Consider the following 72,089-nt stretch of genomic DNA (forward strand, 5'->3'; position numbering starts at 1 on the left):
TAATGTTCACCTCTTCAATTGAAGGTGAAGGAAAGAAGACATTCATTGTAGGCAAGGATACCGGCAAAAAGACATATGTAGATGCGGTTGGAAATCGTCACTCAAACCGGTATGCAGAAATAAACCGGAGGCCACACTTCTTGCACCAAAATGTAGACTTTAGGAGAAATGCCAAAATTGACCATGAAGGATTCACCAGATTTAACAACATGAAGGGAAGACCCTCCATGAGGCAGTTCCATTCAGTACTAAGATAGCTTAACCAGTATGTTTCAAACTTTCATGGTTACTGTTACCAGTGTAATAAATTTGGACACAAAATAGATGACTGTAGATTAAACAATAAGCCTTCTATAAATTATGAAAGTAGAAACCCATTTAATACACTCCGAGATATGAATGTTGTCTCCTATCAATGCAATGGATATGGTCATAAGAGTTATGATTTTAGGAAGAATAAACCTGCACCCTACAATAATTTTAAGGATGATCCCTTTAATGAAAATGTAAAATGCTATAACTGTCAAGAATTTGGACACATAGAAAAGTTATGCAAAAACAAGAAGATCAAGCAAATGAAGGTAAATCCAGATCATGGACCAGTAATTGGATTTGAGCTCAATATAGCAGTAGACAAGAAGAAGAAAATCAAACCAGTTTGGGTTGAGAAAGAAAAGGAACAGGCAGAATCAAGTCTCTTAGTACAGATGGCCTTGCATGTTGAAAGGAAAAATCTATGGGTGGTAGACAGTGGTTGTTCAAACCATATGACTAGTGACAAAAAGAAATTCATCAAACTTGAAGACTAGAATGGTGGATCAGCAAGGTTTGGAGACAATTCCTCCATCAAAATAAAGGGAAAAGGAACTCTAAGCATTGGTGGAAAACTGAAGGCACGTGATGTATGTTATGTGGAAGGCCTCAAGCATAATTTGCTGAGTGTGAGTCAGATGTGTGACAAAGGCTACAAATTCACCTTTGACTAAACCGATTGCTAAATAAAGAAAGACAATACTGGTAAAGTTGTGGCAGAAGGAAAGAGGACTGATGTAAATGTTTATAATTTGGAGGAAAGCTATGAGTCCCAATGTATGTTAGGACAAGTAGATGAAAGTTGGTTGTGGCACAGAAGATTAGGTCACATCAATTTTGATAACTTAGTTGCAGTAAGCAAAAAGGGGTGTGTGAGGAATATTCCACCCATCATCAAACCGGTAAACACATTTTATGATGAATGTGTAAAAGGTAAGCAAACAAAAGTGAGTTTCAAGACAAAGGAACACAACACCTCAAGACCACTTGAAATTGTGCATACAAATCCATTTGGTCCAACTTGAACAAGAGCACTTGCTAGTGAAGATACTTTAAGCTCTTCATTGATGACTACTCAAGGATGACATGGGTCACCTTTCTGCAAGATAAATCACAAGCATTTGAAAGATTTAAGATCTTTTGAAAAATGGTGGAAAAGGAAAGTGGGTACAAATTAAAATGCCTAAGATCAGACAGGGGTGGAGAGTTTACATGAAATGAATTTGAGGTTTATTGTGAAAAACATGGAATTAGAAGGCAATACTCTGCTCCTAGAACACCACAACAAAATGGCGTGGTAGAAAGGAAGAACATGAAAGTCAAGGAGATGGCCAGAACCATGTTAAATGAGGCCAGTCTATCAGATACATATTGGAAAGAAGTTGTTCATACTGCTACATACACTTTGAATTGGGTTCAATTAAGAACAAACAACAAATGACACCTTATGAGTTATGGTATGATCGAAAGCCATTAGTCAAATACTTCAAAGTATTTGGAAGCTAGTGTTTCATCAAGAAAGATATGGATGGTTTAGGAAGTTTTGACTCTAGGAGTGATGAAGGAATCTTCCTTGGTTACTCATCTAACAATAAAGCCTACAAATGCTACAATAAAAGACTAAGAAGGGTCATTGAGAGTGTGCATGTAAAAGTTGATGAAGATATGCACAAAGGATGTTAACCACAGGTTAACCGGTATGATGAGTCTGGTGATGAATATTGTGAAGTTCAAATGGATATTGAACCAGAGGTAGCATCCAAGAAGGTCCCCAATCGGTATGTACAGCTGAATCACCTGAAATAGAAAATTTTGGGAAATGTGAGTGATGGTGTGCAGACTAGAAGAAGAATTGCCCAGAATGATGAACAAGTCAACCTATGCCTCATGACTGAAGTTGAACCCAAAATGTTCATTAAGGCCAGTAAGAGACAAGAATAGATGGATGTTATGGAAGAAGAATTGCACCAGATTGAGAAGAACAAGACTTGGGAATTAGTTCCTAGACCGAAAGACAAGATTATCATTGGCACAAAATGGGTCTACCAAAACAAGATGAATGAAGAAGGTAAAATTGTAAGGCACAAGGCTAGACTAGTATGCGAAGGTCACTCTCAAGTAGAGGGGATTGACTTTGAAGAAACATTTTCACCTGTGGCTAGATTGGAAGCCATTAGAATTTTTCTAGCTTACTCTGCCTACAAGGGCTATAAAGTATACCAAATGGATGTAAAATTTGCTTTTCTAAATGGAAATTTGGAAGAAGAAGTATTCATGGAGCAAATGGAAGGGTTTTTGCTACATGATGATGAGACATTTGTGTGTCGGTTAAAGAAGGCTCTGTATGGTCTAAAGCAAGCTCCGAGAGCATGGTACTCAAGATTAGATCAGTATCTAAAGGAGAAGGGATTTAAAAAGGGAAGTGTTGACAACAATTTGTACATAAAGAAAGATGGGAATCACATGATTATTGTGGTTGTGTATGTAGATGACATCATATTTGGAGGCAACAAGGATACCCTTTGCAAAGAGTTTGCTGATCAGATGTAGTCAGAATCTAAGATTTCAATGCTTAGTGAATTGACTTAGTTCCTTGGTTTGTAGATATTACAACAAGATAAAGGATCTTTATCTCTCAAATCAAGTATGCAAAGGAGATGTTGAAGAAATTCCAACTGGAAGATTGTAAACCGGTAAGTACCCCCATGGTGACCGGCAACAAATTGAGCAAGAATGATGAATCACCAGTGGTGGATCATACTCTGTATAGATCGATGATAGGCAGTCTACTGTATCTAACTGCTTCAAGACCAGATATAGTTTAGGCAGTGTGCATGGTGGCTAAATTCCAATCTGCCCTGAAGCAGTCACACATGAATGTTGTTAGCATAATTTTTAGGTACCTACAAGGAATGCTCAATTATAGTTTGTGGTATCCTAAACAGGGAAATTTTTTCTTGGAAGCATATAGTGATGTTGATTGCCCATAATACATTGATGATAGAAAGAGCACAAGTGGCGGTGCATTCTTTCTTGGTGATCGGTTGGTCTCTTGGCATAGCAAGAAGAAGGACTCGGTCTCTCTATCTACTGTTGCAGTTGAGTACATTGCTGCTACTACATGCTGCTCTCAGGTGCTTTGGATGAAGTAGAATCTCATAGATATATAGGTGGACATCACTGATCCTATTCTCATTCGGTGTGACAATTCAAGTGCAATCAACATAGCAAAGAATCTTGTCATGCATCCTAGAACAAAGCGCATTGCTATCAAATATCATTTTCTTTGAGAAAAAGTTGAAGGACGGGAGGTAAGGATGGATTATGTTCCTACTGGTGAACAAGTAGCAGACATTTTCACCAAACCATTACCAGTAAGCACTTTTGAGTACCTCTGACACAAGTTGGGAGTTGTGTCATCTGCCTAGGCAGGTTTTATGTGGCTCAGGGGGAGTTGATGGTGGTCAAAGGGGGATTTTAGTATGAATCAAAGGGGGAGTGCACAATACCCTTTTTCATTGTGTTAAAGGGGGATTTTAGTATGAATCAAAGGGGGAGTGCACAATACCCTTTTTCATTGTGTCAAAGGGGGAGAAATGTATCAGTATGGAATATCTCACTAGAAGTTCACATCAATGCCAAAGGGGGAGATTGTTGGCAATTTGACACTAAGTTATCATTAATATCAATCGACATGATGAATACTCACATAAGGGTGAACATAAAGAATCAAGACCTAATGGTAGTCTCACACCACAAGAGGTGAAGATGTGTTGCTGGTATGGGGTGCTCTACCGGTTAACAAAAGAAGAAAGCTCTACTAGCAAAGAGTTATATCGGTATATGTTTTCCGGACCAACTGTGTGTTGGTGGGCCATGTCTTTATCATTGTGATGCCATGTGAAGTAGAGGTGGCAAACGTGTTGTGGTTGGTGAAGCCTCCTCGATAGGGTTGATGAAACATATAATCGCCATTAATAGAGGAGCCACAAATCATGGGATTGCATCTGACTGATTGTGGATCAAGGAAGTAGGAATGATAGAGGAACATCACACAGTAGCTAGCTCCTGAATCTATGCAAGGGAAATCTGATTTAGGAAGTCCTAGAAAATAAATCTTCTAAAGCACTTTATGTGTCGACTGATTTCATGACAAAAGATCTGATTTGAGATTGCCATTTCCAGAAAATGTGCATTGGATAATGGAAACCATGTGCAGGTGCATCCTCCTAGGATAGGTGATTGATCTGAGAAAGGTAGGATTGGATCTCATGAAGATTGTGTCAAAAATCAGAAACCCTAACCGCTCAAGTTTTTGAATTACGTTCTAGCGAGAAATCACGATATAAGAAATGAGTGCTCAAAACAAAAAATTGATGCTGCGAAAGAGGAGTAGTGTAGAGAGAAGTAAGAAAAGAAAAGAATTGTGAGTCTTAGAAATAATTCTACGAAAGTTGCAGTGTGTGTGTGAGCAATCATATTGGTGAGAGGATTCTACTAGTAGTTTGATAGTCTTGCAGTTGAGCCTAACCAGTAAGGTGTGGCAGAGCAGTCAGCATCATAGTGTGATCCAGTGTGTTGAGAGATTATGTGTGAGAGGAAGAGAAATATTACAAGGGTTGAGAAACAAAGACAGTAATTCTACAACCGACAGTGTGAGTTTCAGTGGAGGAGAAAAGACTATCAACTGGCAAAGTGTTATTTGATCAAAGAGTTGCAGAATTCATTTGCAACAAGAAGCCTTAATTGTATTCAAATAGTATTTCAATATACATCTCCAAGTTGAAGCTTAGTGTAGGGGTTGGTGCTCCTTGGGTTGGTGCCCAAAATATTTGTAAGTCAGTGTTTTACCTATGAGGCTCGATTGGAGTAGTAGTCTCCAACAACTTTTCTCACTAAGGTTTTTCCCATATTGGGTTTTCCTTGTAAATCTGGTGTTGTGAGTTACTTGTGTGTGAATGATATTTTTGGCTTTCTCTCTTGTATTACTGATATGACTGTTTAGTGGTTAAGTGAATAACTAATATTTTGAAGTAAGATCAGACAAAAGAAAATCTTAGGAACCAATGATTCACCCCCCTCTCAGTGGTATTCTGTGTTCAACAGTCTCCCAAATCTACAATGTAGGACTCCACAAACAAGCCTGCAATGTCTGTGAAGTAGGAATTTTAGTGAACTGAAGCTGGAAGACAAGATATATCCTACTGCATTGAATCACAAGAAGGCAACACTATCACATCATATGCATCATTAGGTGCAATAGGTGATGTTATATCAAGAGGAGGAGATGAAATGCAAGGCTCAAGAATAGGGTGACATGTGAGAATCCCCAAGTTCAAGTACCCAAAGATCTCCTCAAAATTTGAATCATCACAAGTGTGATCATATGTAAAACCATCCTCACTAATAGGAACAAAATATGAAAAGGAATATAATTGAGATGCATGATCCACAACCTTATTCCCCAAGATAGCTCCACTCTCCAAGTCTCTAATGATAATTGACTCGGGTTTAAACTCCATAGTTTTCTTTGTTACCCCATGTGTGATTTGATAGATGGAAATAATATTTTCTGTCAAATAGGGTACACACAATAGATCATTGAAGGAGTTATCCCCAATGACAATAGGTCCTTTCCCAATCACATCCATGTATGTATGATTCCCATCAAAATCTGTGGTATGGTGCAAGGTTCAAATGAAGAGAACATAGACTATGAATATGCCATATGATGAGAAGTCCTTGAATCTAGAAGCCATCTCCCTAAATCATGACTTGTAGTAGCACAAATAACTTGTCCTTTTCTTGTCCTAGAAGAGTGAGTCTTCCCACTTGTTGCTACCATAAATGCTTTTCCTTTCCCCTTTGATTGTAAGGAAGTAGAAGGTGATGAATCCTCCTTCTTGTAGGCATTAGGCAAATCAATATTGTTCTTTTTGAGGATATAGAGGAGCTCATCAATCTTCTTAGAATGGCAATGACGCTCCTCATGACCAACCTTTTTACAATAGGAACAAGTTGATCTATCCTTATTTGGTGAATAATCCCTTTTGGAAGAGGATGAATCCCCTTGTTGCGAAGAAGGTGGTGCATTGACCTTAGGCTTTGATTTCCATTTCTTCTTGTTTGAGTTATCCTTTCCTTGATTTCCTTTGTTCACTTGAGTTGCCACATATGCTTGAGACTTAGAAGTCTTAAGAATTCCCATTCTTATCAACTTAGTTTGTTCCATTATCAACATGTCTATGAAAGCTTCAAATGTAGGCATTTTGTAGCTTGAACCCATTGTCATCCTATGGGTTTGGAAATTAAAAACAAATATCGCATATTCTTTTGGAAGCTTGCCCATCAAATTGTAGATCAATTGAGTATCCTTATTATCAATGCCACAATCTTAGAGTTATGCCCTCAACTCATTTGCTTTAGTGACATAATCTTGTATTGTATCAAATTTCTTGGGATCTAACATGGTGAGATCACTCTCGATTTGATATCCCCTAATCTCATCAACTTGACCATACAAGTCTTGAAACTTTTGCCAAGCATACTTAAATTAAAGTACATTTTTCAATATGAAAGATGAGATCCTTTGATACATACTTTCTTGAGGTACCAATTTGCATGATGTTATTAGTGAGCCAATCCAAGTGAGAATTAGGATCAACCTTAGGATCAGCGGGATCAACCTTAGGATCAGCAATGTAATGAGTTAATCCTTTTTCCATTAGTTTACTCCATGCATCAATTTTCCAAGTAGCATAATTATGTGGAGTTAAGAGAGGAAACTTAGGAGAACCCATAGCATAAAAATAAAATAACACAAGAGAACAAGAGACACCCCCCCAAAAAAATAAATAAAAAATAAAAAATGATGATTTTGGCACTTTATATGTACAATAGGCCACTTGAAAACAATGACAAAGTGGACTTCTGATTTTGTTTTACAAATTGGCCCAATAGGCTAAGAACTACAATGCAAAAGACCAAAAGGATAGATCTATGCACAATACAAGTGCCAAATTGGCCAAAAAGGACCATATTCTAAAAGTATAATTTCCACACAAAATCACTACAAATTGATAGTTGATTATAAAAGTAGATGAAAAAACATGCACTTTAAAAAAATGGCACATGAAAAGGAGTTTGTATAAGCCCGAATGGAGTCTTGGAAGTGTCAGAAATGGGGATTCCAAAAACCAAATTTTTTGAAAACGTTGTCCACCCAAATTAGAAAATAACACCACCATGTGAAAGTACATGAAAAATTAGCCTAAATAAAAAAAAATTGCACTAAAAAAGGAGCCAAAACAAGCAAGATATGGGCCTTCAAAGTTGGGCCAAAAATCAAAACTGCTCAATGGAGAGGGGTTTAAATTTTTTTTTATAAAAATGATGATGTCAGCAAACTGTGAGCTTCAATTTGATGGTCGTATGGTCCTCGCTAAGACCATCACACCCCTTTCGCTAAACTTACAGATGATGACATCAATTGTACAAATGATGACACATGGTAGTAAGTAATTAGTTTCATACATTACAAAAATTGATGTGGCGCTACTAGTTGGGTGTTGACTGGATGTTGACATGGCGACCAATTGGGCTGCTGACTAGATTGGATGACCTAGTGTTCGTACGTTGATGACATGGTTGACTGTGTGCCACATGTGACTATGTTGGCTGGTTGACTAAGCAAAATCTGTATGTTGACTAAGCATGTACGGACCAATAATGTTCTACCACGTGGAAAACTGCGTGTCACATAATGTTGGTCATGGACCACTAAGTTTTCTACATGGAGATGAATGGTTTCTCTTTGTCACTGAGGTGGTGTCTGTGTGGACAGTTGGGGCAGAAAAATGGTCAATGGAGACCTTGGCGGAAGGAAGGTGGTGCTCAAGACAGTGCTGGAAAGCAGAATCTACAACAAAGGAGAGCGGTGGTGGCTTGACCAGGGTTGTCGGAAAGAGGACGTCACTAGAAAGAAGTCTCAGCTATTGGTGAGCCCTATCGGAGCTGAGGAGTGGGGGATAGTGAGGTCAATGATGACAATGTGGTTGGCGGTGTTGACATCAGCATGGGGGTATTGTCGGTCGGCCTCGTACAACCTAGTAGGCTAAAAATTTCCTCCAAAGGCCAAAATCTAATTTTCACCCGATATAAGTAAATTTATACTCAATTTATGGAAACAACCACTTGAATGCAATGGTTAGGTTAGATTTGGTCTAGGATGCCTCTAAAAGATGATGCTCCTCATATCTACCTCTTGAGCTCCTTCAAAGATGCAATAAAATCTCTTGAAAGGTTATACAAAGGTGCTCCAACTGCTCTGATACCATGTGAGATTATGCTTTAAGAAACCAAGATCAAAGAGACCAATAGATAGCACAATAACAAGAGATATAAAATATGTGACAAGAATAAACTGTATTCTCATCAAGATGCAAAAGAGATCCACTAGATTCTTAAGAAATACATACAATATAGATGAGCCTGCTTATAAAGGCAAGGCTAAGAGACAAGAGAGAAGACAATGATGACATGTGGCTCAATGAGATGCAAGGGTAGGTAGGAGAAATAGTAAAATATTCAACAAGAGGTGGATCACCCACTGAAAGTAGAATTATCACTCCACAATAAGTAGATATGATAAAGTAACAACATGATCACACCATAAAAGGTAGAAATTCTCCTACATACACACTACCAATGTATACACATCTTTTGGATATTGTTGGCATATGGGGAGATTGTTGGATATTGTTAGCATATGGTGAACCGGTATGTTGATATGATGATAATATATGTTGTCATTAATGTCAATAAGTTCAAGTGAACCAGTATGAAGAGGTATGAGGAGATGCAGTGAACCGGTGTCAGGGTTTCACTAAGTGTGACTATCGGTTGGCAATCTCAGCTCTATAGTTATCAGTTTGGCGATCCAGCTTGTGCGATGCAACCAGTGATACTCTATGATGAGTTAGCTAATGGATATGAATGAGATTGAGGTGCCACATCAGCCTTGTGCATGTGAAAGATTGAGATATGATAAGATCGACTGAGTTTGAAGTCTACCTCAGGATTTATCATTCTTCTTAGCGGTATGAGAAGAAAGCGTGATGGGTTACTGATTCCCATGTGCAGTGAAGAATGAACGATGTGGATTTTCTTGTGATCTGTTTGAAATTCTAATACTCTATGCAATATGTTTGGATGGTCAGGATTGGACCGCCTGTGTTGTAAACCTAAGATACTTAGGGTTTAGGGTTTATACTACCAACCTGACTATTGTTTATAAGGTCGATGATGTTTATTATTGTAAAGTTGTTGGCAAAAGTTGTGTGTGTATCCGAGTGATGCGATACTTGCCAGACCAGTAAGAGGAAAACTGTAAAGTGTGATTGCAGAGTAGAGGAAATGAAAAGGATCTACCTTGGCATGTAGTGTTATCAGATCAGAAGTTTTACATGTTGTCTTCTAATCATTTCAACAATTGGAAAATTCCTTTACTGGGTAGCTTTAACAAGCTTATTGTAAAACCTATAACTAGGTGACTCAAGATCATTGAGTTCTTCAAATCCTCTAGCAAGGTAACCATTAACATGGTTTCAACCTTTAATAGGGTATATAGTCATCCCTTAACCGGGTGATTTCTAACAGGATCAGTTCCTAACAGAACCTTAATGTAAAGTCTTTAACTAGACTAGGCTCCTAATAGGGCGAGCTTCAAAAGAGTTCAAAACAAGCTTGTGGGTATTCATCCCCACCGTGGTTTTTCCCATTTGGGTTTCCACATGAAAAATCTGTGTGTTATGTGTTATGAATTTTTCACGTGATGTTTATGAAGTATTTGATTGAAAGATTATGCATGCAGAGTTAAAAAGTTATGGTATTACTAGTATACCACATGCATATGTTTATGGGTGAAGTTGATATCAAGTATTGATCATATTTGAACTGTTCAAACTTATCAGTTTATGGTATCTGATGTCTTACTATGTTTAACTGGTATTGCCATGGTTAAGTTCAGTAATGGTGACAACCAGTTGGTATTGTGTTAACTAGATAAGTTGTTGAGAAAGCTTTTTCCTGTACTGATTCTGTAGGTCCTGGAGACAACTGAGAGGGGGGGGTGAATCAATTGTCTAATAAATTCAAACCAAAAAATTATTAACCAACTTAATGCTTAATACCAGTAAATCAATTAAGTATGCCGGTAAATAGTGTTAACAGTAAATTGCTATACCGATAAGAATTAATGCATGAAACATAAGCACAAAGTCATCCACAACACATGGCACCAATATTTGTACATGGAAACCCTGTAAGGGGAAAAACCACGGTGGGAAACCTTACCCACAATCAGATGATACTACTGCAGATAGTAAGTGTACAAAAGGGGTCTGCACATGTAGAAAGGCCAACAGCCTAGAGCTCACTGCTCAATCACAAATGGGAGTCACACTAACTATAGTTGGATGGTTAAATCCAATAAGAATGTACTGCACAAAATAGCATCTTCATATGCTGGATTTAGTACCGGTGTAATGCTGATATGCTTCTCCAAAAACATAACTTCACCTTCAAATGATGTCTTTGTGTATGCCTCTGCTTTATCTCGCATATACCTTTACTTAAATCTTTTTCGCATTCCACACTTGATCTTACAAATAAGATCTTACATTTATATCATACCCTAAGACCAATTTTAGTAGGTCGGCTCTACAAGATATTACAATAAAAACATTTTACAAATAATACAATATCCGATGCAATAACCGATTGAACATGTCAGCTTAATGCATTTACAACAATAATAAATCATCTCCATAGCGTGCCATGTTGATCTGGAAAACTTGCCAATGTAACCCTAGATAACCTGGACCTATTTGCTGGTAAAAGCAAATATGTAAATAAGAATATACCAATGATTATTACTTCAAAATAAAGTGTCCACATGATGTCTTCGACATTACCAAGTGTCTTCCATGTCATTCCAGGTACCGGTGAACATTATATCCTGTCGGTTAATCATATACCAGTAACTGTTGCACAGTTTACTGTTTACCGATGAATGTTGCTGGATCTCCAAAGTAGGTGTATTTAGTAGGTGTTGACATCAATGACAAAACCATACCAAAATACCAATAGATTCACCCCCCCCCTCTCAGTAGTTGGGGTATCATTATTCATCAATTGGTATCAGAGCGCCTCTAGGTCCTCGATGATATAATCTTAACTGCTTGAGGTAAAAGATCCTATTGTAATGATGAAGAGGGAAGGTCCTAAGTTCAATAGAGATAACTTTAAGATATGGAAGGACATAATTAAGATTTACATCAAAAGTATGGGTGCTCAACACTGGAGCTATGTTGAGAATGCCTATGTGACTCCCACTGGCCTCTGACTGATGATCAGAAGAAAGAGATCCAGGAAAATGGTCAAGTCATGGAAACCCTTATCAGTAGCCTGTTAGATATTGAGTTTATTGATGTACAAGACAAGAACACACCTAAGGATGTATGGGATGCATTGGAAAACATCTATGGTGGTGATGAGCATGTAAAGAAAGCTAAGGAAGAGAGCCTCAGAGGTAAATTTGAGGATATGAGGATGGTTGAAGGTGAGACCATTCAACAATATGGCATTAGGATTAAGACTATGGTTGGAGATATCAAAAGTGTTGGTGGAACTATTGATGATACCATTGTTGTTAGTAAAGTCTTTAGATCATCATTACCAATCTATGCAATCAGAGTTGCTGCTATCCAGGAACTAAGGTCTATTGATAAAACCAAGGTATCCTTAGATTCTATTATTACAAAGTTAATTGCATATGAGTTGAATAGCTATGATGGTAGTGTTTAGAAGACTGAGTTAGCCTTTAAAGCATCTATTGTACCATCTAGAAAAGGAAAAGAAATTAGTACCAATTATGAATCCAGACAATGCAAAGATATGGATGATGAAGAGATTCTGATGGATTTTGAAGCTCTTCTTGCTAAAAGACTTCCAAAGGGAATTGGAAAATATACAGGTAAGCTTCCTTTGAAATATTTTTTCTGCAACAAGATAGGACATATAGCTGTTAATTTCCCTAACAATGACAATAAGGATAAACCAGAGAGGTTCAGAAAGTATAAAGGAGGAAACAGAAGAAATTGTCTAATTGTTGTGGATGAAGGTGTCACTGATGAAGAATTAGAGGATGAAGAAAATGAAGACATAGTGTTTGTAGAAATAAAGGAATAAGTGTCTGACAAGAAAGCTCTTGTATCTCGCATTGACAACTCTAATGAGTGGATAATTGATAGTGGTTGTTCTCACCACATGTCTGGTGACCAGAGAAAGTTTTTGTCTCTGGAGGAATATGATGGAGGAGTTGTCAGATTTGGCAACGATGCACCATGCTTGGTGAAAGGTAAAGGATCCATTTCACTGAATGGAAAGAGTAGTGCAGATGATGTCTACTGGGTAGAAGGTCTTGTTGGCATTTTGATGATATTTTGATTGTCATTGATGGGCACACACTTTCTTTGTGTTAGACACACACTTTCTTAATGAATGAGTTATGCTCAATCAGTAATTGTTCCAACTGGTATTATGTATTATAGTCTTTAGACTATCGGTGTTTTGTAGAAGATGTTTACCAGTCACTAATTGATTGAAGACCTCAAGCGCTATGGAGAACTCAAGCGGTATGGAGAACCCAAGTGGTATGAAGACCTTAAGCGGTACGAAGGAACAAAGAAGTAGTTAACATTTTCCAGTCTTCATTTTTGACAACTGGTAATCGGTATCTTATATGAACCGATATTACTCTATGATGAGTTACCAACCGGTATTTCTATGATGAGTTATCATCCACTGACACTTTGGCAGTGATTTTGCGTCATGTTACCAAATGTGTCTAGATGCACTAAACCTAGGAACTTGTAGTTTAATCCTATTGGACCGACACCTAGGAACTTGTAGTTTAATCCTATTGGACTGACATGAAATCATTTTCCTTTATAAGGACATCATGTCTAGGGTTTATGTGTGTGTGAAAGAGATATATGATGTATGAGAAGGTTATGTATGATCTTTGCAAAAAAGATTAGGTTTGTGCCAAAAGTTAGAGTGTGGAGATATTGAAGACTGAAGTAATACTGAAGTGCATTAACAATGAGCTATCAAGGATCTAACCAAGCATACTGTGCTAGTATCTAGATCACTCACTTGTTGATTACTCACATCTTCGATAAGTTTGAAACTCTTAACCGGGTAGGCCCAGAAAAGCCCTTGTAAATCCTCTCACAAGGTGGTTCACAACTATGGATCTGAAATCCTTTAGCAACGTAGTCTTTAAAAGGACTTATCTCCTAACAGAGATCTAGATTCCTAATAGGATCTGTTCTGGTGAAGAACATTGTATGACCTTAACCGGTCTGGTTTCTATTCTGCAAATAGTTACTTGTGAGTTTCTGCTCACCATGGTTTTTCCCATTTGGGTTTCCACGTCAAAATATCTTGTGTTATGGTGATTGTGCTTTTGTGGGTGAATGCTTTATTTGCTATTTAGTTTGTATTTATCTTAACCGGTTTATTAGTGAATCTATTATACCAGTTATCTGCTAAACTATTTAAGAGTTTGATTTTAGTATTTTTTGGTATACTAATTCACCCCGCCCCCTCTTAGCATTCATCAATTGGTATCAGAGCCAATCTTTCTATAAGTCTAACCACTTGGAAGGAGACATGGGGGAATACACTATGAGGGAACTTACTCATCATCTCACTCAGACTGAGAGAGCCTATGATGAACTCAAAGTCAAGTATAAAGCCTCTTTGGCCATGAGAAAAGAGCATGTTGAGAAACTAATGGAACTTACTGAAAACAACTCTTCTGATGAAGCTGACATGGATGCCCTAGTTGAAGAAGTTCAAAAACTAAATGAATCTAAAGCCAACCTGAGAAATGAGCTAGAAGGACTGACTATCAGAATGCGTTAAGGGCTTGAAAACCGAAGGAAAGCTGAAGATCTGGTAAAGACAAAGATCATGAGATCTCCAAGTTGAAGCAAGAAATCAGTGCCCTTACCGCTCATCTCCAAGAGAGTAAAGTGGAAAAAGAAGAAATGCAAGGTGAACTAAACATGACTATTTCTGAGAATACAACCTTGATGGAATCTAATGCTATTATTTCCAAGGAACTTATTGAGTCAAAGGAGATACTTACCAAATTTAACCAGAGTACTGCTAAGCTAGAGCAAAAGCTTGAATCGACAAAACCGGTAAAGAATACCACTGGACTTGGTTTCTCTAGATATGAGGAAGGTGAGACCTCTGGAATAGAAGATGAAGCATCAAAGAAGCAACCGACATCCAAGGATAAAGGTAAGAAAAAATTTAAACCTTTTTACTTTAATTGTCTCAAAAAAGGACATACTGCCAATATGTGTAGAAGCAAGGCCTACAACAATTTTCCTTATTTTCAAAACAATATGCCTAGATCCAATAGATTCAATGAAAACTGTTATGCATGCAACAAGTTTGGGCATAAAGCATTTGAATGCAGGTCGGTTTTGCACAACAGTGGGAGATATCCTCTAAGGACTCAAGGAGTTATTTCGAAATTTCTTGTGAAATGGAATCCCAACTGGTATAATACCTATGACCATCGATCAGTTGGTTATCAAGTGAAAACTAATTGGAAAGCAACTTGTTTGATCTGTCATGGTAGCGGTCACACTGTTGCAACATGCAAAAGAAAGAATGGAAGTATGAATAATGAACCATGGAGAACACTTGTGATGGTATGCTATCATTGCAACAAATTGGGACACACTGCCAGAACTTGCAGACTGAGAAAGAACCTATCAGATGATATACCGATCACTCTAGAAGGGAAGATTGATGTTGAAACCGTTCAAGCGGGAATGAATAAAACTTGGAAAAGAAACTTGAAGAAGTGTCACAGGATGAACCAGTTTTTGCACCTAGTGTAGAAGTCTTTGAATCGGTAAACTGAGCTTCATAAAAGCTTAGGGGGAGCATATCGATAAAATATTTGAACCCCTGGTTTATATCGGTAAAGACCTTAACCGATATACGTTACTTGTCAATTGGCAGAAGACATGAAATGGTAAAAGACAAAATTAGGGTTTGTACCCTAGCAGTGATGCATTTATTATGATAGGTGAAAGATTGTTTAAAAGGGATTTTTGACATCATTTTCACTTATCTATTTTTGAGCAAATAATTTTCAAGAGCAAAGCAACAAGAGCGATTCGTCTAGCGATTCAAAGCAAATTCAAAAATCTTGCAGAGGAATCCAGGAGAATTTCAACCTATCAGTGAAGAACACTAAGTGGTGTTCCAGGCAAGCAAAGACCAATGTTGTGAGCGACATTGGAAAACCCTAAATTTTGGTTTGTGAAGGTATTTCTCAAATTTATTTCCCGTCATGGCTTCTGCATCACACTCTAGTTCTAGTGCACCTGTAGACTCAGCTGATTTTATTCAAAAGAAGATGAAATACAATGCCCTATCCCAGATACCCGTCAGAGTTATAGTTGAGGAAGATATTTTAGGATATATTAATTGTAAATTGGAAGACATAGGATCCCTAGTGATCTGTTCCTAGCTAGGTCTGTTTTGTGGGGATGACAAGAAAATCAAACCGGAATATAGCATCCTAGAGAGGAAGAAACTACACAATGTGGTTTATTTTCTGGAAGAGTTTACTGAAGATCACATCCACATCATCTTGAGCAGAGTCCATGGTGATAAAATGTATCTCGAGCGGGTGCATGACATTACACTGCAAGCAATTCATGTCGTCACTGGTTTCTGTAACATTGGAGAGGTGTTAGCTCTAAGGAAGGTCACCACGACTGAAATGACTAAGCTCACCGGTTCTCTGAGCGATCAACAGGCAATGACCGTCAACACCATCAGAGATGATTTGGTGAAGTATGCTTGCATGGTGATTGGCTATCGAATTTTTTATGACAGCAAAATAAACTTTGTCCCTATTGCTGCAGTGAATGTCACCTACAAAATGATCAAGGAAGACGCCTCATTTGATTTTTGTACCTATTTGCAGAAGCAACTGCTACTAAACCTAAAATCCATTAAACGGGATAATGCTTTAAGGTTCAGGTTTGGACAACTTTTGGTCGGCCTATTTTTCTACTTTCAAGGTTATTTCCCTGGAGTAGCTGATATTCAATGGTCTGCTAACCAACCGGTCTCCAAGCAAATTAGGGAAAGTCTTCAAGCAGTGGGAACCGGATATCCTGAGGTTCTAAATAAATATTTTGATGAGTTCAAGTGGAAAATGAGCTAGAGGATGAGGATCTCTGGAGATATTGTGAAGAAGTATGGATATGACTTCTACTTCACCATAAAAGTAGATGAATGCATAATGGAAGCGGTGGAACCAAGAAAGGAAGTAGTTGAGCCAATGGGGTATGAAGTAAGTATGATATGTTGATAGGGTATGCCTCTACCTTGTTTGCCTCACCATTAGATGCAAAGAAAAAGTGAACCGGCACCTACTTAGAGAGGGTAACACTGGTTGAAGATCCTACATAGAAAAAGGGCAAGGTAGTGCCATCGGTATCGGCACCGGTTACCTCAGCCAGTCCAAAAGTGACCAAGCGGTCACCTGCCAAGAAGAAACCTGAGGTTGCTCCCGCTAAAGTCTCTGAGAGGAAGCGGAAAACCAAAAATAGCTCACTGGAGTCAGAGGATACTGAACCGGATGTACAACCTAAGAAGACTAGGCAAACAAGCAAGAAAGCAAAATCTACCGGGAATGCACCTACAACGTCAGCACCAGTAAATATAGACATCTCTTCTTATAAATCGATGGCACATTGCTATAGGACTTTAAAGAATATTAAGAGAAATGTGCTTGATGATTTGAAAGAATATTTTGATGATTTTTCTGATAGTGAGAAAGATGAAGTAGAACAAGAGGTTATTAGATATTTGTGTGTCAATGACCGGTCGCCATCTGAAATCAGATCAGTCACACCTGATTCTTTATATAATTCTTTGGACAATAAATGATGCATTTCCATTGAGAAGGAACAAGAAATAAGGGGAGAAAGTCTTTACACAATACTCTCCCGATGCCTCCAATTCTGAATTGTTTGAGATAATGGATAAAAACAAAGGTCTCTTCTTCATGAGAAGGAGAAGACTCAGGCTGCTAGAAGGCAGAGCTTCTGAAGTGGAGAAGGACACAAATCTACATGCCAAAGCTATTGCCCGGTTACATAGGATGTTTGAGGCCTCTGAAGGCTGAACTTGCACCTGATCTAACATCAGGCAAACCGGATGAAGTGTTTGATAGTGAAGGAGAAAAAGTTACAAAACAGGTTGATGATAACTCAATGATGAGCCACTAGTACCAAATCAGTACTGAGAGGGGGGGGTGAATCAGTACAAACACCAATACAGTCCAAAACTGGTTTGACAGCAAATACTCTAAAAGACTAACAAACAGGGATACTGGTAAAATAGAGTGCAACCGGCAACATCTAGTATAGCTCAACCAGTCATGAACCGGTCGCTCAATAAGCTTTCCTCTTGGCTCAATACCACAGTATCATTATATTCTCATGCATAAACAAGTAAACTTAACCATCAGATCTTCACAACAGTGAGTTCAATATGTTTTATAGACAGGCATAAAACATAGAACCTTCATGTGCTTAACAGGTAAAACAAAGCATCACAAGACAAAAGCATTTCACATGACACACATATTTTTCACGTGGAAACCCAATTGGGAAAAACCATGGTGGGGATGAATACCCACAAGATGTTTTTTAAACTCTTTAGAAGTCCACTCTGTTAGGAGCCTTGTCTAGTTAAGGACATTACAATAGGTTCTGGTAGGAACCGATCCTGTTAGGGATCACCCGGTTAAGGGATACCTAGTTAAGGGTTAAACCCGGTAGGGTCACCTTGTTAGAGGATTTCAAGAACTCAATAGCTAAAAGGATCTCCTAAGCTTCTCAAGCTTCTCAAAACTCATTACCCTCCAGTTACCTAGTTAAGGGATTTGAAACAAGCCGGTTAAGACCACCCAATTTAATGGATTTTGAATCAAGCCAGTTAAGGCTACCCTGTTAGGGGATTTTACAACTGTTGAAGTGGTTAGAGATCAACAGGTATTATAATGATCTATTAACATCACTCAATTCTAATGCAGATCCATTTTGGCTCCTCTTCACCTTCTGCACATTCACTTTGCAGATATCTCTTCTCTCCTTTGGTCTGGCAAGAATCACGTATCACTTCCCTTGGATACACACTCACAACTTTTGCCAACAAACTCAGAAAGAAACACAACATCGACCTTATAGGAAACAAACAGGTCAGTAGCAAAAACCCTAAACCCTAAGCCTATTAGGTTAAGCAATTCAAACGATTCGATCTTGATCATTGAATCATACTGCATTAAATGCAACAATCTTGAATCAATCTCAAGATATTCTCCATTCTCCATTATCCACCGTTTTCATGGCGGCTGATAACCCATCACGCATTATCACCATTTGATAGACTTCACACTTTCCCGAGGTGGATAGGAATAGTTCTTCATGCAAGATCCTTCACATGCATAGAGCTTACGTGGCAACACGATCTTTCCTCCATCATAATGCTAACTCATCACACGAAGATTACCGATTGAGTCACTTGAGTTGCTCCAACTAGAAACCCTGAAGTGGAAGCTACCTACCAACTGGTAACCATACAATGCTTCCATGTGCCGGTTCACATAACTACATGCCGGTTCACCTTGAACAAATGTGTCGCTTCACTTTGGCATATAAACCGGTTCATACATATGCCGATTCCTCTCTCTTCACCTATCACAGGTGTTGGTTCTCACCATGTCTCATATTGAAATCAATGACAACATACAATATCATTATGTCTTCATGTCGGTTCACATAATGCCAACAGGACAAAGAAAAAGTAGAAAGAGAGAAACAGGACAAGGAAAAGACTGATAAAGAGAAAGAGCAAGCGGAAAAGGAAAGGCAAGAGGAAGACAAGAAAAATGAGGAAGAGAAAAGGAAAGAGGATAAGAAGAAACAAGAAGAGGAGAAGAGGAAACAAGAAGAGGACATGAGGAAACAAGAAGAGAAGAGGAAACAAGAAGAGAAGAGGAAAGAAGATGAGAAGAGGAAAGAAGAGGAGAAAAAGAAAGAAGACAAAAGAAAGAAGGAGGAAGAGAAGAAAAAGAAGGAAGAGGACAAGAAAAAGGAAGAAATGGAGAAGAAAACACAAGAAGAAGAACAAAGGAAGAAAGAAGAGGAAAATAAAAGCGCTAAAGAGAAGAACGAAGCAGAGAAGATCAAACAAGCCAAGGCAACCGGTGATCAAATCAAAGCAGTTGACACCACCCGTCCTATTGACCTTCAATCTGTATATGAATTGGAGTTGCTTCAAAGCATCAAGCTTGCACAGGAAATATTGGAAGCATTGAGGAGGAAGAAGGAATATGATGTCATTCAAACTGATGTTGACACCCTCACCAGTCTGATTCCCAGTACTAACCTCCCCAGTACCGATTCCTCTTTAGCCAAGTTGAAACTTCTTTGCACTGTAGTAGAGGACCAAGTACAATGCTTGGAAGATGTTGCCACAACCATTGCCAAGAAGAACCATGAAAAGGCACTCAACATTGCCTTAGTCAAGAAACTAAATGAGCTAAGGTCACAACTTCTGAAACAACAAAAGGATATAGGTGTTGCTATGGATGAGGGCAAATTACTGCTGAGTAAAATCTACCAACCCCATCTATTTTGTGATGATGTGCTTAAGCAGAAAGATAAACTCCAATCAAAGTTCTATACATACATCAACAACTTCAAGATGCCATATGATTCATTTACTACATATGGGCAAATGATCCATCATTATCAGCTGCAAATTGCCAGGGTGGAATCAAAAATATGCAACCAGACAAAAGACTTGCAGGAGCTTCAACTGGTCTTATTTCCTAGACTACAGATTCTTCAAAAATGTTTTCTCAATCTGGAAGCCATCACGGTAACTCAAGAGATGAGTACCATTGACGCTATGGAAGAATTGGTATTCCAGATGCAGACAGAAAGTGAGGTTGCTACCTCATTACTTGAGTCATGGTCATTGGCCATGAAAACTTTTATGCAGGATTTTAAATCTATTTTTGATAAGTTTCATTCCTTATTGTCATAAACATTTACTCAATTTTTAATGATAATGAAAAATAGGGGTTATTATGCATTACTTTGTCATTGTTGGCAAAGGGGGAGTAGTATTTAAACTTTTGGTGAATGATATGTATACTTTCATGTTACCACTTTGAAGGAGTAGTATAGTATTTAAAATTTTGGTGAATGATATGTATACTTTCATGTTACCACTTTGGGGGAGTAGTATACATTGTAACTTCTACAAAAGGGATAGTATATATGCTTCGGGGGAGTAAAAACACTTAGATGTCAAAATTTTCCTAAGTGTTGTCATCAATGCCAAAGGGGGAGATTTTTTGCATTTTGATGATGTTTTGATTGTCATTGATGGACACACACTTTCTTAATGAATGAGTTATGCTCAATAGATAATTGTTCCAATCGGTATTATGTATTATAGTCTTTAGACTATCGGTATTTTGCAGAAGATGTTTGCCGGTTACTAATTGATTGAAGACCTCAAGCAGTATGGAGAACTCAAGCGGTATGGAGAACTCAAGTGGTATGGAGAACCCAAGCGGTATGAAGACCTCAAGCGGTACAAAGGAACAAAGCGACAGTTAACATTTTCCAGTCTTCATTTTTGACAATCGATAATCAGTATATTGTATGAACCGGTATTACTCTGTGATGAGTTACCAACCAATATTTCTATGATGAGTTATCATCCACCGACACTTTGGCGGTAATTTTGTGTCATGTTACCAAATGTGTCTAGATGCACTAAACCTAGGAACTTGTAGTTTAATCATATTGGACCCACATGAAATCAGTTTCCTTTATAAGGACATCATGTCTAGGGTTTATGTGTGTGTGAAAGAGATGTATGATGAATGAGAAGGTTGTGTGATCTTTGCAAAAAAGATTAGGTCTGTGTGAAGAGTTAGAGTGTGGAGATATTGAAGACTGAAGTAATGCTGAAGTGCATTAACAATGAGCTATCAAGGATCTAACCAAGCATACTATGCTAGTATCTAGATCACTCAATTGTTGATTACTCATATCTTCAACAAGTCTGAAACCCTTAACCAGGTAGGCCCAGAAAAGCCTTTGTAAATCCTCTCACAAGGTGGTTCACAACTGTGGATCTAAAATCCTTTAGCAAGGTAGTCTTTAACAGGACTTATCTCCTAACAGAGATCTAGATTCCTAGCAGGATCTATTCTGGTGAAGAACAATGTATGACCTTAACCGGTCTAGTTTCTATTCTGCAGATAGTTACTTGTGAGTTTCTGCTCACCGTGATTTTTGTTGACAAATGCACACTCCAATGAGAAATTGTAGGTGATTGAAGGTATTGTCATTGATGGCAACCTTATAATCATGTGATACCGGTATGAAGACACAGGCACTGGCACCGATAGACACTACACTGGTACATAGATCACCGACACCAAAAGAAAGATTACCGACACCCTGGCCGGCAAGAATTTTGTATAAATATATTTTGTAATTAATTATAAAATCTTTTGTAAGCCAACTTGGAAGATTGTAATATGACTCATATATGTATGAGATCATTGTAGATCATTTTGTAGATAAAGAGATAGAAGGATTAATGCAGACCTAATATGTGAATTGTAAGGCAGATATTGGATAAGGGGTTATGTATGTAGCAGAGCTTAAACCAGTACTGAATCTAGCATAGTAGATGTTGATCTGAAGCAATACAAGACATTGGATTAGTATAATCCATTTTGTAAGTCAGTGTGACTTCTTTGTATTTGAGCAGCGAGCTCTAGGCACTTGGCCTTCCTGCATGTGCAGGCCCCTATTGTAAGTAGTAATATTCTCTTATTGGCCAGTAAGTGAATATTGTGGGTCACAAATCCCACCGAGGTTTTTCCCACACCGGGTTTCTCATTAAAATATTGTGTTATGGTGTGCCTCTTATGTTGTGGTTGCTATTCTTATTTACTGCATTACTTTTTGTTTACTGGTACATAGTTTTGATATGCTTTTCATGTTTCAAGTTAAGAAAATTATCATACCGGTCAGATACTGATTCACCCCCCCCCCCTCTCAGTATCTCTAGGAATCCTAACAATTGGTATCAAAGATTGGTCCTCTATTTTCAAAAGCCTAACAACTTGAGGAAGATCTTGACACCGGTAGAGATGGAAAATTTGAGAAAGAAATTGGAAACAACTCTTTCAGACTATGAAGCAGAAAAAGTAAAGAATATCAAACTTGAGGATGATCTGAAGGCTGCATAGGATATCATTCGAGGACTTCAAGAAAATTTCACTATAGCAAGGAATAAAAGAAGAGAACTTTGTGAAAAGATACAAAATGATGAAGATGAAAAAGAAACTCTTAATGATCTGGTGAACCAACTGAGACAAGATAATTGTACAATGAAGAATGAGATACAAGATATGACTATGAGATTTTGTAAAGAAATTGAAGATAGAAAGAAGAATGAAGATGATTTGGCTAGAAGAATAAATGATGATAGAAATGAAAACACAAGACTCAGTCATGAAAATGATATGTTGAAGACAGATTTGATGCATACACAAAATGACAGAACTGAACTCTTGAGACAGAAAGAAATGTTGGAAAATGAATTGGCTACTGCAAATCAACACAAGGAGAAATTCAAGAAAAGTTCAAAGGAACTTGATGACATGTTGAAGAATCAGAAACCTAATGGTGATACAAATGGCCTTGGCTTTGAAGTTGGTGAAATCTCCAGTAATGCAAACAATCATGATCATAGTAAACTAGTAAGACAACCTAATGTCATGGAAATGGGGACAAGGCAACAACAAAGTCCAATGTTAATAAGTTAGTTTCAACCATAAAACCAAAACAAAGAACTAAAAACCATTCCAAACATATCAAAAGAGATTTCAAAAAAGCATGAAAGAAGTTTAACAAAACAAAAGAAAGGAGAAGAGCCTCCCTAATATGCTTCCATGGTGCCTTTTGATGCTTCTCCCTTGTTTCTCCCCTCTCCAAGTCCCAAATGAGTGTAGCTCTCATCTTTTAGCACTAGCCATGGATGCCATATGAAGATTCAAGATGATTGGATGTGATAAACAAATGCTATGCAAGTGTAGATAGTGATGCTATGAAAAAGATCTATGCTAATACCAGTATAACAACAATACTCTAATGCTTCCTCCTTTGCTTGAGGAGAAGGGTTCTATTTATAGAAGAAATGGGGAAATGAAGGGTTAATATTGAGCAATCTTAACAAGGGTTAGGATTGAAAGATATTCAATCCATGTGAGACTTTCAACCCAATCCCATGTTGACAAGTGTCACCATGAGGAGGCTTGAGAGGAGAGATAAGGAGCATTAAATGCTTGAGGGGACATGATGGTTACCCTAGGGGTTTGGGTTAGGGTTAGGTTAATGGATATTCCTTTTATCCAAGGGATAAATAAATGTGCAAGGGTTAAATGGTTACCTTAGTGAAAGAAATAAATGCTTTGAAGAGACCCATGAGTCAAAATGATGGTTAAGTTAGAGGAAAGTCTCTAACCAAAGGTAAAAGGTGAGTTAACCATAAATGGTTATGTAAGAGCCTTTAATGGTTTGCAAGACTTTAGAGGTTAACCATTTGAAGACATAAAGCCTTTAATGGTTATTGAAGACTTTGGAGGTTTTTGAGAAGTGACTTTCTTTTATTTAGGAATGTGACAATGATTAGGATAGGATTTGGCTAATTAGAAGGAGTTAGAAGAATCTAGAAAGGATTTACGCATGCAAGTGGATTTTGTAGGAGAATGCAAGTGGGAGGAATTTTAGGATTTTCAATTAAAATAAAATCATTTATTTCAATTAAATGGTGGAGTTTGCATTTGGATAGATATTTAAATAAATATTAATTTATTTAAATGTGAATATTAATTTTGGATTTTATTTAAATAAATCTTAATTTATTTACATGAGAAAAAGGAAGATAAAGCATTAAATGCTTGAAGACTTTGAGGGAAACCATTAAAGGTTTGAGAAGACTCTAGAAAGAAGCCATTAAGTTTGAAGACTTTAAGGGAAACCATTAAAGTCTAAGGGAAGCCATTAAGTTTGAAGACTTTAAGGGAAACCATTAAAGGTTTCAAGTGGGTGAGGATAAAGGTGATTTAAATAAATGTTAATTTATTTAAATGTGAGAGATGGGATTTTGGGGAATTTAAATAAATATTAATTTCTTTAAATGTGAGAGAAGATTTAATTAAACAAATATGATTTATTTATTTAATTAATGGTCTAAATTTGGTTAAGTGAATTAAATCAAATAAATTGAATAATTTATTTAATTAATAGGAGAAGAGGGTTAAGATGAATTAATTAAATATTAATTTAATTAATTATTGATTGATGGTCAAATAATCAAATAAATACTAAATATTTATTTAATTAAGTGGATAGATTTATGTGACTACACAACCTAATGCTTACAAATTCAATGGGAAATGCTTTAATTGAAACAAGTATGGTCATAGAGAAAATTAGCGTAGATCTAGAAATTATTAGAACACTAATACACCCACCAGTCAATGTTCTAAATGCAACAAAATTAGTCATAATTCAGAAAATTGTAGAATGTTTGTAAGATGTTATGTTTGTGGAAGATTTGGACACTTATCTAATCAATGCAGAATGCATACCAGCATAGGATATGGGAAGGCTATTCAGAAAAACAATGTGACTTGTTATGCTTGTAACAAAATTGGACACATTGCAAAATTTTGTAGAAGCAAGACTTCACCAGCAAATAACAAAGGTCCTAGTTTGAAAGGTAAAGAAAAGGTTGAAGAGGTAAAGCAAGAATTCTCAAAACAATGGATCAGAAAGTCAGATCAGAATGTTGATGGAAATACTCCTCCCCCGGCAGAACAAAGTAACACTCCACCAGCAGGAGACTCTTCATCTAACTGAAGGAAAATCCTTGGGGGTTTAGCAACAAACTGAAAAACATGCTAACATACCCTCGGTTGATGGTGAGAAGTTGAGTTACTTCTTTATTGGCAGATGAGTTAAGTTCTGACTTAACCAGCAAGCATTAAATGTGGTAGTTGGAGAAAATAACATTATAAAGTAAGTGTTTTGGCTCTTTTTCATTCACCGAGCATTCAAATCTTTGAGAGCGCAAAAATTTCCGAGCGAAGGCATCCTTAGTGAAGAAGTGAAGCAGTTCATCCAAGCACTCATCCTAAAGGTAGATTGAGGTATTTATAACTATGGCTTCCTCATCCACTCCTAAATTTATTGCAAACCCTACTGTGATTGAAGTAAACAAGCGCCCTAGACCCGTATTCAAACTTGTTCCTGAAATAGCAAAGAAAGATGATACCCTAGGTGCATTTTCTCAAATTCCTAAGGGAGTAGTATATGATAGTTTTGATACTTAATGTAAGTACAGATCCAATAGCCAACAAGATGAGAGGGGTGGGGTGAATCATACAAACTTAATCTTCCATAACAACATCAGATTCAACCTCGGTAACATATACTTTGGTAATATAACCCAAAACTGTTAAACATGCAAACTCAAAAGCATATAAACATCATAAACCTCATAACACCAGATTTAACGTGGAAACCCAAATAGGGAAAAACCATTGTGGGATTTCGGACCCACTAAGAAATATACTCTTCTAGAGTATGCTCGGTTAAAAGCAAATCCTGTTAAAGATTACAAACACATTGCTAGATGTGAGCCGGTTAAGGGATTTCCCTCAGATCTGTTAGGATCTTCACCTTGTTAGAAGTGACCTTGTTAAAGGATTTCAAACACTCAATCAGAATGTCACCTTGCTAGAGGGTTTTACAAATAAGACTATTAAGTCCACTCGGTTAAGATATTTTCTGTCACTTTCACAAAATAACAGTAATAAAAATCTATCTGCAACTTCACATCTAAAATGTTAAAGCAGATTCTTCTTTGCTCAATACAATCTAGACATAGAACTAATCTTGTCCATCTGCTGGGCTTCTATACTATGTTATTCAAATAGGTCTTCAAGCTTCTGTGCTCGGTAATCACTATGTAGCATCCCTATGCATACACTTGCCCACATACATTGTTTATCAACAATTTCCTATTTATAAACAATTAGCTAACCACTTAATCTCCTTGATCACATTTCCCATGATCAATCATAGCCATCAGATCTTCAATCTTGTCCAGGTTCAATGCATCTTTCGATCTAAAAACATTTTACCCCGCCTAGGAACTTGCATATATTTCTTGGAACTTGTGTCAGGGTATTGCGGTTCAATCTAGGCTGTAGATCTTCATGCTGACTTTCCTTTGCCATAGATTCATTAACAAACTATATTTACGGCATACCAATCATTTAATGAGTTCCAGCTCATCAGCTTCCTTCATTAAATAACACATGTAACCATTTAATGCATTCTGTTACAGCTCGGTTACAACTCGGTTATAACTCGGTTACAACTCAGTAAATACTAAACTTCACTCGGTAGACATTCCACCTTCATTAACCGATAGTGTTAACCTTAGGGTTTACCAACTAGGTTCCTTAGGGTTTACCGACTAGGTTCTTTGCTTGGTAACACAGTATAGTATTAACCTTTACAATTTACAACATATGTATGATGTTAAAACAATCTAAACATCATGATCTCATCATTGTCTGACTCGGTAATAGTTTCCCATTGAATACCTTATTCATCCCCTTATTCATCATAATCTTTCCTGTGCCTTTTACCGACATCTTTATATTCTTCAAATCATACTTCTCAAGATATGACAACATCATACTGAATTAGAAAATCAATTTCTTGACATCAATGACAAAATAATAATATCAAGACAGTAAACATCCTTAATCAGTTATATCTATAATCATCAACAACCTTCTCAATATCCTTATTGAAATGTCAACAATCTTTCATTGTCTGTTATAATGCTATATTGCCAATAATCTCCCCCTTTGGCATTGATGGCAAAACCAATTGATTTGACCTTAAAAGATTCGGATTGCTGTGATTCTGAAATGCTAAAATGCTCTCCCCCATACATTAGACTTCTCCTCTTTTCTCAGTCTTCTTTCCAAACTTCAATCTTCTCCCCCTTTGACAACAATGCCAAAAAGTAAAGAACTAGAACACAATTTCTGCCTATATGAAGTGATTTCCTACTGTGATGTGTCAATTCAGTCTCGATCAGAGCATTTTGTCTTCAATTCTTTTTCCCTGTATTGTTTCCTGTAATATTTCCTGTACACCTTTAGAAAACATCCTAAAGTGTGGAAATCAGCATCAACTCCTAAAAGATATTCGATAGAGTCATCGGATTGATGTTTTCAACGAACTCGGTCAGTGAGTAGAAGATAGGGGTAGGAACCGTAACTTACTTCTGAGATATTCAAAAGTGTCCCTTGGTAGTGGCTTGGTGAAGATATCTGCTATTTGTTCCTTTGTGCTAACATACTCCAACACCACTTTCTTCTCTTGAGCTTCTTCTCTAAGATAATGATATTTGATAGAGGTGTTTTGTCTTAGAGTGCATAATAGGATTCTTTGAAATATTAATGGCACTATTATTGTCATAGAATATAGTTATTAGCTCGATAACTTTCTCATTTATACCTTCCAATAGTTGTTTGATCCATGCAATGTTGGTACAATTCAATGCTGTAGCAACATATTCAGCTTCTGTTGTTGACTGTGAAACACATCCTTGTTTCTTGCTAAGCCAACTCACTAGTCTTTCTCCTAAAAAGAAAGCTCTTCCACTTGTGCTTTTTCTGTCATCAATGTTGCCTACCCAATCAGCATCAGTATAAACTTTTAAATCAAAATCATTTCCTTTCTGATATACTAAGCCATAATCCTCTGTCCCTTTCAAGTATCTAAAAATTCTTTTGATTGTTGTCATGTGTGTTTCCTTAGGATCTACAGAGAATCTTGCAACTATACCTACTGCATGTGCTATGTCTGGTTTGCTGTGAACAACATATTGTAGCTTTCCAATCATGGATCGGTAAAGTGTCTCATCAACAGATGCGGATTCATCATTCTTTGATAATTTACAGTTGGTAGTCATAGGAGTACTTACTGGTTTTGAATCCTCTATTCCAAATTTCTTCAAGATTTCCTTTATGTACTTGGATTGAGTAATGAAAATCTCATTTTTCATTTGCAGTATTTGTAAACCTATTAAATACTTTATCTCACCAATTAATGACATCTCAAATTCTTTGCTCATTTCATTTCCAAAGTTCTTGCATAAAAAGTCATTTCCACAAAATATAATATCATCAACAAATATGGCTGAGATCAGTATTCCATTTTCATCATTCTTCATGTACATATTGTTGTTCTCACTTGTCCTTATAAAACCAATCTTAATCAAATAAGAGTGCAATCTTTCATACCATGCTCTAGGTGCTTGTTTCAAACCATATAAAGCTTTGTTCAATTTACATACCTGATCTTTATTCTTGTCTTCAACAAATCCTTCAGGTTGTTCAATAAAAACTTCTTCTTCTAATATTCCATTCAGAAATGCAGATTTGACATCCATTTGATATACCTTGAAATTTTTGAAAGCAGCATATGCCAACAATGTTCTTACTCCTTCAAGTCTAGCAACAAGTGCAAAAGTTTCACCATAATCAATTCCTTCTTCTTGAGCATAACCTTTGCAAACTAGTCTTGCTTTGTTTCGAATGACCTCTCCTTTTTCATTTAGCTTGTTTCTGAAAATCCACTTTGTACCGATTACATTTTTGTCCTTCGGTCTTGGGATTAGTGTCCATGTGTCATTTTTCTTGATTTGATCAATCTCTTATGTCATAGCATTTATCCAATCTTCACTGTTAAATGCCTCTTTCACTATTCTCAGTTCAAATTCAGATATCAGACATGTGTTCTATCTCAGTTTGTTCCTTGTCATCATTGGATCATCCTTATCTCCTATAATTTGACTTGGTGCATGATGTCTTCTGACATACTTGGCTAATACAGGCTCAGTAGGCTCTGTATGATCTTCTTCATCACTCAGTAACTAGATATTCTCTTCATTTTCCTCAATAGTCTTCTCAGTTGAACATAGACAAATTCATCATAGTCTTCTGGTTCCTTGGAATTTCCTTCATCATTTCTTTTTGCAAATTCATCAATTTTCACATTTGCACTTTCTACTATTTTGTTAGATGATTTGATCAGACATTTAAATGCTTTGCTTCTAGAAGAATAACCTAGAAATGTTCCTTCTTCACTCTTTTGATCAAACTTGCCATTTCTATCATCTTTGTGAACATAGCATCTACTTCCAAAGATTTTAAAATAACTTACAGTAGGTTTCTTATCATACCAGATTTCATATGGTGTCTTCAAAGTACCTTTCTTCAATTGTACTCGGTTCAGGGTGTAAACTGATGTGCTTATTGCTTCTCTCCAAAATGTTTGTGACACCTTCTTTTCAATCATCAATGTTCTAGCACAATCCACAATAGATCTGTTTCTTCTCTCAGCTATTCCATTCTGTTGTGGAGTTCTCAGTCAGAGACTTGTCTTTTAATACCATGATCATTGCAGAATAAGTTGAATTCATTAGATGTGAACTCTCCTCCTCTATCTGATCTAAGACATTTCAGTTGTCTTCCTGTTTCATTTTCAACTCTTGCCTTGTACCATTTAAACATTTGAAAAGCTTCTAATTTTTCTTTTAGAAACATTACTGACATCATCCTTAAATAGTCATCCACAAATAATATGAAATATTTATCACCATAATAACTTTGAACTTTCATAGGACCACAAAGATCAGTGTGCACAAGATCTAAAATTCCCTTAGAAGTGTAAGACTTAATTGTAAAGCCTTATCTTGTCATCTTACCCATCTGGCATCCTCGTCACATAGCATTCTTAGGTTTTTCAAGACTCGGTAGACCTCTTACTCGGTGCTTCTTGCTTATTTTGATCAGATTATCAAAATTTACATGACAAAACCTTTTATGCCATAACCAGGTATCATCTATCTTTGCATACAAACACTTGTTATGAGTTGAGTCAAGGTGAAATGTGTTACCTTTTGTTTGTGTCCCTGTAGCAGCTAACTTTCCATTCTTGTCATGAACTTTGACAATTCCTTTCTGAAATTCTATTCGATAACCTATGTTGTTTAGCTGTGCTACACTCAACAAATTGTATTTCAAACCTTCAACCCAATAAACATTATTGCATCTTGCATTGTCAAGAAGTGTTATAGATCCTTTACTTTTCACCGGACATGGTGCATCATTACCAAATCTAACATAGCCTCCATCATAATCTTCTAATATAACAAACTTGTGTTTATCTCCTGTCATATGATGTGAGCATCCACTATCTATGATCCAAGAATCATTAGTGTTTATGTGTGATATTAGGGCTTTTTCTTCATACCTTTCTTCATCTGATTTATCATCGTTAGATTCCTCATCGGCTATTAAGCATGTCTTTCTATCTCTTCTTCTGAAGTCTCGGTGTCCTCTGTAATGATTATCTTTTTGTCAGTCATCTCGGTAATCTCTCTTTTCAGTAGAATCTTTGTCAGGACAGTTAGAAGCCATATGTCCTATTTTATCACAATTGAAACATTTCAAAGGTAGTTTTCCTTTATACTTACCTTTGCCTCTCGGTAACCTTTTGGCTAATAGTGCTTCAAACTCTTCCTGCTTTCTGATTTCCTCATACAGTTTGTGTACTTCTTCCATGTTCTTACGAAATCTTTCACTTGCTCCACTATGATCTCCTTTAGAGTACTTATACTTTCTTTCATTGAAATCATTAGATTCATCAAGATGAAAAGAACTAAATGCAGATTCAACTTTATTTACCAAAGATCCACTATTATCAAAGTTACTTAACTCAAATGCATGTAGCTTACCAATAGTAGCATCTAAAGAAACTGGCATAATAGGTACATACCTCAATTAATTGATTGCAGAGACTCAGATTGCATAAGCCGGTAGAAGGGTTCTCAACAACCAACTTGTTATATCCTTTTCTTCAATAGTTCCACCTGCTCCTTTGATTTGATTGACAATCTCCTTTAGTCTTGTATTGTATTGAGTTATGTTCTCACCTTCATTCATTCTCATAGATTCAAGTTGTCCTCTTAGACTATCTACTTTTTCTCTTTGAACATGTTCATCTCCTCCATACACTGATATGAACTTATCACACATTGCCTTTGCATCATTGCAGCCTTCTAGATCATTAAACTCCGAGTCGGTCAATGCAGATGTTATTTCAATCATTGCTTGAATATGTTCTTGCTTTGCCTTTATCTCTTCCATTGTCAATGGATAGGTGCTCAGTGTAACAAAATTCATCCTCCAGATAGTATACAACATATTCTCCAACTCCTGATAGATGCAACTTCATCCTTTTCTGCCATGTAGAGAAACTTGACTTGTTCAGCTTCAGTGCATCCCTCTTATACATCTTTGGATCTTTAACTCAAGTGCCTTTAAACTTTTCTTCCAGAGTCCAATGCTTTGATACCAATTGATAGTTCTGATACTTAATGTAAGTACAGATCCAATAGCCAACAAGATGAGAGGGGGGGGTGAATTATACAAATTTAATCTTCCATAACAACATCAGATTCAACCTCGGTAACATATACTTTGGTAATATAACCCAAAACTATTAAACATGCAAACTCAAAAGCATATAAACATCATAAACCTCATAACACCAGATTTAACGTGGAAACCCAAATAGGGAAAAACCACTATGGGATTTCGGACCCACTAAGAAATATACTCTTCTAGAGTATGCTCGGTTAAAAGCAAATCCTGTTAAAGATTACAAACACATTGCTAGATGTGAGCCGGTTAAGGGATTTCCCTCAGATCTGTTAGGATCTTCACCTTGTTAGAAGTGACCTTATTAAAGGATTTCAAACACTCAATCAAAATGTCACCTTGCTAGAGGGTTTTACAAATATGACTATTAAGTCCACTCGGTTAAGAGATTTTCTATCACTTTCACAAAATAACAATAATAAAAATCTATCTACAACTTCACATCTAAAATGCTAAAGCAGATTCTTATTTGCTCAATACAATCTAGACATAGAACTAATCTTGTCCATCTGCTGGGCTTCTATACTCTGTTATTCAAATAGGTCTTCAAGCTTCTGTGCTTGGTAATCACTATGTAGCATCCTTGTGCATACACTTGCCTGCATACATTGTTTATCAACAGTTTCCTATTTATAAACAATTAGCTAACCGCTTAATCTCCTTGATCACATTTCCCATGATCAATCATAGCCATCAGATCTTCAATCTTGTCTAGGTTCAATGCATCTTTCGATCTAAAAACGTTTTACCCCGCCTAGGAACTTGCATATATTTCTTGGAACTTGTGTCAGGGTATTGCGGTTCAATCTGCATGTAGATCTTCATGCTGACTTTCCTTTGCCATAGATTCATTAACAAACTATATTTACGACATACCAATCATTTAATGAGTTCCAGCTCATCAGCTTCCTTCATTAAATAACACATGTAACCATTTAATGCATTCTGTTACAGCTTGGTTACAACTCGGTTATAACTCGGTTACAACTTGGTGAATACTAGACTTCACTTGGTAGACATTCTGCCTTCATTAACCGATAGTGATAACCTTAGGGTTTACCGACTAGGTTCTTTCCTTGGTAACATAGTATAGTATTAACCTTTACAATTTACAACATATTTATGATGTTAAAACAATCTAAACATCATGATCTCATCATTGTTTGACTCAGTAATAGTTGCCCATTGAATACCTTATTCATCCCCTTATTCATCATAATCTTTCCTGTGCCTTTTACCGACATCTTTATATTCTTCAAATCATAATTCTCAAGATATGGCAACATCATACTGAATTAGAAAATCAATTTCTTGACATCAATGACAAAATAATAATATCAAGACAGTAAACATCCTTAATCAGTTATATCTATAATCATCAACAACCTTCTCAATATCCTTATTGAAATGTCAACAATCTTTCATTGTCTGTTATAATGCTATATTGCCAACAGTATATGCTTAAGACTCTAGGATATACATACATTTTCATATAGAGGAATTAGGAGATGATTAAATCAAGAACATGTATCAAACTATGATTTGTAATGAATCTGGAAATATCAAACCGAAACATAAGATAGTGGAAACCTTAGGTTTTACTGAAATCCTTAGTGTCCCAGATTTTCCCAAGGATATTATAAGGATTGTGCTAAGCAAAGTTCATAGGGAATTCTTTTGGTTGGATTCAATCCATAAGATCACAAAAGAAGTAGTAAAGGCAGTAACAAGATTACCTTCTGATGTCATGGAAATGGGGACAAGGCAACAACAAAGTTCAATGTTAATAAGTTAGTTTCAACCATAAAAACAAAACAAAGAACTAAAAACCATTCCAAACATATCAAGAGAGATTTCAAAAAGCATGAAAGAAGTTTAACAAAATAAAAGAAAGGAGAAGAGCCTCCCTAAGATGCTTCCATGATGCCTTTTGATGCTTCTCCCTTGTTTCTCTCCTCTCCAAGTCCCAAATGAGTGTAGCTCTCAGCTTTTAGCACTAGCCATGGATGCCATATGGAGATTCAAGATGGTTGAATATGATAAGCAAATACTATGCAAGAGTAGATAGTGATGCTATGAAAAAGCTCTATGCTAATGCCAGTATAACAACAATACTCTAAAATGCTTCTTTTTCTTGAGGAGAAGGGTTCTATTTATAGAAGAAATGGGGAAATGAAGGGTTAAGATTGAATGGTTTAATCAAGGGCCAAGTTTGAAAGTTGGGGATCCATGTGCACAATTGGCACCAATAAAATGGTGACAAGTGTCAACATAGGATTGGGTTGAGAGAAGAGGTTGGAGGCATTAAAGGCCTGAGAAGACCTCATGGTTATCTAGAAGGTAAGGGTCAAGTCTAAATTAAGATTACCCATTGGATTAAGAGTTAATCCAAGGATAAACCTTTGTGCAAATGTTTAAGAGATAATCATGGTCAAAGCATTAATGGCCTAATGAGACCTTTGGGTTGGGTAGAGGTTGAGTCAAAACAAATGTTTTAACCATGTGGGAGGGTTGAATTAACCATTAATGGTTATTGGAGACTTTGGGGATTAAGTGGGTGAAGGTTGAAAGCTTTCAAAGGTTATCCAAGACTTTGAGGGTTAATTTGTTGAACACACAAAGCATTAATTGCTTTTCAAAGACTTTGGAGTCTTTGAGAAGTGACTCCAATTTGCTTAGGAATGTGACAATATTTAGGGGATGGATTAGGCTAATTAGGAAGGGTTTAGAAGAATCTAGAAGGGGTTTAGGCATACAAGTGGATTTTGTAGGAAAATGCAAGTGGGAGAAATTTTGGTATTTTCAATTAAAATAAAATCATTTATTTCAATTAAATGGTGTAATTTGCATTTGGATAAATATTCAAATAAATATTAATTTATTTAAATGAGAAAAATGAAGATAAAGCATTAAAATGCTTGAAGACTTTGAGGGAAACCATTAAAGGCTTGAAGACTTTAAGGAAAACCATTAAAGTCTTAAGAAGACTATAGAAGGAAGCCATCAAGTTTGAAGACTTTAAAGCCATCAAGTTTGACTACTTTAAGGAAAACCATTAAAGGTTTCAAGTGGGTGAGGATAAATAGGATTTTAAATAAATAATTTATTTAAAATAGTTGTGCAACTTGCTTTTGTAGGAAAATACAAGTGGGTGGAGGATAAAGGTGATTTTAAATAAATGATTTATTTATTTAAAATAATTGTGCAACTTGTATTTGTAGGAAAATGCAAGTGGGTGGAGGATAAAGGTGATTTTAAATAAATGATTTATTTATTTAAATGTGAGAGGTGGGATTTTGGGGGTTTTAAATAAATATTAATTTATTTAAATGTGAGAGAAGATTTAATTAAATAAATATGATTTATTTATTTAATTAATGGTCTAAATTTGGTTAAGTGAATTAAATCAAATAAATTGAATAATTTATTTAATTAATAGGAGAATAGGGTTAAGATGAATTAATTAAATATTAATTTAATTAATTATTAATTGATGGTTAAATAATCAAATAAATACTAAGTATTCATTTAATTAAGTGGACAGATTTATGTGACTACACCTTCCATCGGTAGCAGGCCTGATAGAACTAAAAAGGTCTCTAATGACACAGTAATGGCCCTAACCGATGCAACATTTGACAAAAGGTCTCTAAGGGTAAATGATGTGAAAGATATCAATGTCAGATTTGTTAGTATGATTTTAGGATACAAGGCTACACATGCTAATAGGTTAAACTCAGTATCAAGCCTATGTATCAAAAGTGCATATGACATGGTAAATGATAATGCTAGAATAGATGTGTGTGAATGACTCAAAGATGAATTAATAGACAATCTGAAGAAGATAAAGGGAGATAAGAAAGCAACCTTTAGATTTGGAAATTTACATGTATGTTTAATGTTGTATATTACTAAACAAGTACCCAGTATTGGTAGGAGAGATTTTGGTTTTGATATTCACTAAACAACATGGGAGATAATAGGGAGAAAAACATAAATGAACATTTTTAGGCACTAAAAGCTCGAATGAAAACTAGATCAAGACTATCACAGACAGTTGTGGATAAATATCAAAAGGAAATATGTTTTGTAATTAAGAAAGATGAAATCTGGGTGGAGGCAGTTGTCCCTAGGACTATCTGGGTAACTGAAATGGGCTATGAAACAAATGATAACATCATAGAAACTTATACAAAAGCCCTCCTTGAAGCCCCAAAAGAACCAACTGAGAAAGTCTTTGGAAATGCAGAAACAATTGAAAGTGTAATTCAGTCAAGGAAAAGGGTTAAGAAATTTGAACAAACTGTGAAGAAAGGAACCCGACAGGAAAAGGCTATAAAGGAAGACGTTTTGAAACAAACTGGTATCAAGGAAAGTGAGCTGGAAGGACTTCAATTAGAAGCTCATCTTTCACCAGTTGGAACTTCTTCTGAGAGTGATATACCAACGGTACTCAAAAGGGTGGAAAGGAAAATAAAACCCTCACTGACACCCTCGCCCACACCTAGGAGAACCAGACAAAAGCAACAGGCAGTAAGGCCTCCAATAAAGAAGTTGACTCCTAAGAAGAAAAAGGTAAAACAAGACATTGCTCCACTGGATAAAATCCTTAGTGAAATAACAGAGGATGGAAAGTTGAAGAACATTAGCAAACTATACAATACACTTTCCGTTGATGATAGAGAGAGCATAGAAAATAGTGTAATTTTACACTTAGATATTTATAAGAAATTTTTGATGGAAATTGTTGATGAAATACCCACAGATATTTACAAAAGATTGGAAGCTAGAAGGGTAGCTATTATTGAGCTGGATAAGAAAATAAAAATTGAGAAATTACTTGCAGTTCACCCAATGAACTCACCTGAAGAAATTTATCAATTAATCAGTGAGGCCAACCAGACTGTATTATCAACCGGTCATCAACATGTAGCACTGATGGCAGGGAGAATGAATGAAATTTCAGAAGAGACTGCGGACCAATGGGACATATTCTTTGTTGAGAAGGAGATACGGGAAGAACTCAAAAGACCCAAGACTATCAGATTATATCAAAAAGATAGGGATAAGGGGAAAGGTAAGGAAGGTGGACCTCCGAACTTAAAAATAACTGATAACTTACCCCCACCTCCTTATGATACTCCACCGGTAGAAATAGTTATCACACAATCGGCTACAAAGAGTATGGAGACTCCTCTAGAGGATACAAATCCTGAGTTTGAAGTTTTGTATACCATGAATATTGATACACAAGAGGTGAATATTGTGGTAGATAAAGAAACCACTGAGGATAAGAAGAAATATGTGGCTACTAAGCCACTAGCTGCAGATATGGAAATCAATGTTAGCACAGAGACAGAGATACAGATAGAGGAATCCACTGAGAAACAATCAGAGAAATCGGCAATGGACAGTACAGAGGCAAATGCATAGAAACCGGAAGTACATTTAGAGACTACATCTAAGAAACCGACAGTTGAGAGCTCAGAGAAACCATATGAGGCACTAGAACAGAAATAGGTTGAGACACAGGTTCAGACCGAGACAGTGCCACTGGCAAAAATTGAAAAGCCTAAACCTTTACTAATAGAAATGCATACCCAAATAGATCCTCCTAAGAGAGAGGAAATCAAGGTTATTAATAAAACCGACAGCATGGAAATTGTAAAAATAGTTGGACAGACATCTGGTACCTCTATAGTAGAATTCTGACCTACAAATGTAACAGAGGTCTTATTGGACTCAATAAAGAAAATCACATAGTGTAATGCACAAGCCTATAAGGCTATTGATGACACAATTCCTATTCTTAAATTGGTAGCACCCAAGGGCATTGTGGATAATAAAGATTATTTAGGTCAACTAGACACATTGTCTAAATTCATCACCAACAACATTTTGACAGCTGATCAAATCAATGAAGACACATTCAAAGAGAGGATGAATAAGGAGAAAGAAAAATTCTTTGAGGAAATAGTAAAGAAGAATAAGGAACAAACAAAAACCTTATTATCGGTACTAGGAGAAACAATTTTGGATTTCAAGAAACTATACAAGGATACTTGTAAAACCGACATCTTGACACAAGACATAGATTCGGAGATCAGCAAAACACAAACTGAGATTAACAATATTGTTGACAATCTAATAGGCACATCAAATTCATTTTTGGAAATAAAAAAGAAAATTGCAGATCTTGAAGAGAAAATTGAGAAGTTAGAAAGGGATAAAGAGAAAATAAAGGATAAGGCAAAGAGCTTAAAATGTAAACTTGGTCCCAAACTAGATTACCTCATTTCTTTGAGAAAAGAAATATCTGAGGCTCTGGTTCCTGGACTCAAGACACGGGAAGAGAAAATGCACATACTCACTGATACAGTTTAGAGAACACAAGAGGCATTACAGGATAGCAAAAGACTCAGTGGCAGTTTAAATTTGGTTTTGGCAGATATTTTCCAGATTGTAACCCACCAGTTACAAAAATCTAGGCAGGAATCACACTCCACTGACAACGAATGACAACCTTTGTCATTGATGTCAAAGGGGGAGTAGTGAGAAGATAAAAATGTTAAGAATAGGACATCATCAGCTCAGGGGGAGAATGGATTTTTGACAACACAGTTTTGGTAAGAAATTCTTTTTGGACACTTTTTGATTTTTCTCATGAGTGTTGCCATCAATGCCAAAGGGGGAGATTGTTGGCAAATGCACATTCCAATGAGAAATTGTAGGTGATTGAAGGTATCGTCATTGATGGAAACCTTACAATCATGTGATATCAGCAGGCAGACACAGGCATCAACACCGGCAGACACTACACCAACATACAGATCACTGGCATCAAAAGGAAGATTACCGGCACCCTGGCCGACAAGAATTTTGTATAAATATATTTTGTAATTAATTGTAAAATCTTTTGTAAGCCGACTTGGTGGATTGTAATATGACTCATATATGTATAAGATCATTGTAGATCATTTTACATATTGAGAGATGAAAGGATTAATGCAGACCTAATAGGCGAATTGTAAGGCAGATATTGGATAAGGGTTTATGTATGTAGCAGAGCTTAAACTGGTACTGAATCTAGCATGGTAGATTCTGATTTGAAGCAATACAAGACATTGGATTAGTATAATCTATTTTGTAAGTCAATGTGACTTCTTTGTATTTGAGTAGTGAGCTCTAGGCACTTGGCTTTCTTGCATGTGCAGGCCCCTATTGTAAGCAGTAATATTCTCTTATTGCCTAGTAAGTGAATATTGTGGGTCACAAATCCCACCGAGGTTTTTCCCACACCGGGTTTCCTCATTAAAATATTGTGTTATGGTGTGTCTCTTATGTTGTGGTTGCTATTCTTATTTACTGCATTACTTTTGGTTTATCGGTACACAATTTTGATATGCTTTTCATGTTTCAAGCTAAGAAAATTATCATATCAGTCAGATACTGATTCATCCCCCCTTCTTAGTATCACTGGGAATCCTAACAGTTTTTCCCATTTGGGTTTCCACGTCAAAATATCTTGTGTTATGGCGATTGTGCTTTTGTGGGTGAATGCTTTATTTTCTATTTGGTTTGTATTATCTTAACCGGTTTATTAGTGAATTTGTTATATCGGTTATCTGCTAAACTGTTTAAGGTTTGAGTTCAGTATTTTTTGGTATACTAATTCACTCCCTCCCTCTTAGTATTCATCAGGTCTTAAGCATAACCTGTTGAGTGTTGTTCAGCTGAACGACAAAGGACTAGTTCTAGAATTCAAAGGTGGAGTCTATAGTACAATTGGTAAGAGTGGTGAACTTATTGCCACCGGTAAGTAGACCAGAGGCAACCTATTTCAGTTGAAAGCCAAGATAAGTTGGTGTCTAATGGCTAAGTTTGATGATAGTTGGATATGGCATAAGAGACTTTGTCATATGAACTTTGACAATATTGTTAAATTCTAGTAAGATCAAGGCGGTAAGAGGATTACCTTTGCTGAACAAACCTGAGAATTCTTTGTGCAGAGAATGTCAACTTGGGAAGATGTCTTCCTCAACATTTAAAGGTAAGTATTTTTCAGTAGAGAATTTACTTGATCTTGTGCATACTGATTTGTGTGGTCCTATGAAAACTAGAAGTATTCAGGAAGATAGGTATTTTATGATTCTTATTGATGAATGCTCAAGAATGATGTGGGTCACATTCTTGAAAGACAAGTCTGAAGCATTTGGAAAGTTCAAAGCTTTCAGAGCATTAGTAGAGAAATACAGTGGTAAAAAGATAAAATGCCTGAGAACTAATCAAGGAGGAGAATTCACTTCTGATGAATTCAATAAGTATTGTGAAGATAACGGTATCAAGAGGCAGTTGTCTGCCCCAAGGACTGTTAAGATATATCCCTCATGAATCTAACTAATGGTAAATCAGTTATTATCTGGAGAGTGATATATTGATAGAGCATACAGTTTGGAAATTAAACATAAACAAACTAATTGTTATGAACGGTTGCCTCCGTAGGGACATGTCCATACGTGGCAACTACCACATATGGACATGTCCCTACATAGGCAACCTTTCCTCTTGTATTTAAACCAGATTCAATGATGGAGATGATCAACAACTCACGACAATCAGTCTTCCAGAATCACTGTCATTATTCTTTGATCCATATTTCACAACATGGTATCAGAGCCAGCATATTAAGAGAATAAATTAGACAGCCATATTACTCATAAGCATTTATCGGAAGTAAATAACAAATCAACGCAGAGGCTATATACGCAGAGGATATATCCGACTAAGAAAATATTCAAAATGTCAAGTAATATGAGAGTGGAAGATAGACTCGAAGGAGCCTCCAACTTTGTTTCTTGGAAGATACGAATCATTGCCATTCTTGAAGAACTAGAATTAGAGTCTTACATAGAAGAAAATCTAGACATGCCAAATGATGAACCAGAGAAATCTACCTAGAAAAGGCGTAATAATAAAGAAAAGAAAATAATTATTGACTCAATCAAAGATCATATTCTTCCATCTATAACCAGACTGCCTAAAGCATATGAAGTATTTAAAACCAATAAAAATACATATGAAGTTAACAATGCAAGCAGAATGTTAACCTTGAAACAACAACTTTTAAACATAAAGATGAATAAAGATGATACAATATCTACATACTTTTCAAGGATATCTGAAGTAAAACCAATTACAAACTATTGGAAATGAGGTAGATGATCAAGAAATCTCTCTCATAGCCCTAAGAAGATTACCAATTTCATGGGAATTCTACATTCAATGTATTAACAGAACACCCCCCTTACCCAAATTTGAACAACTTAAGAATGAGTGCATTCAAGAGGAATCTCGACTAATCTCAAGAGGATTAGGGACAAATAAAGAAGGAGAAATCCAAGCACTTAATACAAATACCTTCAACAAAAAGAAAAAGTTCTCCAAATGGAAGAGAGGAAATAAAAAGCATCAGAAAAGAGATATGTCTAAAATTCAGTGTTACAAATGTGACAAATATGGGCACACTCACAGGAATTGTCCAGAAAGGAAGAAAACACAAGCTAGTCTAGCCAAAGTCAAAGGAGAAAACTCACTTTTCTTCTTAGCCCTATCAAGCGAAATAAATACAAATAAAAACACTTGGATCGTAGACAGTGGAGCATCAAGGCATATAACTGGATTCAAAAATCAGTTTGAAACACTTAACGGGCACTCAAGTGAAGAGGTTACTATTGGAGATAACTCCACATATCTTGTGAAAGGAATTGGGACCTGTACTATCAAACTAAGAAATGGAGTATCTCTAAAATTAAAGGATGTTCTATTTGTACGTGGAATAAAAAAAAATCTAGTCTCAATCTCAGGCCTAGCTGATCAAGGATATCAGGTTACCTTCAATGAAGATAAAGTTCTACTCTGGCCTAAAAATACAAATATAAAAAATGCCATAATAGTAGGTTCAAGAGATGGTAGCCTATACAAACTATGCAGTGATCAAAAGGAAGCACGAAATCTTGAAGTTTCAAATAATAATGAATTATGGCACAAAAGATTAGGACACCTAAGATATAGTGCTCTATCCAACATAAAGAAGATTACTTCAGGACTGCCCCAACTAAAATCTGAACACACAGGCATTTGCAAAGGATGTGCCTTGGTAAAGAATGTGAAAGTTTCTTTTCCCTCAAGCGAGCACAAATCAAAAGTTATTTTAGAACTAATTCACTCAGACCTATGCGTTCCCATGTCAACACCATCCCTAATTGGATCCTTATACTACATAATATTTATTGACGACTACTCTTGAAAAACATGGATATATTTTCTAAAGTGCAAAGACTCAAATGAAGTACTATCTAAGTTCAAAGAAATCAAGGCACTAGTAGAAAACCAGTCAGGGAAGAAAATTAAGGTGTTAAGATCTGACAATGGGGGAGAATATACATCTAACAACTTCAAAGACTTTTGTAATTCTGTTGGGATTAAGAGGGAGTATACTATACCATATAATCCACAACAGAATGGAGTAGCAGAAAGAAAGAACAGAACCATAATTGAAGTGGCAAAAGCCATGATGCATGACCAAAACTTACACACTTCATTCTGGGCAAAAGCTTCAAATACAACAATCTACATTCAAAATAGATGTTCGCACTCAGTTCTAGAAAACATAACTCTTGAAGAAGCTTTTATAGGGAACAAACCAGACTTAAGTCATTTAATGATATTTAGTTGTCCCGTATATATACATGTTCCTAAAGAAAAGAGGACAAAACTAGAACCATCTGGAAAAAGAGGTATCTTCATTGGCTATAGTGAAAATACTAAAGGATATCGCATTTACATTCTAGGGAAAAAATCTGTTGAGATAAGTAGAGATGTAAAGTTTGAAGAAAACACTACACTCAAAGAACCTGAGGATGATAACATTACTAAAGAAGAAGAAGATCACATAACTGAGATTGAGAGGGAGAATATCATAGAAAATTCCAAACCTTCAGACACTGAGAGGGAGGACATCATAAGAGCTTCTGAACCTCTTGTTGATGAAAATATTGAAACACTCAATAACAAGAAAAGACCTCTATGGGCAAGGAAAATGATTGAAGAGAATAATGTAGAACCAAATGAAATTTCCAAAGAAAATAAGAGAACAAGAACTCTAAAATGTTATGTTGCACTTCTAACCGAACTCACAAATTCTGAACCAACAAATGTCAGAGAAGCCTTATCAAAATAGGCTTGGAAAGATGCTATGGTTGAAGAATATCAATCTATACTAAAGAATGATGTTTGGGATATAGTGCCTAGACCAAAAGACAAATCAGTTGTCTCATCCAAGTGGTTATTCAAGATCAAATATGCATCTGATGGCAGCATTGAAAAACTTAAAGCTCACTTTGTGGCCAAGGGATTCTCTCAGAAAGCAGGAATTGATTATGAAGAGACATTTTCTCCAGTTGCCCGGTATACGTCAGTAAGAACAATCATTGCAATTGCAACATCCAAAGGATGGAAAATTCACCAAATGGACTTAAAGACTACCTTCCTAAATGGTTCAATTGAAGAAGAAGTATATATAGAACAACTAGAAGGATTCACCATACATGATAAAAATTGCTATGTTTGTAAACTAAAGAAAGCTCTCTATGGGTTAAAACAAGCACCTAGGGCCTGGTATGCAAGGATAGACAACTATCTCTCCAAACTCGGGTACTCCAAGAACCTACCAGATCCCAACATCTACTTCAAGGCTTCAAATGGCAATATGATTATATTGGTCCTTTATGTGGATGATCTTTTGATAACAAGAGAGGATAATCTCATTGAGAAATGTAAGCAAGATCTAGCAGCAGAATTCGATATGAAGGATCTAGGGCTTCTACATTTTTTTTTGGGATTAGAAGTATGGCAGAAGAAAAACTACATCTTCCTAAATCAAGGAAAGTACACCATAGATATTCTAACTAGATTTGGGATGATGGAGTGTAAGCCATTAGCTACACCAATGGAAACTAATTTGCACAAGTTGAAAATTGAGGCAGAAGATTCAGAACCTACAGATCCCACACTCTACAGACAAATCGTCGGTTCACTCATGTATTTGGTAAATACTCGTCCTAATATCTGCTATGCTACAAATGTATTAAGTCACTTCATGTGTGAACCTAAGAAGATACATCTAATGGCTGCTAAACACATTCTAAGATATTTACGAGGCACAATCGGACTTGGCTTAAAGTATGAAAATGTTGAGATTCAACTTGAAGGATATTCTGATTCTGATTGGGCCAGAAGTACCACTGACCGTAAAAGTACTATAGGGTGTTGCTTCAGTCTTGGTTCTGCTATGATATCTTGGTTCAGCAGAAAATAGTCAGCAGTTGCACAAAGCTCCACCAAACCAGAATATATGGCAGCCTCCATGGGAGCTCGTGAAGCGGTATGGCTAAGAAAGTTATTATTTGGATTATTTGGAAAAACTCTGAATTCAACAATAATTCACTGTGATAATCAGAGTTGTATCAAGCTCTCAATAAATCCAATTTTTCACAATCGATCCAAACATATTGAGATCCCTTATCACTACATAAGAGATATGGTAGATCGAAATGTCATAAAACTAGTGTACTTCAGTACTGAAGAACAAAATGTTGATATCTTCACCAAGCCACTTGCAAGATTGAAGATAGAATACTTCAGAAGTAAACTTGGTATGACTAGATTATAATTGATATTATTAGGATGAAATTCCTACCATGTGTAATTTGTTCATGAATAAATAAATAAAATGTATATTGCAATATTCTAACTGTGTTCAAGAAGATGACGATCTTCTTATGTTTAAGGTTACTATTTCAAGGTGACGATCTTGACAATAGTTGACCAAGTGTCAAGATTGACTACATTAAGTTGTTGTCCCAGACTGTGCCAGATATCTTGATCCTAAAGTATGTGATCATCTCATGATTGACTTCTTAAGTGATTGTCCCAGACTGAGCCGGATATCATGATATTGAGTTTATTGTCATGACAAGACTATATTAAATGTTGTCCCGAATTGTGTCGGAAGTCATGACAGAATATGCTCCCAAGAAAATTACTTAGATCCACTCCTGCTAAGAGGGAGTGTTAAGATATAGCCCTCATGAATCTAACTAATGGTAAATTAGTTATTATCTGGAGAGTGATATATTAACAGAGCATACAGTTTGGAAATTAAACATAAACAAACTAATTGTTATGAATAGTTGCCTCCGTAGGGACATGTCCCTATGTAGGCAACCTTTCCTCTTGTATTTAAACCAGATTCAATGATGGAGACGATCAACAACTCACGACAATCAGTCTTCCAGAATTGTTGTCATTATTCTTCGATCCATATTTCACAACAAGGACACCACAACAGAATGGCATAGCAAAAAGAAACAATGGGATTGTAGTTGAAGTGAATAGAACAATGTTGATCCAAGGAAAGGTTTCTCACACCTTTTGGAGAGAAGCGGTGAGCACTGCAGTCTATACTATGAATTGAGTACTCATCAAGAAAGGCAAAGATAAAACCCCTTATGAGTATTGGACTGGGAAAACTAGCGCAGGTGCACCAAGGCAAACAAATTCAAAATTAAAGACCTTTGAGACTAAGGAGGAGGGTCCAACATCAAAAAAATTCAATAAAATTAGTTATGAGATCCTAAAGCCAATAATGGCTTTTGAAACTAAAAAAATGCAAAAACTTGTCAAATTGTCCTAAAAGTTGTAAAATGTTGTCAAATGTTGGATATTGGGTCAAAACACCCAAAAAGGGATTTAGGAGGGTTTAGTTTCAGTTGAAATGCAATAAGGGATGAAAATTATTTTGTTTTTAATGTTTTTGTCAAAGTTGTAAAGCATTTTCCAAAGTGCAAGTTCAAATTTTCAAAAAGGCAACGGTTAGGAAGAATTAGGAGGGAAAAGCAAGTTTTAATTGTTTTAGTGTTAATTAAAATTTGTAACCAACCATATGGTGGTTGGAAAAACTTGGAGAGGCTATTCAAGGCCATAGACATGCTTTGTAAGGCAGATTGAATGCCTGGAGTGTACGGACTATTTTGGAAAACCAATAAAATCTCAGTTTGGAAGCATTTTTTTCTGATTTTTATGCTTGAGTGAGGGTTTTATTTGGTATAATTCCTATGATACATTTTTAGTGCATTTATTTCAATATTGAATACCTCTGTGAATGCTTTGAGGTCACTACTAGATTATAAAATTGGTTTATTGCTGACTGTCCCAAAATTTTGTCACTTTTTCCTTAACAGTTTTGACAAATTTTAATATTATGGTCATTCCATGAATGATATGAATCTCATTCTCATGGAGTGGATATAAAATGATATGTATTATATTTCCTAACAACTAAATGTGCAGATAATAGGGTTTAAGGGAGGTGATCACCATTGTTTGTTTGGAAAGCCTAGTGAAGAGGCTAGGTAGGGTGAGGGTTGGAGAGATATACCCATTGGAGGGGTATATTTTATGATTTGTATAGTTGTATGTTGGCTATATAAAGGTGAAACAATAGCCAATCGATTCCAGAAGTGTGTGGAAGGGTGAGATTGGAGAAACCCTTGATTTTTGGGCTTTTTGATGAAAATTTGGGGCTTTGGGGGTTAGAGGCCTCACAAACTGAAATTGATTGTGGATTCCTTCATTATTTATCATGTACTAAGACTATTTTGAGGTTATAAGTACCCAGTAGTAATATTTCTTGTAGTTGCTTTGTTAATCCACCATTCTAGTTGCTTGAAAATGAAGGACAGTCGAAAAAAAGCAGATACGTTCCAAAACAACTTGCTCAAGGCTCTGAGTATGTTATAGAAAAACCAAAAGGGAATCCAAATATCCATTTTATTTGTCTAGTGTTTTGGAAGTTTTTGGAGTTATCATTAAATTTCTCTCGCTGCTGCATTAGTTGGGATTCTAGGCCTAGAAGGAAAAAATTTGGAGTTTGGGCATTTGGGTATTAAATAGAAGACTACAACTAGTTTAATCCTTTTATATTAGACCTAAGAACATATTGTAAGTCATCATTATCCTTAGGTGAAGTCTTGATCCATATTTGGTACATTTGAGCCATTTAGGGTGTTTGTAGGCTGAAGGAAATTTGCCATTTCTTACCTTGATATCATACAAAGTATTCATTACCTATTTGGGAATTGTTTCATACCACCATACCTCTTCCAAGTCTGCATCAAAGTGGTATTAGAGAAAGAAAGGTTTGGGTAGGAAGTTGGAAGGAGTGATGGCACCTGAGAACTAGTTGGTTAAGGAAATTGAAGAGTTGAAAGAAACCTTGGAGAGGGAAAGAGGAGAAAGAGAACAGAGCAAGGTAAGGGAGGAAAGAGCATGGAGAAGATAGAAAGAGAGTATGCAAGCAAGGATAGAACAATATGAGAAAGAAAGAATGGACAATAGGAGGGAAGAACCTAGTTGGGAAGAACAAAATGGAGATGATGGAGAAGAGAAACCAGAAAGACCAGAGCATAGGAGGGTTGAAGATGAAGTGGACCCTAAGGAGAGGAGTTTGGTTAGACATTTGAAGGCAGTACAAAATAATGCAGGGAAAGGACATGTGGATGTACCTATCTATCAGGGAAAGATGGATAGTGAGGAAGTGTTGGGTTGGCTTGATGCCTTGGAGAACTACTTTGAGTATGAAGAGATAGAGGATGATAAGAGGGTAAGGTTTGCAAAAACAAAACTCAGAAGTATTGTTTTGAATTGGTGGACAAGTTTACAAAATGATAGAATGTCTAGGGGTTTGACAAGAACCACAGAGTGGGAAAGGATGAAGAATCTGAGAAAAGAACAATTCTTGCCTTCAGATTATAGCATACATGTGAAGAGGATGAGACAAAATTTGAAACAAAAAGACATGGATGTAATGTCTTATACTGAACAATTTTATAAATTGAGTATTAGATGAGGATATGAGGAAGAAGATGAGAAGGTAGCTAGATATGTCAATGGCTTGAAGTATCATTTGCAAGATGAGATTGGTCTACAAGTGCCAAGGACTATTGGTGAATGTTTTCAATTGGCTATTAGAGAAGAAGAAAAGGTGAAGAGGAGACAAGAAAGGTCAGGAAGAGGAGGTAACTCAAATAGAGGAAGAGGTGGAAGAGGTCAAGGACCAAGCAATGAGGACAAGGGAAAGGAATCATTTTCAGAGTCAAGGGGTGGATACAATTAGAGAGGAGGAAGAGGATTTGGTCAAGGAAGAGGCACATTTAGATGCTACAATTGTAATGAACCAGGGCACCCATCATTCAAATGTCCTAAATGGAATGAGGACAAGAAGGAAAGGAGGGTTAATTTGACACAAGAAGACAAAAAGGAAGAACAAGAAGAAGAAATCATGATACCACTAGAGGAAGGAGAGTTGTTACTCATGGGGAAAGTACAACCATCACAGCAAGAAAGGATCTTCAGTACAAATTGTAAGGTCCATGGCAAGGTATGCAATTTGATTGTTGATTCAGGGGCTTGTCACAATTTGGTTGCTTATGAAGTAGTCAAAAAGTTAAATTTATAAACCCTTGCATATCCTAATCCATATTTCACTACATGGGTCAATGAAGGTCAGAATATGTTGGTAAAAGATCAGGTTGTTATTCATTTCTCCATTGGGTCCATATGCTGATAGTATTTTGTGTGATGTAATGGATATGAGTTGTGGTCATTTGATTTTGGGTGGACCTTGGCAATACTCTAGAAGGATTATACATGATGGGTATCAAAATACCTATGTAGTTCATAAGGGTGGAAGGAAGTACAAATTGATCCCATTTATGGGGAAGCAAAGAGACAACACTGTAATGTATTTTGGCAATGAGTTTTCAGTCAAAGAGTAGGGTAAGAAAAGTGCAGATTTGGAGCACTATGACAGTCCATTTCATAAAGGACTTTGGAATCTTGATCATGTACAAGTTGGTATAGTCAAGTGTCCTGTCATCGGAAAAGGGAAGGACAGAAAGTTGGAGGAAATGCAGATACCTCAAGATAGAGGAAAAGGGGCGGCCATGAAACAAATATCAGTCATGCGTACCATTGGTTTGGGGCAGCCAAATCATAAAATTTTTGTTTCTAATGATTGGTGTATGAATGCAGGTGTTCATAGGAGGAGGCAAGTCACATTTGGGGACTATATAGTTCCTAAGAATCAGATGCAAGCAAGAAAACATAAAGGCAAGGCATGGATGACTTCTTGGGACAAGAAGACTTTCATTCATGGGGAGTATGGTGCAGGTGCACCAAGGAAAACAAATTCAAATTTAAAGACCTTTGAGACCAAGGAGGAGGGTCCAAAATCAAACAAATTCAATAAAATCAATTATGAGATCCTAAAGCCAATAATGGCTTTTGAAACTAAAAAAATGCAAAAGTTGTCAAATTGTCCTGAAAGTTGTCAAATGTTGTCAAATGTTGGATATTGGGTCAAAACACCCAAAAATGGATTTAGGAGGGTTTAGTTTCAGTTGAAATGAAATAAGGGATGAAAATTATTTTGTTTTTAATGTTTTTGTCAAAGTTTTAATGCATTTTCCAAAGTACAAATTCAAAATTTCAAAAAGGCAACGGTTAGGAAGAATTAGGAGGGAAAAGCAAGTTTTAATTGTTTTAGTGTTAATTAAAATTTGTAACCAACCATATGGTGGTTGGAAAAACTTGGAGAGGCTATTTAAAGCCATAGACATGCTTTGTAAGGCAGATTGAATGCCTGGAGTGTACAGATTGTTTTGGAAAACCAATAAAAACTCAGTTTGGAAGCATTTTTTTCTAATTTTTATGCTTGAGTGAGGGTTTTATTTGGTATAATTCCTATGATAAATTTGTAGTTCATTTATTTAAACTTTGAATACCTCTGTGAATTCTTTGAAGTCACTACTAGATTATTAAATTGGTTTATTGCTGACTGTCCCAGAATTTTGTCACTTTTTCCTTAACGGTTTTGATAAATTTTAATATTATGGTCATTCCATGAATGATATGACTCTGATTCTTATAGAGTGGCTATAAAATGACATGTATTATATTTCCTAACAACTAAATGTGTAGATAACAGGGTTTAAGGGAGGTGATCACCATTGTTTGCTTGGAAAGCCTAGTGAAGAGGCTAGGTAGGGTGAGGATTGGAGAGATCTACCCATTGGAGGGGTATATTTTATGATTTGTATAGTTGTATGTTGGCTATCTAAAGGTGAAACAAAATCCAATTGATTCCAGAAGTGTGTGGAAGGGTGAGATTGGAGAAACCCTTGATTTTAGGGCTTTTTGATGAAAATTTGGGGCTTTGGGGGTTAGAGGCCTCACAAACTGAAATTGATTGTGGATTCCTTCATTATTTATTATGTACTAAGAGTTTTTTGAGGTTATAAGTACCCAGCAGTAATATTTCTTATAGTTGCTTTGTTAATCCACCATTCTAGTTGCTTGAAAATGAAGGACAGTCTAAAAATAGTAGATACGTTCCTAAACAACTTGCTAAAGGCTCTGAGTATGTTATAGAAAAACCAACAGGGTATCCAAATATCCATTTTATTTGTCTAGTGTTTTGGAAGTTTTTGGAGTTATCATTAAATTTCTCTCGCTGCTGCACTAGTTGGGATTCTAGGCCTAGAAGGGGCAAATTTGGAGTTTGAGTATTTGGGTATTGAATAGAAGACTAAAACTAGTTGAATAATTTTATATTAAACCTAAGAAAATATTCTAATTCATCATTTTCCTTAGGTGAAGTCTTGATCCATATTTGGTACATTTGAGCCATTTAGGGTGTTTGTAGACTGAAGGAAATTTGCCATTTCTTACCTTGATATCATACAAAATATTCATTACCTATTTGGGAATTGTTTCATACCACCATAGCTCTGTCGAGTCTGCATCAAAAACTCCCACTGTGAGTTACTTTAAAGTGTTTGGTAGTAAGTGCTATATCAAGAGAGGTGAGCATTTGAGCAAATTTGATGCAAAATGTGATGAAGGAATATTTCTGGGATATTCCACTAAGAGCAAAGCTCTCAAGTGATACAACAATAGAACTCAAAAAATTGTTGAAAGTATCAATGTCAGGGTTGATGAATCCCCCGAGGAACCTGAGGAAACATGTAGCGAAGACGATGAACTGGGTATAGCCTTCTGGGAACCGGTTAAGAAAGAAACTTGTAAAGATCTTAGTGTTCTTGTACCGGTAGAAGCTGCAGTAAGAGAAGAAGAAGAGATTAGTGAAGAAGAAGAAGAAGAAAAGCTAGCAGATCAGGCTAGAGTCATTCCTAGATATGTGAAGTTGCATAATGATCCAAAGCAAATCATAGGAGATAAAGATGCAGGGATACTCACAAGAAGAAAAGTAAAGGAGAATTCTTGCATGATTTCTGAATTTGAACCCAAGACTTCTAGAGAAGCTCTTACAGATGAAGACTGGATTAAAGCAATGGAAGAGGAGCTAGACTAGATAGAGAAGAATGCAACATGGTCTTTGGTGCCCAGACCAAAATATAAAAATGTCATAGGTACCAAATGGGTCTTCAAGAATAAGCTGAATGAAGAAGGCACAGTTGTAAGAAACAAGGCTAGGCTTGTATGCAAGGGAGAAGACTATGGAGAAATCTTTGCTCCTGTGGATAGACTAGAAGGTGTTCGAATTCTACTTGCATTTGCAACATTTAAGGGATTTAAGGTTTATTAGATGGATGTGAAGTCTTCTTTTTTGAATGGAATCCTAGAAGAGGAAGTGTATATAGAGCAACCAGAAGGGTTTGCCTTATCAGAAGATAGTGACATGGTGTGCAGGTTACACAAAGCCCTGTATGGATTGAAACAAGCACCTAGGGCATGGTATGAAAGACTACACTCTCATCTTATGAAGATTGGATTTCAGAGAACAAGTGAAGATAGTAACATCTACTTGAAATCAAAAGGTGATCAGATTCTGATCTGTGAAGTGTTTGTGGATGACATAATCTTTGGAGGAGGTGATAAAATGAGTCATGTGTTTGTAGATGTAATAAAGAAAGAGTTTGAGATGTCTTTGATAGGAGAAATAAAGTTCTTCATTGGTTTACAGATTCAACAAATGAAAGAGGGTATTTTTATTACCCAGTCCAAGTATGTCAAAGAGGTATTGAATACTTTTGGCATGGAGGAAAGAAAACTAGTTGGTACACCAATGGTGATTGGCTATAAACTGGCTAAGGAAGATGATTCAACATTGGTGAATGAAAAGGAGTACCAGTCAATGATCAGTAAGCTGCACTATGTGGTGCACAACAGACTAGATATTGCTCATGCAGTGGGCGTACTAGCTCATTTTCAGAAATGTCCAAGAGAATCCCACTTGGTAGTTGTCAAAAGGATTCTTAGATATCTGAAAGGAATAGTTGATTATGGATTGTGGTATCCATTTAATGGTGACTATAATCTCAGGGTATATACCGATACCGATTGGGGAGGTAATGTGGATGACCAGAAGAGTACAACTGGTGGAGCATTCTTTCTCGGTGGAAGATTAGTATCACAAACAAGTAAGAAGCAGAGATGTATTTCTCAATCTATAGCTGAAGTAGAATATGTGGCAGCATTTATGAACTATGCTCAAGCAATTTGGATGAGGCATGCATTGGAAGGTTTCAAAGTACTTGTATCTGAACTGGTGAATATATTTTGTGATAACACAAGTGCAATAAATATTTCCAAGAATCTAGTATTGCATGCTAGAACTAAGCACATTGAGCTTAAATGTCACTTTTTGAGAAAGAAATTTCAAAATAAGGAGGTTGTAATACAACATGTTTCCAGTAAGGAGCAGCTAGAAGATATATTCACTAAGCCCTTACCGAAGACTACATTTACCTATTTGAGAGGTGAATTAGGGGTTTTTCCCCTTAATGAAATCAATTAAAGATGTGTGCTCCGCATCAGTCAAGTACTATAGTGACAAATCTCTAGGATTGATGTGTTGAAGGATGCTACTCCTTAGAGGGAACAACATAGCAGATTTTGGAAGCTCGTGCCTCCACTTTGGCATTGTTGTCAAAGGGGGGGAAGATATCTGATGTATGGGGAAAAGATATTTGATAATGAAGATACACTGGTCTATGAGGTTTTCAGTTGCAATGCTACATTGAGTATTGCCATCAATGCCAAAGGGGATGATTGTTGGATATTATTGGCATATGGGGAGATTGTTGGATATTATTAGCATATGGTGAACTGGTATGTTGATATGATGATAATGTATGTTGTCATTGATGTCAATAAGTTCAAGTGAACCGATATGAAGAGGTATGAGGAGATGTAGTGAACCGGTGTCAGAGTTTCACTAAGTGTGACTACTGGTTGGTAGTATCAGCTCTATAGTTATCGGTTTGGCAATCCAACTTGTGAGATGCAACTGGTGATACTCTGTGATGAGTTAGCTAATGAGTTTGAATGAGATCGAGGTGACATGTTAGCCTTGTGCATGTGAAGGATTGAGATATGTGAAGATCGACTGAGTTTGAAGTCTACCTCAGGATTGATCATTGTTCTTAGCAGTATGAGAAGAAAGCGTGATGGGTTACTGATTCCCATGTGCGGTGAAGAATGAATGATGCAGATTGTCTTGTGATCTGTTTGAAATTGTAAAACTCTATGCAATATGTTTGGATGGTCAGGATTGGACCGCCTGTGTTGTAAACCTAAGATGCTTAGGGTTTAGGGTTTATGCTACTGACCTGACTGTTGTCTATAAGATCGATGATGTTTTTTATTGTAAAGTTGTTGGAAAAAGTTGTGTGTGTATCCGAGTGATGAGATACTTGCCAGACTAGTAAGAGGAAAACTGCAGAGTGTGATTGCAGAGTAGAGGAAATGAAAAGGATCTGCCTTGGCATGTAGTGTTGTTATTAGATCAGAAGTTTTACCTATTTTCTTCTAATCATTTCAATAGTTGGAAAATCCCTTTACTGGGTAGCTTTAACAGACTTATTGTAAAACCTGTAACCAAGTGAATCAAGATCATTGAGCTCTTCAAATCCTCTAGCGAGGTAACCTTTAACAGGGTTTCAACCTTTAACAAGGTATATAGCCATCCCTTAACCAGGTGATCTCTAACATGATCGATTACTAATGGAACCTTATTGTAAAGTCTTTAACTAGACTAGGCTCCTAATAGGGCGAGCTTCAAAAGAGTTCAAAACAAGCTTGTGGCTATTCATCCCCACCGTAGTTTTTCCCATTTGGGTTTCCACGTGAAAAATCTATGTGTTATGTGTTATGCATTTTTCATGTGATGTTTATGAAGTATTTGGTTGAAAGATTATGCATGCGGAGTTAATAGGTTATGATGTTACTAGTATACCACATGCATATGTTTATGGGTGAAGTTGATATCAAGTATTGATCATATTTGAAGTGTTCAGACTTATCAGTTTATGGTATCTGATGTCTTATTGTGCTTAACTGGTATTGCCCTGGTTAAGTTCAGTAATGGTGACAACTAGTTGGTATTGCGTTAACTAGATAAGTTGTTGAGAAATTTTTTGCCTGTACCGATTCATCCCCCGCTCTCAGTACCGGTTGGGTTATATGTTGTTCATCATTATTCATCAACATCTCCATAAGTGTCTCATATGCAAACTACAATATTATGCATGTACCTAAGTAAACTTAAGTAAAGTATAATTATATCCAAGATGAATAAATAATTATACCAACAACCACTATAATACAACCACTAACAATCTGCCCTTCGGCACCAACATCTGGTGGGGGAGAAAAGATCTATATGAAGACTTTGCTTAGGTCAGATGCCTCAATCTAATTCCTTGAGGAATTTGCAGCACCGAAATCAGGTACAGATTTGTTTCCAATATCCGATTCACTCTTCTTCACCCATGTATTCTTTATTTGATCTCTGATCTCCTCCACTTTCACTTGCCTCTTTTCATCTGACTGAACATTCTTATTCTTTTCTATCAGACCATTTCTATTCACATTTCTTCTTCTCCATAATCTTGCAATGTGATCTGATTTGTTGCAATTGTAGCACACCACATTTCCTTGTTTAGGCATGAAATTTCCTTATTTTTCTCTTGTTCTCCACTGGTTAGCAACATGTCCATCTACCACATGCATAACATCTAATATTTATTCTATTTGGAAAGTTATTCATCATACTTCTATATTATTTTTCCATATACCCATACTTGTTGCATTTAAAACATTGATCGGAGAAGGATGGGCCATTTTGATTCATTATATTTCTACATTGACTAGCCATATGACCAAATTTATTGCAAACCAAATAATTACCATTAAATATTTGAGCATTAGGTTGCCTTACTGGAGACCTTTTAGATTTATTCTTCTGATGTTGATACTTTTGACCAGATCCAGAGCTTTCACCTTTCTCAAATCCAAGTCCTCGCTTGTCATCTTCACTCTTTTGACTTTCAAGCATCTCATTAAGTCTAACTGAACTAATCCTGAACTTCTCCTTGTACTTATTTGCAGCTTCAAGATCATATCTAAGAAGAAGAATCTACTTTCCAAGCTCTTCTACATGTTGTATGGATTCTTGTAGGTCAAGCTTCAGTTGGCCATTCTCACAATCAAGTCTACAACATTCATCGGATTTATCTTTCAATAACTGAGCAATTTTCTCCTCATTCATCTTCCTTTCCTCAATCTCCTTTGTCAATTTCATCACAATAGATTTCATCTCATTTTTCTGAACTGCATTAACTCTAGCAAGCTTCTCACATTCTTATGTCTTCTCTTTCAAGGCTTGATCATCAATGAGTTGGATTTATTTCTCCTTTAGCTTATTAAAAAATTCTTTTCTCTTCTCTCTTGACTTGTTCAATTGATCTTTCAATGTCTGGATGAATTTCTCAGCATCCTTAAGATTTTCTTTCATCTATCGGACCTTTGTTTGTGATTGATCAAGATCCTCAAGTGCCACAATAAGCTGGTGTTGAAGACTATTGGAATCCATTTATTCACCTTCCTGGATCCTCCTCAAGTTGTTAGGCTTCTTCCAAGGGACTAGGCTCTGATATCAATTGTTGGAATGAAGGAACATTGAGAGGGGGGGTGAATCGGTGTTCTACAATTTTTAACCTTATTAACTTGATCTTTTAACCACTTAATGCAAATGAATTAAGATGCAGAAACACAAATAATCAGCAACATCATCATAACACTAGATTTTATACGTGGAAAACCCGGTTAAGGTAAAAACCATTATGGGAGTGAGACTCACAATATAATTATACTCTGTTAGAAGTATAAGAATATTGCATTAGGAATGCACATGCATTTAGGCACACTGGCTAGAGCTCACTTCTCAAAGAAAGAAGGATGACAACCCCATAAGGCTCACTGCCTTACAAAATATTTTACAAAGATAATTGAAATGACTGAATTGAAAAATAGCATCTACAAATGCCAAAGTATAGTTCTAGTTAAGTGCAAAACACTTAATTTATTGATGCTCTACTACACTACTCTATTCCACTATTTTTTTTAATTCCAAAGCACAAATTCTTCACTTGTGCATGCAAAACTATGCACAATCGACCACAAACACTTTTTACACACACCAATATAAAAAATGATCATATCCATTGGTCTTTTGTATCTACAACATGGAATTAGGTTTTCTACATGTCGGCTTCAAAAACACTACCCAAAAATGAAACGTGCATACATAATTGGCTCAATCTAAGCTCAAATGCATATGCGGACCCAAAAGAGTTGTCCACACGCTTACCAAATATTGGCTTAACATCCTTGAACACAAAAACAATTACCAAAATTACTCCACCAATTCTGCACAATGATCAACTAACCAAGACGTCCATACCACACTATTCAATTCAAAAACTTGTACACCAAATCTTCTAACTCACTCAAGAATCAACACTGGAGGCTAAGATTTTAGAATAAAGTACTCTAGATATCTAACTATCTTCCTCTAGCTCAATAACACAAGATCTTTAACCAAAATTAAATGCCAACCAAAACACTACATTCTTCTGGATGCATTGTTCTAGCTTCATCAAACCTAACCAAATCTTCATTGACTTCTAGTAGAAGTAAATCATGAACTATAAATGGAATTACTGACTTGAGTTTCCATCAATGACAACATTTGACTACTTGTGCAGTGTCTCTTTGTTGGCATTGTGTCATCATTGATGTCAACCTATATGTAAGTTGGTGTCAACTAGTAATTAATATGTTGGCATTGTATACAAGTTGGTGCTAACTTGTGAGTAATATGTTGGCATTGTGTTGATACCAACCAGTAAGCAAGCAAGGTTGAACTAATGAAGAATGTGCAGGAAACCAACATGCAAGTTTGATGTCAACTAGTTCTACTCCCACATGATAAAGATGTTATCACAGGATGAAGAGAAGATTGACATAAATTGTGTTGCTTTAAGATAGCAAGGAAGACAAATGGGAAGTCTATCGGGTCATATGTCTAGTTGAATATGTATCTTCTTAATGTCAAGAAAGTCATATTAGTGCAATATCAGAAGCAGAGAGCAACATAATGTCAACTTGTTCCCACCAGTTGTTGGTCGGTAGGTGGCAAAGATCCATTCTCACTGGGAGATTGGTAGATTAAGTGCAACTGTGTATCTACTCCTACCAGTTGGTGGCAATGCTTATATTATCTCACAACATGCATGGAATACATCATAACCCTTTGGGATAAGACAGTCAAAGAAGTTAAAGGTAGGTGGTTGAAGGCTTATACCAGATGACCAAAGTGAATCATAAGAAAGCATTCAATATATGAAACCAAAGATATGAACAAAATCAACAAGAGAAGGCATCATGAGCTACCAGGACAAAAAATAAAGGATAAGAAGTGATGTGGTTACCACTGTGGCAAAACTGATTAAGATGATGTCTGGGCTAATGTAGAAGAAAGGAAAGGCTTAGAAATTGTAGACATGGTTGATGAATACTAAGAGGGGGGGGTGAATTAGTATGCCAAAAATCTTTGAACTTAAACACTTTGCAAGACTAACAGTAAACCGGTAAAATAGTTTAATAGACAAACCGGTTAGCACACATGCAAAACAAATAGAAAATAATGCATTCACCCACAGAAGCACAAACACCATAACACAAGAGATTTTGACGTAGAAACCCAAATGGGAAAAACCACAGTGAGATGGAACTCACAAGTAACTATCTGCAGAATAGAAACCAAACCGGTTAAGGTCAGACCAGTTAAGGTCTTACAATGTTCTTTACCAGAACAGATCCTGTTAGGAATCTCAATCTTTGTTAGGAGATAAGTCCGATTAAAGACTACCTTGCTAGAGGATTTTAGATCCACATATGTGAACCACCTTGTTAGAGGATTTACAAGAGGCTTTTGGGCCTACCCGGTTAAGGGCTACAAACTTGTCAAAGATGTGAGTAATCAACAAGTGAGTGATCTAGCAAATAGCACAGATTGCTTGGTTAGATCCTTGATAGCTCGATCTTAATGCATTACAGCATTACTTCAGTCTTCTACACATTCACACTCTCTCTAACTCCTCAACCACCTTAAACCCTAGCAACAATATCAACTTCACCAACAACAACAACGACACCAACCTAAAACCCTAGACATGATGTCCTTATAAAGGAATCTGATTTCATGTCGGTCCAATAGGATTACAATATAATTTCCTAGGTTCAATGCATCTAGACATATCTGGTAACATGACACAAAAAGCACCGTTAACGTGTCAGCTCCATCAAACAATTGGTGGATGGTAACTCATCACAGAGTATTACTGATTCATACAATATGCCGGTTCAAGCAAAATGCCGGTTGTCGGTTTGACAAAAATGAAGACTGGTAAAAATGTGTTATGCCGCTTTAATCCCTCGTACCGCTTGGGATCCACGAACCGCTTGGGATCCATGAACCGCTTGGGGTCAACATGTTGCTTTAGACCGGGAAACATATTCTACAAAACACCAATAGTCTAAAGACTATAATACAATATACCAGTTGGAAAATATTCCGGTTGAGCTTAAGATTATACATATAAAGGAGATCTCAATGCAAGTGTGTGTCCATCAATGACAATCACAACATAAACATCAAAAATGCCAACAATCTCCCCCTTTGGAATTGATGGAAACACTTAGGAAAATAAAATTTTGACATCTAAGTGTTTTACAACAAAATCATACCATTAGCAAAATTGCTCCCCCTAAGCATATACACTATCCCTTTAACAATACATTGTATAACATTTTGCATATAGAGCATAAACATTGAGATATTTAGAGCATATATCAAAATTTTGATTACCAGATACTTCTCCCCTATACTTCTCCAAATAGAATTCTTCTCCCCCTTTGCCAACAATGACAAAGTGCAGCTGAACAACCCTGTTTTCATTTGATATTAAAATAATAAAAGTTTATGACAATAAGGAATAATACTTTTCAAAAATAGATTTAAAGTCCTGCAAGAATTGTTTCATTGATAAAGACCAGGACTCAAGTAGGGAGGTGGCTACTTCTTTCTCTTTCTACATCCGGGACACCTGTTCTTCTATGGCCTCAATTGTGCTCATCTCCTGTGTAACTGTTAAGGCATCCAGATTCAGATAGCACTTCTGAAGAATTTGTAGACGTGGGAGTAGAACCAGTTGTAGCTCTTGCAAATCTCTAGACCGGGTGCTGATCTCTTGCTCCATTTTTGTTGATTGGATGTGAAACCGGTGAATGGTTTGCCCATAGGTTGTAAAAGAGTCATAAGGCGGCTTGAATGTGCTCATGTAGGACTGTAAATCTATTTGAAGCTTTTGCTTTTGAGCTAGCACATAATCAGAGAGCAGATGGGGTTGGCAGATCTTGCTGAGTAGTAGATTCCCCTTATCCAGAGCGTCCCTTATATCCTTTTGTTCTTTTTGCAGTTCAGACTGGAGCTCATTCAATTTCTTCACCAGAGCTATATTAAGAGCTTTTTGATGCTCCTTCTTGACATTTGCCTTGGCTTCCTCTTCTAGGATCTGCACCTGATCATCCACAACTGTGCATAGGAGCTTTAGTTTGGCCAGTGATGATTCAGTGCTCGGAAGGTTAGTACCGGGTATCAAACCGGTAAGAGTGTCCACAACCGCTTGAATTACATCTTTCTCCTTCTTCCTCCATATGTTTTCAAGCCATTCTTGGGCAACTTTGATGCTCTACATTAGCTCCGTTTCACTTGCAGACTGGAGGTTGATAGGATTGGTGAGGTCAGCCGGTTTGGCTTGACTACCGGTTGCCTTCGGAGTCTCCATCTGGGTGCTCTTTGCCACTTCTCCTTCCTTGTCCCTTGCAGCTTTCTTCTTCTCTGCTTCTCTCCTCTTCTCTTCTTCCTTATCTTCCTCTTCCTTCTTCTTCCTCTTTGCTTCCTTCTTCTTTTCCTGTTCCTTGTCCTTTTCTTCTTTCTTTTTCCTTTCATCTTCTTTTCTTTTCTCCTCTTCCTCTTTCTTCTTCCTTGCATCTTCTTGTGTCTTTTTCTCTTCTTCATCCTTCTTCTTCTCCTCCTCTTCATTCTTCTTCTTCTTCTCTTCTTCATCTTTCTTATTCCTCTCCTCTTCATCATTTTTCTTCTTCTCTTCTTCATCTTTCTTCTTCTTCTCTTCTTCATCTTTCTTCTTCTTCTCCTCTTCATCATTTTTCTTCTTCTCTTAGTCATCTTTCTTCTTCTTCTCTTCTTCATCCTTCTTCCTCTGCTCTGCATGTTCCTTTGCCGCTTCCTATCTATCCTCGACTTACTTATACACCTGTTCAGCCTATTTATCATGTCTTGTTGCCTCAGATGGTGTTTCTTGAGTAACATCTTCTACATCTAGGGCATCGACATCAATCAGCAACCGGATTTCCTTCATAATCAAATGCTTCATCCAGTTTGGATATAACCGGTTCTTTTTCAGCTTGCAAATTGGCTAGATGCACTTTGTGAGACTGGATAGTGGTTAGCATATGTTGATGAGTATCCTTTTCGACATCATCAACTCTTCCTTCTAACAGCCAGAGTCTTCTTCTAGTGAAGAAGAGTCCTTTATTTTGGTCAATGACATCAAATAATTCCAAGTTTGACAGGTCCAGAAAGTACTGTGCAAAAACTTTCTCCCTAATTTCCTGTTCCTTTTCTATGGCAATGTGCCATCTATTATCTAATAACATGTATAAAGAATCTGGTGTCTAAGATTTAATCTCTAAGGGCAACCGGTCATTAACACATAAATATTGAATTGTTTCCTTTTCAACCGCTTCCTTTTCATCATCATTAAAGTCATCAAAATACTCAATTAAATCATGTAGCAATTTTCTCCTAATATTCTTTATTGTTCTTTGACAATGTGTCAAAGGTTTATAGGAGGAGATATCTATATTTATTGGTGCAGATGATGCCGGTTCATTCTTTGTCTTCTTTGTTGTCTGTCTTGCCTTCTTGGGTTGCTCCTCAGACACAGTTTCCTTTGAGTCTGGTGAATTGATTTTTGTCTTCCTTTTCCTTTCAAAGACTTTAGCTGGTGCTGCTTTTGGTTTCTTTTTGGCCGGTGACCGTTTGGTCACTTTTGGACTTGCTGTAGTAACTGGTGCAGATGCTGCATGCACTGCCTTTGCCTTCTTCACTGCAGGTTCTTTTCCTTTCTTTGCAGAGGGTTACTTGACCGGTGTAACCCTTTCCAGATAGGTTTCGATCCTCTTTGCCTTAGGATCAAGAGGTGAGGCAATAAGGGTGGAAGCATACCCTTCCAACATATCGTACATCATGTCATAGCCCATTGGCTCCACTTCTTCTTGTCTGGGCTCAATAGCCTCCATTATGAACTGATCCACCTTGATGGTGAAATAGATATCATCTTCATATTTCTTGATGATGTCACCTGATATCCTCATTCTTTGGCTCATTTTCCATCGGAACTCATCAAAATACTTGTTCAGAACATCAGGGTAACCGGTTCCAATTGCTTGAATGCTTTCCTTGATTTGTTTAGTCACCGGTTGGTCAGTAGACCACTCGACATCTCCTACTCCTGGAAAGTAGCCTTGGAAATAGAAGAACAACCCAACCAGTAGTTGTCCAAACTTGAACCTTAGTGCATTATCCTATTTGATCGACTTCAGATTCAACAGGAGTTGTCTTTACATACCGGTGCATAGGTCAAATGATGCATCCTCCTTTATCATCTAGTAAGCGGCATTTACCGTTGCAGCAGATACAAAGTTAATTCTGCTGGCGGAGAATGTCTGGTAGCCTATCACCATGTAGGAAAACTTAACCAAATCATCCTTGATAGAATTGATTGTCATGCCTCGTGAGTCACTCACTGAACCGGTGAGCTTGGACATTTCAGTTTTGCTTACAGTCCTTAGGGCTGGTACTTCCCCTGTGTTGTAGAAACCGGTGACAACATGAATTGCCTATGGCATAATATCATGCGTTCTCTCTAGGTACATCTTGTCACCATGGACTTTTCTCAGAATGATTCTTATGTGATCCTCTGTGAAATCCTCCAGGAAGTAAACAGTATTGTGAAGCTTCTTCTTCTCCAGAATATTATACTTCAGTTTGATCTTCTTATCCTTTCCACAAAATAAACCTAACTGGGAGTGGATAGCTAGAGACCCTAGGTCTTCAATCTTGCAATCTATGTAGTCAGAAATTCCCTCTTCTACTATCACACCAGCTGGAACTTCTGATAGGGCATTATACGTAGACTTTCATTGAATAAAACTTGCAGACTCGACAGATGCACTAGAACTAGTATGAGATGTGGAAGCCATGATAGAAATTTTAAGAACTCGAGAAATACCTTTTGAAACACGTGAATTTAGGGCTTGTAGATTCTCCTTCACTTCACACTCCGTCAGTTGCTGAATCACCTCTTTGTGTTCTCCACTTGACCATTTGTAGTTTGAATTTGAATCTCCTTCGCAATTTCTCAATTTCTCAAAATCTCAACTCAAATCGCCTTTTCATTGCTCTGCTCTTTAAAAAACTTTTCTTCACTCAAAAAACTGATAGTGAGAAATGATTTGAAAAATGCTTTTAATCATATTCCTCACCTACCATCATGAATGCTCCACTATTAAGGTTTAAACCCTAATTTGCCTTTTTACCATTTCTAGTCTTTCGCCAAATGATAGGAAACACACACCGAGGGTTCGAAATCATTTTGCCGTTGGCTCCCCCTAAGCTTTTCTGAGGCTTAGTTTACTAGTTCCGTAATTTCCACACTAGGTGCAGAAACCGGTTCCTCTTGTAACACCACTGGTTTCTTCTTCCAAATTTTGTTCATATCCGCTTGAACTGTTTCAACATCAATTTCTCCTTCCGAAGTGACCGGTATATCATTTGATATACTCTTTCTTGATCTCCAGAATCTGGCAATGTGACCCGATTTGTTGCAGTGATAGCAGACCATTCCAGGTACTCTCCAGGGTCCATTGTTCATGTTTCCATTCTTCCTTCTGCATGTTGCAGCAGTGTGACCATGACCATGACAAATCCAACAGTTTGCTCTCCATCCGATTGCCGCTTGATAGCCGTCGCTTCTTGGCTGATGATTAAAGGCATTAAACCAGTTGTGATTCCGGTTCACAAAAGGTTCAGGACCAGCTCCTTGGGTCCTCTAAGGATATCTATCAATGTTGTTCATAACTGACCTGCATTCAAATGCTCTATGCCCAAACTTGTTGCATGCATAGCAGTTACCATTGAATCTATAGGATCTACGCTTATCATTTAAAAAATAGGGAAAATTGTTCTAAGCCTTACTCCTACACACGTTAGTAGTATGTCCTTCTTTAAGACAGTTAAAGCAAACAGGTTTAAACTTTTTCTTACCTTTATCCTTTGATGTCGGTTGTTTCTTTGATGCTCCAGCATTTGTACCAGAGGTCTCACCTTCCTCATGACTGGAATAGCCAAGTCCATTGGTATCCTTGATAGGTTTGACAGATTCAAGCTTTTTCTCTAGCTTGACAGTGCTCTTGTTGAACTTAGCATGTATTTCCTTTGACTCAGAGAGTTGTTTGGAAATAGCAGCATTTGTTTCCATCAGGTTTTCATTCTCAGAGGTGGCACTATTCAGTTCACCTTGCATGTCTTCCTTTTCCACTTTGCTCACATGGAGTTGAGCAGTTAGTGCACTGATCTCTTGCTTCAGCTTGGAGTTCTCATGATCTTTGTCTTTCACCAGATCTTCAGTTTTCCTCCGGTTCTCAAGCTCTTGACACATCCAAATAGTCAGTCCTTCCAACTCCTTTCTCAGGTTGGAGTTTGATTCATTCAACTTATTTACTTCTGCAATTAGGGCTTCCATGTTTGCTTCATCTGAAGAACTATTTTCAGATAGCTCCATCAGATTTTCAACATGTTCTCTCCTTTTTGCCCGAAAGACCTTATATTTAGCCATAAGTTCATCACAGGCTTGCTCAAACTGAGTGAGCCAATGAGTAAGTTCCCTCAATGTGTATTCCCCCATATCTCTTTCCAAGTGGTTAAACTTATAGAAAGGTAGGCTCTGATACCAATTGATGAATACTAGGAGAGGAGGTGAATTAGTATGCCAAAAATCTTTGAACTTAAACACTTTGCAAGACTAACAGTAAACCAGTAAAATAGTTTAACAGACAAACTGGTTAGCACACATGCAAACCAAATAGCAAATAATGCATTCACCCACAGAAGCACAAACACCATAACACAAGAGATTTTGACGTGGAAACCCAAATGGGAAAAACCATGGTGAGATGGAACTCACAAGTAACTATCTGCATAATAGAAACCAGACCAGTTAAGGTCAGACCGGTTAAGGTCTTACAACGTTCTTTACCAGAACAGATCCTGTTAGGAATCTCAATCTCTGTTAGGAGATAAGTCTGATTAAAGACTACCTTGCTAGAGGATTTTAGATCCACAGATGTGAACCACCTTGTTAGAGGATTTACAAGAGGCTTTTGGGCCTACCCGATTAAGGGCTACAAACTTGTCGAAGATGTGAGTAATCAACAAGTGAGTGATCTAGCAAATAGCACAGATTGCTTGGTTAGATCCTTGATAGCTCGATCTTAATGCATTACAGCATTACTTTAGTCTTCTACACATTCACACTCTCTCTAACCACCTTAAACCCTAGCAACAATATCAACTTCACCAACAACAACAACCACACCAACCTAAAACCCTAGACATGTTGTCCTTATAAAGGAATCTGATTTCATGTCGGTCCAATAGGATTACAATACAATTTCCTAGGTTCAATGCATCTAGACATATCTGGTAACACGACACAAAAAGCACCGTTAACGTGTCGGCACCGCCAAACAATCGGTGGATGGTAACTCATCACAAAATGTCGGTTGGTAACTCATCACAGAGTATTACCAGTTCATACAATTGGTTCAAGCAAAATGCCGGTTGCTAGTTTGACAAAAATGAAGACTGGTAAAAATGTGTTATGCCGCTTTAATCCCTCATACCGCTTGGGATCCATGAACCACTTGGGGTCGACATGCCACTTTAGACTAGGAAACATATTCTGCAAAACACCAATAGTCTAAAGACTATAATACAATATACCGGTTGGAACATATTCCAGTTGAGCTTAAGCTTATACATATAAAGGAGATCTCAATGCAAGTGTGTGTCCATCAATGACAATCACAACATAAACATCAAAAATGCCAACAATGGTTTCATTCCAGGATGTTGATGTCACCCAGGATGTAGATGGAGATTGTGCTAATCTTATGAAGATTCGGTCAATACTGAGAGGGGGGGTGAATAAGTATTAATAATAACTTTAACTTTAAATCCAAATCCATCTAAAATCAGATTTGAAAATTCTTAACAAATATCCTCACTTCTACAATCAGATCTAATGACCTTTCAATCATATTTGCAAAAACCATTTATCATGATTGTCAACATCTTTATCTCTTAATTAGTCATATCAATTTGATCATTCAATCAATCAATCTTATCAATCAGATCAAATCCTTAATCATTTCATATCAGTATCAGTAATCTCTGATAAACTATAAATAACATATCATAATCGGTATCTCAAAAATAATGCATGTAAACATAAACATCATAAAAAAAGATTCCACACATAAACACCAAGCGTTTTGATGTGGAAACCCAAATGGGAAAAACCACACTGGGAATTGGTACCCACAATAATTTATACTCTTTTGAAGTACACCTTGTTAGGAGCTTAGCCCGGTTAAGAGCTTACAATACACCCGGTTAAGAGAAGACCCTGTTAGGAGTCACCTGGTTAAGGGATTTGCCTGTCACTCCCGCTAGGAGCTTAATGATCTATTAGGATCAACCTGGTTAGAGGATTTAATCACTCTTTTGTGAGCTACCCTATTAGGGGACTTTAAATGACAAAGGTCTGTTAGGACCTACCCAGTTAAGGGATTTAAGTTGATGTAACTGTTAGGGAAGAACAATGAAAAATGGTCTGTCACTTTGCACTTTCAGCTTGCTAAATTGGATCCATCTTTGCTTTACAATCTACAACACTCAGGCAGATCTATATCTTCTCTTGGATGGCTTAACTCATTCTCCAAATGCCATGAACCACAATTTTCCAACCATCACCATAAATGTTACTATTTACTAAGTTGTCATTAGTTTTATGTCCAAAGTCATTCTATATACTCTAGTCGGTTATTACTACCGAAATATTTAGTCGGTAAGCACAGAGCAGTCGGTTACATAAGTTACAATTCATAGAGTTTAGTATACACTGAGCTGTCTACCGAGTAACGTTCTATGACTACTGAGCAGCAATGATGGTATACCGAGTTGATACACACTGAGTGAAACGTGTTACCAGATTCATTGAACCTAGACACATATGGGAAACGTGTTACAAAGATCGAGGAACAAGAAACCGTTAACACATTGGAAATTACACTTATAGATTTTATATGATTATGAGTTCATCTAGCCAATGAAATAATTTTGTATGGTTATTCATTTAATGAATCATGTTTGTAAGATCGAAGCATGAACAAGATCACCGTCACAAGAGATCTATTTATACAATATGAATTGTGGATCAAAATATGTGTGTGAAAAGCAAGACATATATATGTAAAGCAAGACATATGTGAAAAGCAAAAAAATCATGGAAAAGCACAGAGTGTTATGACTGTTACGATTGACAGAAACACATAGAGGTCACTGAGAAGGATTTCAGAGAACAGTCAAGGAACAGAGTAAACAGAAAGGTTTACCGAGTTAATTTAAGATTTACCAAGGTATGCTATAAGCAAGGTAATTTCATTTTGAGCACATAGAATCTGCTCTAACATTTCAGATGTGAAGTTGCAGATATTTTGTAAGATTTTGATTGTAATATTTTGAGTTGTAAGAGAAACCTTTAACAGGGTAAAAGACTCTAACAAAGTCTATAAATTGTAAAGCCTTTAACCAGGTGCAGCATTTAGAATAAGTGTTGTAAAATCCTTTAGCAAGGTAGATCTAAAGATCTTGATACTCCTAACAGGGTAAGCTATCAGAAATAGCTAAACATGTAGCTCTAACCGAGCAACCTTTATTATTAAAGTAGTGAAGTTGTGGGTGCCATCCCCACTGCAGTTTTTCTCTCTAACAAGGAGTTTCTGCGTAACAAAAATATATGTGTTATGGAGTGAATCATGTATGATTGTTATTTATTTGTTTTAGCATTATATTATGTTACAACAGTTTTTAGTTTATGCTTAACAGTAAAGTTATTGTTGAAGAAAGGATTTGAAGTACTGATTCACCCCTCCCCTCTCTGTACATTAGCTTTCCATATTGGGCCTAACAATTGGTATCAGAGCTTGAATCTTGGAAAAGGGTTTAACTGCCTAAAGAGAAAGATCTTATCAATGGAAGGCTACAAACAATCTCGGAGAATTGTGAATCTTCAAAATGAATTGGATCATGCTAATCAATTGATTACTGACATGCAGAAACTAATGCAAAAATCTTTGAAAGTTAGAAGAAGATTGTCTGATGATTTGCAGGACTCTCAAGAGCTGGTGGAACAAATTGAGACATCATCTGAGAATAGTATATCTGAAGAGACTGAAGAAATGATTGGAGCATTGAAAGAAAAGAACAAAACACTAACTGGTCAGCTAAAAGCAATGAAAAGAGAACATGAACATTTCAGCACACAGATGACTGAAAATCTTGATGCATTGAGGACAACCAAGGATAAATTAAGAGATCTAGAAAGAGAAAAACAATAGCTTGAAGTATTAGTATCTGAAATTAATGTTGAAATCACAAGGTTGATTGGAATTCAACAAAATCTATTGGAGCAATTGGATTATGCACATCATGAAGCAAATCTAAAAGATGATGAGAATCAAGTATTGAAACTTGAAGTATCAAGGTTGACCGATGAACTTGAAACTGAAAAGAAATCCAAAGAAACACTGAAGAAGAGTTATGAAGCATCAAATATGTTAGGTGAGCAACTGAATACAAAAAGACCCAACAAAGTTGTAGGAATCGGTTACAAAGGAAAAGACTCTATCGAGAAGGGAATCCACACTACCAAGAGAGGAGAATCATCAAAGAAAGTTGGAAATGAGAAAAACATCAAAGGAAAGAAGCCTATTTGCAACTACTGTGGAAAACAAGGACATACTGCCAACTTGTGCCAAATGAGAAAAGGTAAGCAACCGAATGTCACTAGGTCCAATGGTTATTGTTACAATTGCAATAAATATGGTCACACATCTAACCAATGTAGGACAAACTCTGCTAGTAATTATCAAAAGGCAAAATTCAAAGGGTTTTGTAAAAACTGCAATAGATATGGACACAATACCAAAAAGTGTTGGTTTAAGCAGAAGAACTACATGTGCTCTGCACACCGAGAAAATACTAGAGGTTACTGAACTCACATAGATCTTAACCGACAGTATACTATAGTACCATGGGATTACAATACAAGGATATGGTGTGAATTTTGTGGAAGATATGGACATATAAGTGCCAACTGCTTTATAAGGTTTGGAATGAACAACCGAAGATCATGGAGAAATCCTGGTATGGCATGTTTTCATTGTCACAAAGTTCGACACTTGGCTAGAGATTACAGAGATCAACCTAGAGAAGATATTGAAGAAATAAAAAGCAAATTCCAGATGATTTGGAAGAAGAAGGAAATTGTGTCAAATGAAGAAAGCACCTTACCTACCGAGTTAGGTGCATCTATTCCAAATTAATTGATAAAGGTATGAAGGGACTACATTCTCTCAAGGTTAAATCTTAACAGTTCCTATTTTATCATATACTTAATTCAAAATCTGCATAGCTAAGATGCATTAGCAAGTTTGAAATTTTATCAAGTCTTTTGGAGCATTAGTCAAGTCAGTAAATACAGGAAGTCTGGCTACTCGGTAAAAGCATAAAAAGGAAGGTAAATCGGTTTAATGGAACCGAGTGCATTTAATGTTTTATGACCTAACTGCACAGATCCCGATAAGGTAAAATGTGTACTTAAAGCTTTTACGTGGTCATTTCACACTTTCCAAGTTTTCAGAAAACAAAGCAAAGAGATTCAAAGGCAATCAAATCTCTTTCGAAGCGAAAATTAAGGTATTTATATCAATCGCAACACATTGTCAAGCAAGTTAACCGATCATATCAGTTGTGAATATCTGTGTTATATTTACTAAGTGGAAAGCATCTGCTAGTTTTCAAACCCTAAGGCTTTTTCGTTAGTGATTATCCAAAGTTTGAAATGGACCTAAGATTCAGAAACCCGTTGTTGTTGAAAACATTGAGAAGCCCTCACTGAAATAGTCTCTACCTCCCAACGTAGCATCTAAACCAGATGATAAGACTGCATTTTCACTCATTCCGGATAGGGTTTTATTAGTTGAGGATGTCAGATTCTTCACTAAGTGTTGTTGGCATTATGTGAACTGGTATGAGAATCGATATGTGGACATAATGACATTGTATGTTGTCATTGATGTCAATACATTGAAGAGGTGAGAATCGGCATATGAAAGAACTGGTATAACACTGTGAACCGATATCTATACCAAAGTGAAGCGGTGTGCTTGTTCAAGATGAACCAACATAAGGTTATGGGAACCAGCACATGGAAGCAATGCATGACTACCAGTTGGTGGTCTCAACTTCAGGGTTTCTGGTTGGAGTGCTTCAAGGTGACTTTATGTAATGAAGTTAGCATGATAACGAAGAGCAAATAGTGTTGCCATGTAAGCCTTGTATGTGTGAAGGATCTTGCATAAAGAAGAATGTTCATATCTATCTCGAGAATGTGCGAAGTCTGTAAATGATGATAACGTGTGATGGGTTATCAGCCGCCATGAAATCGGTGGAAAACAAATGATGGAGAATGTCGTGAGATTGGATCAAGACTATTGCATTCAATGCAGTATGATCGACGGTCAGGATTGAACCATTTGAATTCCTTAACCTAACACATCTAGGGTTTAGGGTTTATGCTACCGACCTGTCTGTTGTCCTATAAGGTCGATGTTGTGATTCTTCCAGAGGTTGTTGGCAAAAGTTGTGTGTGTGTATCCAAGAGAAGAGATACGTGATTCTTGCCAGACCAGAGGAGAGAAGTCATATCTGCAGAGTGTAAGTGCAGAAGGTGAAGAGGAGCTTAAGCGGATCTGCATTGGCATTGAGTGCTATTATCAGGTCATTGATATACCTATTGATCTTTAACCACTTCAATAGTTGTGAAATCCCCTAATAGGGTAGCCTTAACCGGCTTGTTGAAAATCCTATAACAGGGTAACTCGAAGCTACTGAGTCATTGATATCCTTTAGCTATTGAGTTCTTGAAATCCTCTAACAAGGTACCCTTAACAGGGTTTAACCCTTAACCGGGTATTGTAGCCATCCCTTAACCAGGTGATCCTTAACATGATCGGTTCCTAACAGAACCTATTGTATCTGTCTTTAACCGGACAAGGCTCCTAACAGAGTGGACTTCCAAAGAGTTCAAAAACAAGCTTGTGGGTATTCATCCCCACTGTGGTTTTTCCCAGTTGGGTTTCTGCGTGAAAAATATGTGTGTCATGTGTGATGCTCTTATCTTGTGATACTTAGTTATTGTCTATCAAGCATGTGATGGTTCTATGTTTTATGCCTATCAATAAAACATGTTGAACTAACTGATTATTATGGTTCGATAATAGATTACATGTTCATGCATAAGGGTGAAATGGTAGTGTAGTTTTGAGTTGAGTGGAAAGCTAAGTGATTAACCAGTTAATGCCTGTCTCAGTCACTCTTGGCTTTACCGGTATCACTGTTTACCGGTCAATTGAAGTGTCTTTTGTCAAACTGGTTTAAGACTATGTTTTTGCCTGTACTGATTCACCCCCCCCCCCCCTCTCAGTGCTAGTTTGGTATTATTCGTTCATCATTAAGTTATTAGTTGAGGATGTCAAATTCTTCACTAAGTGTCAGGTTGAGGAACTAGGTCACACTGAGATCAAGGACACATATGATGAATTGTGTACCGATGGAAAAATGGATAGCAAGTTTGAACATATTAAAGTAAAGGGATTGACCAAAGCCCTAACCTACCCATGAGTCTTCAAACCCCAATGGGTTAAATTTGTTTTGAGCAGAGTTCATGATGACTTTGTGTGGTTAGAGGAGTGGTGCAGGGGCACTAGGCATGAAGACAACTTGGAGGACACCATGGAAGCATGACATGGAGGTGTATGGGTCTAATAGACTCAATTATGATGCCTTGAAGCCAATTATGGCATTTTATTGTAATGATCCTAATGTAATGATTAATTGTACTAATGGACCTAATAAGGCCATAGGACCAAATATAGGATTTCATGGGTATAGAATTGGTAAGGGTCTCAAAGGTGTTTATAACTATTTGAT

Source organism: Cryptomeria japonica, chromosome 9 (assembly GCF_030272615.1).
Source record: "Cryptomeria japonica chromosome 9, Sugi_1.0, whole genome shotgun sequence".
Lineage (NCBI taxonomy): Eukaryota > Viridiplantae > Streptophyta > Pinopsida > Cupressales > Cupressaceae > Cryptomeria > Cryptomeria japonica.